This window comes from Cupressus sempervirens, chromosome 7 (assembly GCF_028749045.1).
Source record: "Cupressus sempervirens isolate cs-2001-9-10 chromosome 7, ASM2874904v1, whole genome shotgun sequence".
In the NCBI taxonomy this organism is placed as follows: Eukaryota; Viridiplantae; Streptophyta; class Pinopsida; order Cupressales; family Cupressaceae; genus Cupressus; species Cupressus sempervirens.
In genome coordinates, this window is record NC_143124.1 from 267,418,986 (window position 1) to 267,491,074 (window position 72,089).

The window sequence follows — 72,089 nt, forward strand, 5'->3', positions numbered from 1 at the left end:
CAAAATGAGGCCGCGATGGTGTTAAAGGAAGTACACTCTAGACTTTGCGGTACCCACACGAGTGGTATTGTCCTAGCGTGACAAATCCTTAGAGCAGGCTACTATTGGCCTACCATTGAAGAAGACTCCTATGACTTTGTCAGAAAGTGTCTCACATTACAGTAACATGCAAATCTTGTGCACACTCCAGCACAGGATCTACAGCCTATTGCACCACCTTGGCCTTTCGCTTGTTGGGGTCTTGATCTAGTTGGAACTATCACACCCCTCTCATCTGATAGACATAAATCAATAATAATAGCTACAAAATATTTCACTAAATGGGTGGAAGAAGTCCCCCTAGTCTCAGCTATAGGAGTTCAGGTCTCCAAGTTCATCTTGTACCACATTGTTTGCTGCTTCGGCATCCCATCCACCATCTTCACCGACCATGGAGGTAACTTTGAAAATCTCAACATGGAAGAATTATGCACTTCCCTCCACATCCATCACCACTTTTCTAGCCCATATTTCCCACAAGGTAACAGCCAGGCAGAGGCAACTAACAAAACCCTCCTCAAAATCCTAAAGAAAGTTGTCAATGATTTCGGCCGTGATTGGCACCTACAAATAAATCCAGCCCTATGGGCCTATCGAACTTCTTTCCGTACATCCATAGGCACAACTCCATACTCCCTAGTCTATGGTACCAAAGCGGTACTCCCTATAGAGGTTGAACTTCCCTCCTTGCACATATCTTTGCAAGGGAAAATATCAGATGAAGAATATAGAGTAGCTTGGCTCACTAGGCTAGATCTCTTAGACGAGAAGTGACAACAAGCCTATGATCATCTCACAGTATATCAAACTCATCTCAAAAGGAATTTCAACAAGAAGGTGCTTTCATGACACTTTCAGCCAGGTGACATGGTCCTTAAAGAAAACATGAAAGTCCAAGCAGATCGAGAAAAGAAAGGCAAGTTTGAACCTACATGGCTTGGTCCTTATGTTGTCACTGCTTCCTTTGGCTTCAGAGCCTATCAACTATCTACACCAGAAGGAAAACTCTTGAATGGTCCTACTAACATCATTCATCTCAAGAAGTTCTATGCTCGAAGATCCTTGGTATACCTAGCTTTTGAAAAATACAAAAAAAAATAGTAAAGAGAAATAAGCGTCCAATGGTGAAAACTTGGCAATTCAAGCACCTTGGATAGGTACCTTGGTGAAAACCTGGTAATTCAGGTGCCTTGTGTACTAAGACTAATCCATTATCTATCACTATCCTATCCCTCATCCATTCACCCACCATCCCATAAAATACCTACTTGTTCCCTTGGTGTTCCAACCAAATATCCAAAATCTAATGGAGCTTGTAAATACCTCCTATATAGCTTGTAAAATCTTGTACCTCAGCTTGTAAAATCTTGTACCAAAGCTTGTATTATACCTTGTAAATCTTGTACCATACCTTGTATATCCAAATCTTGTCCAAAGTTTGTACCATATTCCAGCTTGTAAATAATCTTGTATCCTAGCTTGTATACTATCACATGCACACACAAAACCCCATTTTGACTTAAGCTTTTCGCAAACCATCTACCTATTCACCTATCACCTATTATAGACATCCCATCCTTCACAAATATTTCCATCTCACAAAAACCAAAACATGAAAAAACTTGTACATTTGTAACATATCTTGGTCCATCAGCTTGTACATCCTCTTTAGCTTAGGACCATTGTATCTATCCAGCGTTCGTGTCAGTTCATCCTTGATCAACATCTTGCACCCATCACACATCTTGGTTAGCTATTCCAATGCATCCTTTAGCTAGATTTCCTGTCACCAAAGTGTTATCTTTCTTAGTTCAGCTTGCCAAACGCATCACTCATCCAAATCCACCATCTTAGGTGCTTTTCGAGAGGTCCTTGTAGGATATAGCTTTCCTCATGTTTGATCTTAGTCCGTTAGTACCTCGTCCTACCCATCTCGTTGGAAAACAGTTCTCTTTTGGATTTTCACTTTCTTTTGATTTGGACTCTTCCCTATTCGGTCTTGAAATATCTTTTCCAAGAAATCTCCTTGTTCCCTCCTCAAGGTTGCCACGATCTTCCATATCATGGTATACTACGAATGGGGCAATCAGAGCATAAAGTCTTGATCATGTCTTTTGCTTGTTTTCTTTTCTGCTTGTGGGTTACCTAGTGTTGTTTCCACACCACTTCCTCTGGAAATCATGTGTGATGTTGGGGAAATCCTTGCATGTTTTTTTTGAGTCAGTTTGCCAGTCCTCTGGATAGTTGGTGAAAAGGCCTTGATGTTCTTGGTAACCTTGGCAATTAACCAATAGTCCTCTAGCAAATCTAGTGCTCAACTACATGGTGGTACTTCTCTTTGAAGTATCCCCCTGCTCAAAAAGCTTCAATGGTTTTCCTTCATCTCCATTGTCCCCCATCCATATCCAGCATCCGTCTCTCCTACCCCAGCTTATGCATCAGTATCTCTTTGAATCACTCCTCACCTTTAGCTTTAGGGATCCACAATCCTAGTCTTAGGGAACCACCAATCCAAATCGATCCACCAAGCCTCATCTTGTGAGATCCACAATCCTAGTCCTAGGGATCTCCAAAACCCATCTTTTGCCAATCTGACTCTTTGAAATCCTATTGCATCAGCTTTATAATCCACTCATCCATCTCCCTATCCTGGATTCCTTTTTATAGCACTCCGCTCCTTCATCCTCCACCTTCCCTAAAGTCTTAAGCTTGCTTCCTCTTGTGCATCTGATTCTCCTTTATCATTCTCGCATAGTGAGAGTTTGAGCTAATTCAACCCCTTCTCTTTGCCAATCTAAGTTTCCTTGCTCATCCAAGATTCTTGTACTTTTCAAGAAGCCATCGAGCCTCGCTTTCTCTCCCCAATGCCTTCTTGAGGGGGCATCTCATAGCCCATTCTCTCCACTTCTGCTCTAGCCTTGGGCATCTTATTTTCTTATCTTTGATGCCATGCCACTTGCGGCATCACATCAAAGAGGGGCAAAATGTAGACACCTAAAAACTTTTAGAAAATAAAGTACTTTTATTTTTTGAAAAAGTTCTGATGACATCATCATTTATTAATTTATTTATTTTTATGCCATTAAATCCCTTTATCTTAATTAAAAATATTTAATTAAGGAATCCCTCCCAAAAATGTTTAAATCTTATTTAAACATTATTTCCTTATTTATTAATTATTTAATTAATAAATTGACCAAAAAACCCAAAATAAATAAAAAATTTATTTTTTGCCCAAAACTTAGCCAATTTCCTTAAGACCACTAACCTCTTCCAAAATATTCTAATCCTTCTTTAATTTTGATTAAAGGCTAATCCCATCATTTCCTACCCCTAATCCCAACTCAAAATATTTAATTAAGATTAAATATTAATCCTCATGTTTATTAAAAAAGTTTTAATAAATATCTCCTCAACCCAAACCCTTGAAATAAATAAAATTTTATTTATTTCCTAAAAATCTAATTTATCCTCATCCTAAGAAGTTCTAGACTCTTCTACAAAGTCTTCATCCTCATCCTAGGAAATTCTAGACTATTCTAGAAAGTCTTTATCCTCATCCAAAGTCTACACTCTTCTAGAAGATGTCTTTAAACCTAATCCTAATCCCCTCCTAACCTTGTCACACTCCCTAAAATGGGTTAAGACATACTAACCCAAGCCAAAGTTAACAAATATCTCCTGTTTCACCCACCCTCATTAAATGCCATCCACTTGCCTATCCCTAAGCTAATCCTAAACCATCCTAATCCATCCTCTAATCATTTGCAGAAGTGTAAGCAAGCTTAAAACCCTCCTAATCAAGCCCAAGTTGAAATTTCTTTCATCTCTCTCACAAATATCCCCAACCACAAAACTTTATGAAGCCCACAAAGTCATAAATGTTCTTACAAAGAACTTATGAAGGGTCTTTACGAAGATTTTATCTCTTGAGCCTCCTTTGTTGACTCATCCTTGCCCTTTCCTCCATCCTCTCACCTTGTGACATGTGTCACTCCTTGATTGGTTGTTAGGAAGCACAATCCATGTTCTCTCCTCTCATGCAATCTAAGCCCTCCATGAGTTTTTCCCCATCCTTGCATCTTAGCCCTCAATTCTTCAAGCCCTTAGCCTATAAATTAGATCCCCTCCCAAGCCATTTTAACACAATCCATGAAGTAGAGTCATAATGCCATTTTAAGAAGCCATTTTACATCAAGACCAACTCACACCCAAATTCCAACTCCATTTAAAGTCCTTTTTTGAAGCATAATCTTGAGCATACATCCTATCTATTTAGACAAAGTCACTCAACAAGAGAGCTTCTTATTGAGAGAGGCCATTAATGGCTCATATTCTCAATTGAGAGCTCATCTTAGTCCATCCTCTAATCATTTGCACAAGCCTAAGCAAGCTTAAAACCCTCCTAATCAAGCCCAAGTCAAAATTGCTCTCATCTCTCTCACAAATATCCCCAACCACAAAACTTTATAAAGCCAATAAAGTCATAAATGTTCTTACAAAGCACCTATGAAGGGTCTTTATGAAGATTTTATCTCTTCAGCCTCCTTTGTTGAATCATCCTTGCCCTTTCCTCAGTCCTCTCACTTTGTGACATGTTTCACTCCCTGATTGGTTGTAAGAAAGCACAATCCATGTGCTCTCCTCTCATGCAATCTAAGCCCTCCATGAGTTTTTCCCCATCCTTGCATCTTAACCCTCAATTTTTCAAGCCCTTAGCCTATAAATTGGATCCCCTCCCAAGTCATTTTAACAAAATCCATGAAGTAAAGTCATAATTCCATTTTAAGAAGCCATTTTACATCAAAACCATACACTCACACCCAAATTCCAACTCCATTTGAAGCCCTTTTTGAAGCATAATCTTGAGCATACATCCTATCTATTTAGACAAAGCCACTCAACAAGAGAGCTTCTTATTGAGAGAGCCCATTAATGGCTCATATTCTCAATTGAGAGCTCATCTTAGTCTATCTTTAAGTTTATGAATTTTTTTTAGTTTGTAGAAGCTTTATTTAAATTAGGTTTCTATTAGCATCCTAACATTGCTCATATACATTTTGGCACACCCGGTGGGACCTCGCATGGGTCATCTTCATTAGCTTTTTTAGTCAAGTTTTGTATGTCATTTTCTAATTTTGGCTACTTTTGCTTATTTTTGTGATTGGTAGGATTGTATAAATTGGTTTTGTAGGTCTGCATGAGCATGAAGAAGACAAAGGAACTCATAGTCAACCTTATAGTGTTAGCAGATTTTTCAAGCTTATAGGTGGACAAAGCACTTTGAATTCTTCTTCCTCTTCTTGTCTATATTCTTCTTATTCCATCTACTTCTTCTTCTTCTTCTTGTGGGAGATCTTGGCCATTTTTTTGAAGGAAGCAAAATCATACACACTTATTTTTAATGCTTAAAATGAACCCCTAAATGATACTTAAATCCATTAAAAACTAAAAATTTGTAAAAAAAAAAATATCTTTTAAAAAGTGAAACTAAACCAATCCAATCATTTGCATCCTTGCAACATCAAGGTTTTAGATGCATTCATGTAAAGTTAGGAACACTTCATTTTTGAGAATTTAAAAAGAACTTCAAATTTCCATTTCATAAGGTTCAAAATCAATACTAAGTGCACACTAAAATCTAAATCAAACTCAAAGCATCAATCAAGGATAAAATGAACCTCATTTGGAAATATTTTAAAGTTCTTTTAAAAATCTCATGAAAACTAAGAGTCCTAAATGGTTGCCAAAAGTTGTCCTAAAAGCTTTTTTATTTGTCCTGTAAGGAAGCACAATCCATGTGCTCTCCTCTCATGCAATCTAAGCCCTCCATGAGTTTTTCCCCATCCTTTCATCTTAGCCCTCAATTCTTCAAGCCCTTAGCCTATAAATTGGATCCCCTCCCAAGCCATTTTAACACAATCCATGAAGTAAAGTCATAATGCCATTTTAAGAAGCTATTTTACATCAAAACCATACACTCACACCCAAATTGCAACTCCATTTGAAGCCCTTTTTGACGCATAATCTTGAGCATCCACCCTATCTATTTAGACAAAGCCACTCAACAAGAGAGCTTCTTATTGGTAGAGCCCATTAATGACTCATATTCTCAATTGAGAGCTCATCTTAGTCTGTCTTGAAGTTTATGAATTTTGTTTAGTTTGTAGAAACTTTATTTAAATTTAGTTTCTATTAGCATACTAACATTGCTCATATATAGGACTTATGTCTGCTCATCAAAATTTACATTTTCACTTTCTACAATTTTGTGAGTGTTAGTATTTAAATACCTATATGCTTTACTTCTAGTGGAGTAACCAAGGAATATGCCTTCATCACTTTTTGCATCTAATTTTCTATTTCTAGCATCTTTGATGATAAAGCATTTGCAACCAAATACTTTGAAATGATTTACATTGGGTGAGTGACCATACCATAATTCAAAAGGTGTTGCACTTGTACGTTTCTTGACTTGTACTCGGTTTAGTGTATGAACAACCACACTTATAGCTTCTCTCCAATATTTTAGAGAAACAGTCTTTTCCATCATTAATGTTTTGGCACAGTCAATCATAGATTTATTTCTTCTCTCAGCAATTCCATTCTGTGGGGGAGTTCTAGGAGCTGATGTTTGTCTTTTGATTCCTTTGTCATTGCAAAATGTCTCAAATTCATTTGATGTGAATTCACCACCTCTGTCTAATCTGAGGCATTCCAAAATCTTTCTTGGAATACTCATCAACAAACAACATTATATATTTATCTCCTTTGTAGCTTTGTACTTCTATTGGACCACATAAGTCAGTATGGACTAACTCAAGTACTTCTTTGGATGTATAGTTTTTACTCTTGAAACTTGACTTAGTCATCTTTCCTAGCTGACATTGTTTGCACATGATGTTGTCAGGCTTCTTTAGTTTAGGTAAACCTCTGACTTTCTTCATTTTACTAATATTGATCAGATTATCAAAGTTGACATGACATAGCCTTTTATGCCATAACCATACATCATCAAATTTTGCAATAAAACAAGAAACATTTTCCATATCAAGGTAAAATAGATTACTTCTTGTTTGATCTCCTTTTGCTATCAATTTTCCATTAGTATCATAGATTTTTGCAGTTTTGTTTCCAAATTCTACTTTGCACCCTACATTGCCTAACTGTGAGACACTAAGCAAATTGTAGTTTAGTCCTTCAACATAGTATGCATTATCACATGAAATTTTCTCTATCATCTTAATGGAGCCTTTCTTTTGATTTGACATGGAGCATCATTACCAAATCTAACACTATTTTCATCATACTAAGTAAAGTCAACAAACTTACTTTTGTCTCCTATCATGTGATGTGAGCATCCACTGTCTATGATCCTTCTTTCATTATTGTTCATACATGTTACTAGTAATGTAGGCTCTTCTTCATCAGACTAATCCTTCATGGTGACATAAACAACTTCATCATCATTATCATCGAAATCCTCTTTAGCAATATAGCACTTCTTGCCTTTGTCTTTGTAATATCTCTTATCATCTTCTCTTCTATATTTCTACTTGTTGCCTTCCTTGTTATCATTTTTCTCTATACACACTTTGCAGCAATATGTCCTACTTCCTTGCAATTGAAACCAAGGCAGCTTACCCTTGAATTTTCCTTTGCCTCTGTGAAATCTTCTAGCTAGTAATGCTTCCAATTATTGCACATCTTCCTCATCAGTGCTACTATCACTGGATACATATTTCATCTTTCTTCCCTTCTTTGATTTCACCTGTTCAGTATCCTTTAGTGATAGCTTGGCCTTGAAAGTAGATACAACATTCTCCGGTCTATAGTTATCAAAGTCAGATAACTCAAATGCAGTGAGTCTACCCACTATACCTTCAAAACTTAGATTGTTTCCTGCTACACATCTTAGCTCTTATATAGCTGATACTCTAATGGCATAGATAGGGAGAAAGGTTCTTAAGAACTTAATATTAATAGTATCATCATCTAATTGACCACTCAAACATCTTATTTCGCTTACCACTTCCTTTATTCTAGAGGCATACTGAGATGCATTCTCACTTTCCTCCATTTTTATATCATCAAACTTTCCTCCGAGGCTTTCTCTTTTTGCTATTTGGACATTAAGATCTCCTCCATAAATGTCTGATAGGGCTTTCCATATCTTAAATGTAGTGTCACATCCTTTGATATCATCGAATTTAGCATAGTTGAGTGTAGAAGCAATATCTAGCATTGTCTGATTGTGTTCCTATTTGTTTTTCAAATCTTCTGCAGTAAGAGTACCAGTTGGATCAACATGTTCAATAACAATTGAATTTTGGGCATAATCTCCTATGGATCCAAGATGTAGCTTCATCAAACTTTTCCATGCAATAAAGTTGTCTTTGTTGAGCTTGGGAACTTCTCTCTTAGGCATTTTGATCTTTTCTGCTTCTAGTCCCTTTAAACTAAATCAGCAGCAAGGCTTTGATACCAATTGTTAGAATTCTTTAGAATAAATGAGAGGGGGGGGGGGGGGGGGGGGGTGGTGAATAAGTTATCCAAGGTCTAAATTCCCTAATAGTACTTTTTCACCAATTATAGTGAGCCCATTAAACTATTCATCCATCAAAGCTTAAATCAACCATCTTAGCAAGCTACAGCAAATCAACATGCAGGAATAAAACATGCAAGATCAACACATGACACAGTGATTTATGTGGAAACCCAATTTGGAAAAAACCATTCGTAACATGCTACTCAATTCTCACTCTTCTAAAGTGATGCCCTGTTAAAGGTTTACAACACACTGTTAAATGTGACCTTGTTAGAGGATTTCACCATACTGTTAGGGATGGGCCTGGTTAAAGGACTTTGGAACATTCACTTGGAATGTCACCCTATTAAAGGATTTACAACATGGCTATTAAACCAACCTAAGTCCATAGGATTTATACTAATTTTTACAATTGATAGAGAGTAACAATAATTTATTTTGATCTGATACAACTTACAACATATCTTGCAGATTACAGATCACACTTTAGTTCAATCTTTTGCTTGACTTTAATCACTGCAGCTCTGATAGCTTGTTTTCTTCTCAAGCTTTGTCTCCTTGACTCTTTTTTCTCATCATACCAATGAAATCATAATGTGGTCATCTATCAAAATAGAGTATCTATGCTCTCTTTCTCCTTAGCACCTTCTTTAGCACTTCATGCTTTCATGCTTGACCCACTCTTTGCTTTGTGACCCTATGACTCCTTAAATAGAAATCTGGAATACCTTTCCTGCTCGATTCTCCCTCTCCAACTTTAGGGTTTTAATAGATTAGGTAGGATACAATGTATCTATCACATATCTCATCTTCATCTAGAAACTTTGTCTAGAATCCAGTTGTATTTGCCAAAAATGTTTTACATAGTGTTCTGTGGCATAGGTTCATCATTCTTATCTTCTATCTAGTTCACAAAATTCTAGATAACAACCATGTTAGCTCAGATCTTGTGAATCTTCAACTTTCAAAATAATGCAGCAACTCAACATTATTGGTTTACTAATGCTCAACTCCTTCTATGTTACTCGACTCTTGTATCATGCTTGACACCTAATCTTCACTTAGCACTTGTTCTTTACTCAGCACCTGAAGATCACTCAACACCTGATCTTCACTTGGCACATGAAGATCACTCAAAACTCACTAAAGATAAACTTTTCTTGGCTTCAACTAAGAATCTGTTCGGCACTAACTAGCTTCCTCGGCTCTCTCTAATGAACTTAGGCTTTACAAATGACTTAGCTAAACCTTACATATTTGATGTGTTTTAGTGTGTCCATTCTCTGTGTCTTAGAGTATGTCATCAATACACTATTTCATCAATGGCTTAGCTGATCCTTATACTTCATTATAACATTATAACTTCAACCTTTCTCTAGATGCTCTAGTTACTTCTTATTGATTGCCTCCTCCTTGTCAATCAACCAATTGATAGTGTATATGAGCAATGTTAGTATGATAATAGAACCCAAATTTAAATAAAGCTTCTACAAACTAAACAAAATTCATAAACTTCAAGATAGACTAAGATGAGCTCTCAATTGAGAATATGAGCCATTAATGGGCTCTCCCAATGACAAGTTCTCTTGTTGAGTAGCTTTGTCTAAATAGATAGGATGTATGCTCAAGCTTTATGCTTCAAAAAGGGCTTCAAATGGAGTTGGAATTTGGGTGGGAGTGTATGGTTTTGATGTAAAATGGCTTCTTAAAATGGCATTATGAATTTACTTCATGGATTGTGTTGTTTTTCAAAGGGGAAGGATCCAATTTATAGGCAAGAGGCTTGAGGGATTGAGGGCTAAGATGCAAGGATGGGGAAAAGCTCATGGAGGGCTCAGATTGCATGAGAGGAGAGCACATGGATTGTGCTTCCTTATAGCCAATCAAAAAGTGACACATGTCACAGGGTGAGAAGATGGAGGAAAGGGGAAGGATGAGTCAAAAAAGGAGGCTCAAGGGATAAAATCTTCATAAAGACCCTCATAATGGCTTGTAAGAGCAATGAAAGGGCTTTGGAAGAGTCATTTATGGCCTAGTGGGCTTCATAAAGTTTTATGGTTGGGATATTTTGAGGGAGATGAAAGGAATTTCAACTTGGGCTTGATTAGGAAGGTTTTAAGCTTGCTTAGGCTTGTGCAAATGATTAGAGGATGGATTATGATGGTTTAGGATTAGCTTAGGGATAAGAAAGTGGATGGCATTTAATGAGGGTGGGTGAAGGAATAGATATTTGTTAACTTTGGCTTGGGTTAGTAAGTTTTAACCCATGTTTAGGGAATGTGACAAGGTTAGGAGGGGATTAGGATTAGGTTTAAAGACATCTTCTAGAAGAGTCTAGACTTTGGATGAGGATAAAGACTTTTTAGAATAGTCTAGAACTTCCTAGGATGAGGATGAAGACTTTCTAGAAGAGTCTAGAACTTCTTAGGATAAGGATAAATTAGATTTTTAGGAAAAAAAATAAAGTTCTATTTATTTCAAGGGTTTGGGTTGAGGACATATTTATTAAAACTTTTTTAATAAACATGAGGATTAATATTTAATCTTATTTAAATATTTTGAGTTGGGATTAGGGGTAGGAAATGATGGGATTAGCCTTTAAGAAAAATTAAAGAAGGATTAGAAGATTTTGGAAGAGGTTAGTGGTCTTAAAGAAATTGGCCAAGCTTTGGGCAAAAAATAATTTTTTTATTTATTTTGGGTTTTTTGGTTAATTTTTATTAATTAAATAATTAATAAATAAGGAAATAATGTTTAAATAAGATTTAAACATTTTTGGGAGGGATTCCTTAATTAAATATTTTTAATTAAGATAAAGGGATTTAATGACATAAAAATAAATAAATAAATTAAATAATTAATTAATTAATAAATGATGATGTCATCAAGGACTTTTTTCAAAAAATAAAAATATTTAATTTTCTAAAGCATTTTTAGGTGTCTACATTTTGGCCCTCTTTGATGTGATGCCACAAGTGGCATGGCATCAAAGATAAGAAAATAAGATGCCCTAGGCTAGAGCAGAAGAGGAGAGAATGGACTACGAGATGCCCCCTCAAGAAGGTGGTGGGGAGAGAAATCAAGGCTCGACAACTTCTTGAAATGTACAAGAATCTTGGCAGGTGGGAGGATGAAGAGTGGCTTAAGAGAAGAGGTTTAGTTAGCTCAAACTCTCACTATGGGAGAATGATAAAGGAGAATCAGAGGCACAAGAAGAAGCAAGCTTAAGATCTCAGGGATTGCAGAGGATGAAGGAGCGAAGTGCTATAAAAAGGAATCCAGGATAGGGAGATGGATGATGGGATGATAAAGCTAATGCAATAGGATTTCAAAAAGTCAGATTGGCGGAAGATGGGTTTCGAAGATCCCTAGGACTAGGATTGTGGAGCTCGAAAGATGAGGCTTGGTGGATTGATTGGATTGGTGGATCCCTAAGACTAGGATTATGGATCCCTAAAGCTAAAAGTGCAGATTGATTCAAAGAGATACTAATGCATAAGCTGGGTTAGGAGAGACAAATGCTAGATATGGATGGAGGATAATGGAGATGAAGGGAAACCATTGAAGCTTTTTTGAGCAAGGGGATACTTCAAAAAGAAGTACCACCATGTAGTTGAGCACTAGATTTTCTATAGGACTGTTGGTTAATTGCCAAGGTTACCAAGAACATCAAGGCCATGTCACCAACCATCCAGAGGACTGATAGACAGACTCAAAACAAACACACAAGGATTGCCCCAGCATCACGCATGAAACCCAGAGGAAATAGTGTGGAACCGACACTGGGTAACCCACAAGCAAAAAAGAAACAAATGAAAGACTTGATCAAAATCGTATGCTCAGAGTGCCCCATTCGTAGCATACCATGATATGAAAGATCATGGCAACCTTGAGGAGGGAACAAAAAGATTGCTTGGAAAAGATACTTCAAGATGCAAAAAGGAAGATTCCAAATCAAAAGAAAGTGAAAATCCAAAAGAGAACTATTTGCCAACGAGATGGGTAGGACAAGGTACTAACAGACCAAGATCAGACATGAGGAAAGCTATATCCTAGAAGGATCTATCGGAGAGCACCTAAGTTGATGGATCTGGGTGAGTGATGCATATGGCAAGCTGAACTAAGAAGGATAACACTTTGGTGATAGGAGATCTAGCTAAAGGATGCATTGGAATAGCTAACCAAGATGTGTGATGTGTGCAAGATGCTAATCGAGGAGGAACTAACACAAAAGCTGGATAGATACAATGGTTCTAAGCTAAAGAGGATGTACAAGCTGACAAACCAAGATATGGTACAAATGTACAAGGTTGTTCATGTTTGGGTTTTGTGAGATGGAAATTTTGGTGAAGGGTGGGATGTCTACAATAGTTGATAGGCGGATAGGTAAATTTTTTGCGAAAAGCTTAAGTGAAAATGGGATTCTTTGTGTGCATGTGATAGGATACAAGCTTATTTACAAGCTAGAATATGGTACAAGCTTTGCACAAGATTTGGATAGACAAGCTATGATACAAGGGATGATACAAGATTTACAAGCTGAGGTACAATATTTAAAAGCTGTATAGGAGGTATTTACAAGCTTCATCAGATTTTGGATATTTGGTTGGAACACCAAGGGAACAAGCAGGTGTGTTATGGGATGGTGGGTGGATGGATGAGGGATAGGATAGTGATAGATAATGGATTAGTCTTAGTACACAAGGTGCCTGAATTACCAGGTTTTCACCAAGGTACCTATCCAAGGCGCTTGAATTGCTAAGTTTTCACCATTGGATGCTTATTTCTCTTTACTTTTTTTTTGTTTTTTTCAAAAGCTGGGTATACCAAGGATCTTCAAGCATAGAACTTCTTGAGATGAATGATGTTAGTACGATCATTCAAGAGTTCTCCTTCTAGTGTAGATAGCTAAGAGGCTCTGGAGCCAAAGGAGGTAGTGACAACATAAGGACCAAGCCATGTAGGTTCAAACTTGCCTTTCTTTTCTCGATCTGCTTGGACTTTCATGTTTTCTTTGAGGACCATGTTGCTCGGCTGAAAGTGTCATGGAAGTACCTTCTTGTTGAAATTCATTTTGAGACAAGTTTGATAGACATTGAGATGATCATAAGCTTGTTGTCACTTCTCATCTAAGAGATCTAGCTGGGTGAGCCAAGCTACTCTATATTCTTCATCTGATATTTTCCCTTGCAAAGATATGCACAAGGAGGGAAGTTCAACCTTTATGGGTAGTACTGCTTTGGTACCATAGATTGGGGAGTATGGAATTGTGCTAGTGGATGTACAGAAGGAGGTTCGATAGGCCCATAGGGCTAGATTTATTTGTAGATGCCAATCGCGGCCAGAATCATTGATAACTTTTTTTAGGATTTTGAGGAGGGTTTTGTTAGTTGCCTCTGCCTAGCCGTTACCTTGTGGGAAATATGGGCTAGAAAAGTGGTGATGGATGTGGAGGGAAGTACATATTTCTTCCATGTTGAGATTTTCAAATTTACCTCTGTGGTCGGTGAAGATGGTGGATGGGATGCTGAAGTGGCAAACAATGTGGTACAAGATGAACTTGGAGACTTGAATTCCTATAGCTAAGACTAGGGAGACTGCTTCCACCCACTTAGTGAAATATTCTATAGCTTTTATTATCCATTTATGTCCATTAGATGAGAGGGGTGTGATATTTCCAACTAGATCAAGACCCCAACAAGCGAAAGGCCAAGGAGGTGCAATAGGTTGTAGATCCTGTGCTGGAGCGTGCACAAGATTTGTGTGCTGTTGACATGGGAGACACTTTTTGACAAAGTCACAGGAGTCTTCTTCAATGGTAGGCCAATAGTAGCTTGCTCTAAGGATTTGTTGCGCTAGGACAATACCACTCGTGTGGGCACTGCAAAGTCTGAAGTGTACTTCTTTTAACACTATCGCGGCCTCGTTTTGGTCTAAACATCGAAAGAGAGTATCGTGATAACCTCGACGATATAGGGTATTGGCTATGATAACATAGCAGGATGATTTTCGGATGAGGTTCTGGCATTGGGTACGTGTGAGGTGAGGGGATATGATACCATTATTAAGGTAAGCATGAATCTCATGGTACCAAGGGGATTTGGGACCAACTAAGAGACAAATAAGGTTTGAATCCTCATTCGCATAGGCAGGTGTGAGGAGCTGCTCAACTAAAAACTCATACTATGTAGCTACTTGGGGAATTTCCAAGAGCGAGTTGATAGTAGCCATAGCATCTACTACTTTGTTCTATATTTGAGGCACTTCTATAAACTGAAGCTTTATAAAATGCTTGGTTAGCTGATCAGCTAGCTCTTTGTAGGGTAATAGCTTTTCATCTTTGGTTTGATATTCATTTAGGGTTTGCTTGATGATGAGCTGAGAATCACCAAAGATTTGTAACTCAGTGATGTTCCATTCTACAGCTATCTTTAATCCTGCTATGAGGGCCTCATATTTAGCTATATTGTTGGTGCTAGGGAATTGTAGCTTGAAGGCTTTTGGAATGTAATCTCCTTGAGCTGTGACCAACAATATTCCTGCCCCTGATCCATGAGATGTGTATGAGCCGTCAAAATAAAGTTTCCATGGGGGCTATTCTTCAATTAGACAGATATGCCCATCTGGAAATTCTATGATCAAAGGATATGCATCTATTAGAGGTGCATCAGCTAGGTGATTTGCTATAGCTTGCCCTTTGATTGCCATTCTGTCCATGTACTGGATGTCAAATTCGATAAGGAGCATAACCCATTTTGCCAAATGACCTATAAGTGTTGTTCTGGAGAGCATATACTTGAGAGGGTTGATCTTGGAGACTAGTTGGATGGTATGACTTGGCATGTAGTGGTGAAGCTTTTGAGTTGAGAAAACAACTGCCAAACAAGCTTTTTCCATAGGAATGTAATTGAGTTCATAACCAACCAGGGTTCTGCTGATGTAGTAGATGGCTCTTTCTTTGCCGTAGTCATTGAGCTATGCTAGAAGTGCCCCTAGAGTAGTAGGCGTTACTGATATGTACAAAATTAGGGGACGACCAGGAACTAGTGGAACCAAGATAGGGGGATTGGTGAGATACTACTTGAGCTGATCGAAGCTGTGCTGACATAAAGGATCCCACTTGAAGTTCTCATCCTTCTTTAGTAAATGTCAAAATGGTCAATCTTTATACCTCGTTTAGAAACTTTAAAGCCTAGAAGCTTGCCAGATGTGACCCCAAAGACACACTTCTTGGGATTTAGCATGAGATGATATTTGGCTAACCTATCAAAGACTTTTTCTGGGTTAGCAAGATGATCCATGAAGGTATGAGACTTGACCAAGATATCATCCAGATAATCCTCCAAAATGCTATGGATGAGATCATGAAAAATGGCTATCATAGCTCTTTGATAGGTAGCCCCAGCATTCTTTAGGCCAAAAGACATCATGTTGTAGCAAAAGGTTCCCCAAGGGGTAGTGAATGTTGTCTTATGTTGATCCTCTTCTGCAATCTTGATTTGATTATACCTAGAAAATCCATCTATGAGGGACAAAATTTCATGTCCAGCTGTAAGCTCTACAATCATATCTATGTTGGGTAAGGGAAAATCGTCTTTTCGACAAGCTTTGTTAAGATCTCTAAAATTAGTTCAAATTCTGATGTCACCAGAAGGTTTAGTTATGGGGACCATGTTGGAGATCCACTCTGAGTAGTCGATAGGTCGAATAACTTTAGCAGCTAACACTCTTTCTAATTCAGCTTTGTCCAGTAATGCCACCTTGGGGTGCATTTTTCTAAACTTTTTTCTAACGGGCTTAATCTTTGGATTGACTGCAAGATGATGAACTACAAGCTTGGGATCAAGTCCTGGCATGTCTTGATATGACCATGCAAATCGGCCAATGTTCTCTCTTAAGACCTCAAAGAGGAGGTCAGCTTGGTCTTGTGATAGGGATGTAGCAATGTGAACAAGTCTGGGGATCTCTAAAGAACCGATGTTGACTTCTCTAGTATCCTCAATTAGAATAGAAGACACCTTTGGTCAATTATCTTGAGGAGGCAATGCTAAATCCTCATGTTCTGCTTGTGGCTCTTGATTTTCTTACTGAGGGGTTCTCGTCACTGCCTTAGCTAGTCTCAAATTCACCTTAGTTCTAGTTTTGGGTGTATCGAAACTAGGTTGGGGATTTTCTCCAAAATATGCCTTGGCATCTAGCTTGTAGATATAGGAACAATCTAGCTTTGTTTTCTTATGAGGAGTTTTGGCTTCCATGAATCTTAGAAGTTCTTCCTCTGATGTGAACTCATCAATGTGTATGACGCTTGGTTGGTCCCAATCTATGAGTTGTGGATGGATGAGTGGTAGGTCAATGAGGTGGATGGATAGTTCTTGGAGAATAGAGTCGTTGAGGGAGATTTGGTCTAGGATACCATCGTAGGCTCTCTTTTCAACTTCCTCAAGAATGTCTTCAATTTTGATAAGGTTGCGGTGAATGTTCAAAAAAGCGTGACCATCTGTATTGGTGCCCCCAGTTGTGGGTATGCCAAAGCCAAGACCTGACTTTGATTCCCACTTGTGTGCATCAATGGGGCACTACATGCCTCTTTCTTCTAGTCCTAGACCACCACCTTGATAGTTCCATTTGTCAGTGATGACCTTATGTTCTTGGGGATACTTCTGGTTGAAGTGATCAAGGCATGCTTGATTTCTTTGAGGTGCATCCTTATGTAACCAATTGTTGATATCTGGAGTGAGCTCCTCATGAAGAGGGATTTTCGAGGATACAAAGGTTGTTGGGCCAAACTGTTTGTATTGAGGAGGTGGAATCTCCTTAGCTTTGTGATATGTCAGTCATCCATGGGCATGTGGATCAAGTGGGAGTGCCTCGACAACAAATGCATCTGACAGACTATACTCTCCATAGCCTTTGTTATTGATCTTCACGGTCGATAGGGTGGAGACGAGGATGGTTTCTGGGTCATTACAAGTGTGGGATGAGCTGGCGATAGATGTGACGATATTAATTCCAAGGCAATGGTTTGTATATGAAGCTTCAACTGCATTGTAGTAAGCAAAGGGTTCTGGATTGGCACGGATGGTTACCTCAGTGCCTTGATGCAAAAATTTGATGCACTGATGGTAAGTGCATGGAACGAATTTCATGGCATGAATGCATGGGCGATCGAGGAGGATGCTAAATGGTAGGTTTAGATAAATAACATGGCAGAGTGTGTCTTGGATGAATGGCCCAAGCTTGATTGGCAGAAAAATAGTTCCTTCTGTGGTTCTTTCCAAGTTGTCATAAGCTTTGATGGTGATAACCTTACTGATGATATCTGCCTTAGTATACCCAGCTTGTTTTATGAATTTTAGGGTGCAAATATTTAAGGCTGATCCATTATCTATCATTACTCTTTTCATGGAAAAATTGGATACCATGATGGCTATGTGAAGCAGAAGGGTGTGATCTGGCTCGACCATGGGTATGTCGTTGGGTTTGAAGGATAGGGCACATGAGGAGGATAGGTGTCCAACAAGAATAGGAAAATTAGTAGCGTTGATATCTGACGGGACATGGGATTCTATGAGAGCACTGTCAAGGATGTTCTTGTACATAGGACTGGTGTTAAGAAGGTTTAAAATGGAGATTTAGGCTGGCATGTTCGCAAGGTGTTCCAATATATTGTACTAGCTTTTTGATGGAGGTGATGTTGCTGGTAAAATTGGTGGGCCTATGATGTTAAATCACACTCTTTGAGTGGTGACTGCACACTCATTGTTTGGTCCTTGGATATTGATAACATTCACAGAAGGCTCTTTCTTGGATATACAACCTATGAGGCTACCATTGTCTATATAGGATGAGGTGTGGTCATTGTTCTTCCCATGCTATTGGTTTGGCTAGCGGTTGTTGGTGTTGTTGTTGTTGTTTTGGATAGGTGTTTTTCCAGGATTTTGATTGTTGTGAGGAGGAAAAGCATTTTGACAAATCTGTAAGCCTACATTGGGAGAGGTTTGGGCACCAACAGTGATTTCTTTCTAATCAATGAGGTCCTGCACATAATCTTTCAGTTTCATGCATCTTAGGGTAGTGTGACCTTTTACCCTATGAAATTTGTAGTACTCATTGTCTTTGTACCATGTAGCTTTGGATTGGCTTGGGTCAATTTGATGGGTAGGAGGAAATTTGATGAGGTTTTCCTTGACTAATTTCTCAAAAATGACATCCATAGGCTCACCAAGGGGTGTATAGTTTCTAGGTGCAGGTTGGAATTTGGGCTTTTGTCCTACAACTACATTGATGGCATTAGCTTGATTACTAGACCCTTGAAAGTTGGGTCTTCGATTGTGGTTTTGATAGCTGTTGTTATTTTGTTGTTGGTAGTTGATAGCTTGCTGATTGTTTGGTTGATATGGTGGGTTGGACTGGTTTTGAGAAGGACCAACAATATTCGCATGTCTGGTATCAGTGATGCCATATGTTGCAACATGCTTGTTTTTGTTCCAATACCTAGACTTTTCATTGGAATGTGATTGATTTTGGTTGGCTTCTTTGTAAATCTTGACCACACCATCTTTAATGAGTCCTTGCTCAAGGATCATTCCTTTCTCTTTGATATCTTTGTAGGTCTGCAAATAGTTCATGGTCATGTGGTGAGCCAAGCTAGGATGGGCATTATCAATAAACATTTTCACCAAATGGCACTCTGGCAAGGTGCAAGATATGCGAGTGGTAAGGGTTTTCCATCTTTGCAAATATTCAGGAAGGCTTTCTCCACCTTTTTGCTTAGTGTGGACAAGATCAACTACTGATAGCTCTGTTTCAACAAGATGGGCATATTGGGCTACAAATGCCTCAGATAATTCAGCAAAATTTTTAATTGTGCCATAGGGGATTCTATAAAACCATTCAAGAGCTGGTTCGACCAAGCTTTTGGGAAAGAGATGCAAGAGGAAGACGTCATCGTATGCCCTTTCTTGGTAGTGCATGTAAAATTATTTGATATGTGTGACAGGGTCTCCTTTTCCTCTGAATTTGTCAAACCTGGGTGTCTCAAAATGCTTGGGAAATGGTGTTATGGTAATGGCTCTATCAAATGGGTAAGGACACACATTCTCAAACTTGAAGGTTTTTGGATCATTTCCCTCTTGGATGTTCTTCAATGCTATCTTCATGGCTTCCCATTTTGAATTAATGGGTGATGGCTGGGGTGCCCCCAATGTAGGAGTGCTCTGAGGTAGGTATGTGCTAGATGGGGCAATGGAATATGGATGGCTTTGAGGTATGGGCTGGTAGGGATTATACATGGCTTGGGCAACTGAATGGTGGATGATGGGTTGTTGAGGTGGAGGTTGCACATATTTCTACATATGTTGCGAGGCTTGCTGTTGATATTGGATTTGAGGAACATAAGCTGGCTGTGGGATAAATAGATTGCTTTGTGGATGTAAGGTATAAGATGGGTGTGAGGCTTGGGGAAAGGATCAGGGAGTTTGTGGAACTTGACTTTGGATTTGAGGAGTTTGACCAATATATGTGGGTTGTACCCCCATTCGGGAAGGTGTCTGCATGGCAAAAGAGGCCAAGTAATTGGTGGTTGGTGGTGGTGGATTTCCTCCTAGAAGTGGCATAGAAAAATAGTTGGTGATAGGAGGTAATGGATTAGCTGGTGGTGGAGGTGGTGTGAATTGAAAGCTAGGAAATGGAATTGATGGGGTTTGATAGCTTGGTGGTTAGATTTGAAAGCTTGGTAGAGTGGTGGCAGGAGCTTGGGTCACTTGAGAGCTGGGTAGAACATTGGTAGTAGCTTGTGGGGTTTGATAGCTTTGTGGAGTGAGGGTAGTAGCTTGTGGATTTGTGGCTAATGGCACTGAGCTCCAAGGACTGAGTGGAAATGATGGAATCATGTTCAGAGCTGAGGTAAACAAGCTGGGGGTGATGAAAGGTTGATTACTTGGCCCCATGGGTGGCATCCCTATTGTATATTGCTATGGTTGGCCAAAGATACTAGCACTGATTTGGGAGATGGGTGGATTTGGAAGGCTAGGTTGGAGAGCAGCAGCAACAATAGTGAAGGGAGTGAATGATGAGGTGTTTTGGGTGAACGGAGTTTGGGATGGAGTGGTATGGACCAATGGTGGAGTGGTGGTGGCTGGATTGGCTTGTGGAGGGAGATTTCAACTTGAGTGGAGGCTAGTATGTTTGGGTCTGTTGGATCATATGGGGTGGGTTGAGGCTCTTCTTTTGGCACATATTGAGGATAATTTGAATTATAAGAGCCTATGGGTTGTGGTAGTTGCTCAAACAAGGGGTAAGAAGGATCTAATAAGGGGGGAGGTCTTCCAAAGTTGAAGGCTCCAATGTTGTCCCTTCAAAACTTAGCCATGATTGTTTCCTTGTTTTTGTCTATAATGACATTCACCAATACTACATTTCTTGGTTGGTTCATGAAAGCTTCAATATTAGTAGGTGATGGTATAGCATTCTCTGGGCTAAAGGATGGTTGAGTGCTCAAGGGGAGTGATGCTGTTGGATCCAAATGATAGGGCTCCATTGTTTCCTTCTTCTTCTTGCCTAAGCGAGTGACAGGTGGCATGAAAATGTAGAATGTTTCCTAGGGATGAGATGCAATGATGCTGATGGATGCAAAAGGGGAAGGCTTTTCTATGCAAATGATATCCTAGGTTGAGGAAAAGCTATATGAAAAAAACTGAGGAGGATTGGGTTGGGGATGTTAACTTCAAAGATATGTTGCCAAAGCACGAAAGGTCCTCTTTCTTATGTGCAAGCTTGGTGGTGATTGTGTCAACTTAAGGATAGACTAATGATCCTTTAGGAAGAACACAAGATTGACCACTTGTGGATCAAAATTTTTAGCTCAAGGTGATGAGGGATAACAAGTGACAAAGCTAGATTACCCTAGACAAAGCTCTATCAAAGGGATAACCTTGGTGAGGCTGGTGGATTTGGAAGATGTTAGGAATGGCAAACTTTTGGCAAAGTGACAACAATTTTGAAGGCTTAGATGTGAAGTTTTTGGATTGTTGGCTAGATGGTTTGGTTCTAAATGAGATGGATGAGCTAAAATTCTTAAGGGGATGACTAAAGATGGCTAGCTTTCCTCCAAAGATGACTCTAAAGTGAAGCTTATGTAAGAAGATGTAGAGAAATAAGGGGGTCTAATCATAGAAATTATGCCTAGTTGGTAAGGCATAAGCATTGTTAACTCCTGGATGTTGGTTAAGTTGGATGGTGCAATCTAACCAGGTGTCTTGAAGGGCTTCGTCAGTAGCTTTGTCCTCTACTTTGTGGATTTTGGCAATTTGAGGGATTGGTTTTAGTTCCTTTCTCTTGGATAAAAGTTCTTGGTATGCCTGAGATGGCTTGAGTTTAACTTTGTGAAACTTCTGTTTGGGTTTGGGTTGTTCTAACATGAATTTATGAATTTTCTTGGTTTTGAGAGATCTCGATTGTTTTTCTTCAACTTGTTAAACTTTTGGAATAGGCAGTGACTACGCTAAGTATGCCCTAAGCTAGGATTGACCAAGTTTGGCAAACATTCATTCAACAAATAAAACATCAAGCAATAGATAGAAACAACCAGATAGAATTTTTTGATTCTAAGGGCCAAGGAGTGTGTATGTTTTACAAATGTTTCGATCAGTCACTTCAAACACATTAACATCCTAGATGGTTTTCTACAAGGCTAACAGTTGGTTTAGCTAGGGAGTCCTCGATATACCCAAGGTACGTGAGGCCCAAATCCATAAATGAAACCAAAATGATGTCGCACAACCGAGAGGATCGGTAACCCACTTCTGCTCTTTCACTTCTCAAGGGTATAAAGTTCCTTGAGGCTTAGCCTGAGTGTCAAAATCTTGATCCCAAGAGAGGTGTCTTTCGATTCACCTCCCGATTCTTATACTCCATCGAAATGTTGGAGTTGAGGTCATCCCAAGGGGTGATGAAATCCCCAAGAAGGCCTCCTAAAAAGAGAAACAAGGTTTTGGATCCTAATCTTATGCACCTAAGATGGCCTCGAGAGACGACAAGGGGAGAGAAGACTTGGATGACCTTGGGCTAAAAGATAAGATTCCTTTCCAACTGATGCTTAAGTTTTCTGATCTAGACTTTGCAAGCACTCATGTTTAAGAGACAATGTTCAATTTCAACTTTGAAATGTGCCAACAAAGCAAAATTGATCGAAGAATGAAAACAGGAAGAAGAGTTAGGGTCAACAAGAAAGTAAACCCGTGCACCCAAAGCCCCTCCAAATCAAGTATTGATTAATTTTCTTTAAGGCATTCAAGAGTTGGTGTGATTTTGTTTTAAGCCCAAAAAGAAAGATGTGAAAAACTCTATTTCAAGCGCACGCCCGGAGGCCCCCCACATCAAGATTTGTTCAAATTTTAATGCGCAAATGAAATGTTAGCGAGCCTAATGTGCATTCAAGGAATTTTCTAAGTTAGAAAAACTAATAAAAACACAAGTGAAGTTTGATCTTTGTGGAGCACTTAACACCCTCTTAGGTGGACCCATCCCCATAGATGGCACTGAGATTGCAACCAATGGTTAAATTGATGGGTGATTAAAGAGGGTGAGTCCAACTGCAAACTCACTTAAAGCATCTTTATTTGGTTTTTATAATTTAAGAAGTTTTTAGAATGTAGATTCCTTTTATGCCCCAAAAGATGATTATTTGATCTATGGCATTCAAGATTGGATTTGTTGTTTTAATCATGCATTCATAAGAAAAAAAAAACTTGATTTTAATCCATGGCACTCAAGAGTGATTTTAGCAATATGCACTCAAAGACAAGTGATTAAACATTCAAATTTTTTCCTTTGAGCATTCAAGATTGAGATTTTGTGTGTTGTTTTAAGAACTTTGAAGTGCATTGTTTTAACCTTAGATCATTCAAGATTGGTTTGGACTCAAAAGTCAAAATGACTCTTTGGACTTTGGTTTTCATTCAAGATTTTGTGTTCTAGTTTGCATATTTTAAGCCCAAAAATGATATTCCTAGATTGTTTTGATGCATGAAAAACCTAAGAAACATTCAAGATTTTGCAACAAGACATTTGTTTGGAACAAATAACAAAGCTTTTAGGACAATTTTTTGGCAACCATTTAGGACTCTTAGTTTTCATGAGATTTTTAAAAGAACTTTAAAATATTTGCAAATGAGGTTCATTTTATCCTGGATTGATGCTTTGAGTTTGATTTAGATTTTAGTGTGCACTTAGTGTTGATTTTGAACCTTTTGAAATGGAAACTTGAAGTTCTTTTTAAATTCCCAAAAATGAAGTGTTCCTGACTTTGCATGAATGCATCTAAAACCTTGATGTTGCAAGGATGCAAATGATTGGATTGGTTTAGTTTCACTTGTTAAAAGATTTTTTTCTTTTTTGCAAATTTTTAATTTTTTAATGGATTTAAGTACGATTTGGGGGTTCATTTTAAGCACTAAAAAGAAGTGTGTAGGATTTTGCTTCCTTAAAAAAAAATGGCCAAGATCTCCCACAAGAAGAAGAAGAAGAAGTAGATGGAATAAGAAGAATATAGACAAGAAGAGGAAGAAGAATTCCAAGTGCTTTGTCCACCTATAAGGTTGAAAAATCTGCAAATACTATGAGATAGACTATGAGTTATTTTGTCTTCTTCATGCTCATGTCGACCTACAAAACCAATTTATAAAATTCTACCAATCACAAAAGCAAGAAAAATTAGCTAAAATTAGCAAATGACATACAAAACTTGATCAAAAAAGCTAATGAAGATGACCCATGCAAGGTCCCACCGAGCGTGCCAAAATGTATATGAGCAATGTTAGTATGCTAATAGAAACCAAATTTAAATAAAGCTTCTACAAACTAAACAAAATTCATAAACTTCAAGATAGACTAAGATGAGCTCTCAATTGAGAATATGAGCCATTAATGGGCTCTCTCAATGAGAAGTTCTCTTGTTGAGTAGCTTTGTCTAAATAGATAGGATGTATGCTCAAGCTTTATGCTTCAAAAAGGGCTTCAAATGGAGTTGGAATTTGGGTGTGAGTGTATGGTTTTGATGTAAAATGGCTTCTTAAAATGGCATTATGACTTTAGTTCATGGATTGTGTTGTTTCGAAAAGCGGTAGGATCCAATTTATAGGCAAGAGGCTTGAGGGATCGAGGGCTAAGATGCAAGGATGGGGAAAAGCTAATGGAGGGCTCAGATTGCATGAGAGGAGAGCACATGGATTGTGCTTTGTTACAGCCAATCAAAGAGTGACACATGTCACAAGGTGAGAGGATGGAGGAAAAAGGAAGGATGAGTCAAAAAATGAGGCTCAAGGGATAACATCTTCATCAAGACCCTCATAATGGCTTGTAAGAGCAATGAAAGGGTTTTGGAAGAGTCGTTTATGGCCTAGTGGGCTTCATAAAGTTTTATGGTTGGGATATTTTGAGGGAGATGAGAGGAATTTTGACTTGGGCTTGATTAGGAAGGTTTTAAGCTTGGTTAGGCTTGAGCAAATGATTAGAGGATGGATTTGGATGGTTTATGATTAGCTTAGGGATAGGCAAGTGGATGGCATTTAATGAGGGTGGGTGAAGGAGGAGATATTTGTTAACTTTGGCTTGGGTGAGTAAGTTTTAAGCCATGTTTAGGGAATGTGAAAAGGTTAGGAGGGGATTAGCATTAGGTTTAAAGACATCTTCTAGAAGAGTCTAGACTTTGGATGAGGATAAAGACTTTCTAGAATAGTCTAGAACTTCTTAGGATGAGGATGAAGACTTTCTAGAAGAGTCTAGAACTTCTTAGGATGAAGATAAATTAGATTTTTAGGAAATAAATAAAGTTTTATTTATTTCAAGGGGTTGAGTTGAGGAGATATTTATTAAATTTTTTTTAATAAACATGAGGATTAATATTTAATCTTAATTAAATATTTTGAGATGGGATTAGGGGTAGGAAATGATGGGATTAGCCTTTAATCAAAATTAAAGAAGGATTAGAAGATTTTGGAAGAGGTTAGTGGTCTTAAGGAAATTGGCCAAGCTTTGGGAGAAAAATAATTTTTTTATTTATTTTGAGTTTTTTGGTCAATTTATTAATTAAATAATTAATAAATAAGGAAATAATGTTTAAATAAGATTTAAACATTTTTGGGAGGGATTCCTTAATTAAATATTTTTAATTAAGATAAAGGTATTTAATGGCATAAAAATAAATAAATTAATTAAATAATAAATGATGATGTCATTAGGGACTTTTTTCAGAAAGTAAAAATATTTTATTTTCTAAAGGATTTTTAGGTGTCTACAGATAGTATTTGGATCACTAAAGCAATTGTCATTCCTGGAAGTAGAAAGTTTGACATCCATGACAAAATAATGATTGAAACATTCTTTACCAGTTCCATTACTCTTCATTCATGAGCTTTTCAATCATTTCCAACAACACACTCAAGAACTCTAGGTTTGATACCACTTGCTGAGGGGTTCTCCCCTTAATACCATACACTCATAAAAAAAAGCAAATAAATAGAAAAAAATGAGAGACAAAACTATGGATTTCTTATTATCATCATAAATGTAAAATTATGAAATTCACAAGTACAATATGCTAAGCAACATGGGTGTGTTCATTATGGTATTCTATAAAACTAAGCTATGAACTACCAACAAGAGTTGTCGTAGACAATGTTTGGACCTTTCTTAAATAGACAATTTTATGCCACCCTTGAAGGTTCTAGACATTAAAACTTAATACCTATGGCCAACATACCCTAAAAATACATACAGAATTAGCTAAATACATCTTTGACAATTATTTAGAATTTATGGGTAGCCTAACTTTGGAAGGCCATAACTCTCATACCATTGCTCTGATTGACTATTATATCCACTATTTAGAAATACTATCTCCTAATCTATAGTGTTGGAATGGTGAAAGAACACTTTTGTCAAGTTTTTGGATCTCATCCAGGCATTCAAAGACTTCCAATAGTGAGCCCAAAGACTTTTTTTGCAAAAAAAAATTTGCCAAATTTTTTTAATAACTTCTTTGATACTTAAGTTGGAGAAATAATTTTTTTACGTTAGGCTTACAACTCTAAAATAAGCCTTCATGTAGAAATTGAGAATATTCTGAACTTGTATGAAAAACTTACTAAAAATAGAAAGTTCCCATAAATAGCAACCCCCTTGTCTACTAGTTATTATTAAAATAGAAAAGATTGAAAATAAAATATTCTTGGGTGATGCAAGATTGCTCTTACATCTAGGATGCTCTCGTATAAAAAATGTTCTCTCATGATACACCTAGTAAATGATTAATATCTATGCTCCCAATGGTAGAGGATGAAGTGAAACTCTTTAGAATTCCTTGTTGAATATAATTTCTTGTAATAACTAGGAGAAATGGATTTTAGGTGAAGAACTAAATCCCCTTTATAGCCTTCAAATAATTATGGAGCTTAGGAAGATTTCAAAGTAAATATGAAAGACCTAGGGAATTTTTTTAATTTGCTAGTTTGGTTGATGTTAACCTTAATGGTTATATAACAAAAATATGAACCAAGGGAATAAACAATAATTTTATTACATTTGAATAACACCTCAATAGGATGTGATCAAGGAGAACTATTCTTTTCAACCAGTACTCAAGCATTTCAAATCCTAGTTGGTTAATGCAATCCTAATGGTAGAGGAACACTAACATAAACCGATATTTAAAAATTATAAAGATAGGTAAAATAATGTAATGTGTCTATTAGATTAATCTAAATTACATCTAAATCTTTGAATAATAATGCAAAGTAAAATATACATTTATGAACTGAAAAAAGAAAATGAAGTACTTATCTTGGAGAAGAAGTTAAAATATTGTATCTTAATTTCCTCTTGTTGTGCTACTACCATGGAAAAATAAGGCTAGACCTATGCCTAAAAATGTCAAATACAAAAACCCCATAAATATTTTGTTCATTTAGCAGAGTTGACTAGTCGAAGGGGAGGTGGTATTTCTCTGTAGGTAAGAAATGTGACCCTCATAAGTTAAGTCTAAACTTGATAATGGTTCAACACCTCTTAAGTTTCACAAAAAGGGTATTTAGATCAGTAATTTAGTCCATTTTTTCATATTTTTTGATATGAAACAATTGGGCAATTTTAGATTGATATGTAGGGGTTTTCCTTATTCAATCCCCTAGCATTTTAGGTGGTTCCACCTCCACAAATAGTTCTCAAATCAATAGTAATATGTGTCAGGGTCATGTATATTCTTTGATAATTAAATTCCAAAATCTAAGTCCTTAGATCAATACTCTAGTATGAAGGTTGACCTCTATGGATGATGAACTAACAATGCATAAATTTGAGGATAACATAGAAATCATACAAAGCCCCAAAGTATAAAGTTCTCTAAGCCATACGCATAATATGTATATTATACTCTATGATTGAACCTTGAATGATAGAATGAAAAGGACAAATGAATAATTTTCATATTTCAAATAATGTTTTCAAGCCCTCTTTCTTTCTTCTTACAAATATACTAAGACAAATTAGGATTCCACAATTGCTTTTGTGTTAGAATGAATGTTGATGGTATTCCTCTAGGGGAGTGTCCTAAGAATTGCTAAGATAGTGGTGATATTGTTAGCATGATTAACATGTTTTATTCATGAATTTATTTTTCATTATTGTCAACATAGTATTATTTTTGTAAAGACTGATAGAGTAGTAGACAAAAAATGAGGACATGGAGATTCTATACTAATGCTAATGTTAAACACATTTGAGGATATGTTCTATAACATGTCTTGATGATGTGGGTAAGTTCTCATGTAAAAACTTGAAGACTTGAAAGATTTATTTATGATTTAAAGAAGATTTGTGCAGACAAAGTACCTGAGAAGTAGTTTTTGGTGCTTGGATTGTATTTGTAAACAAGTATAGAATCATGATGAGTGAAGTTAGACAATGTTACTAGATAGATTGATGATTATGTAAGAGAGCACATCTTGTCTAAGGTTGTGGGTGTGAATTTTTTAAATATTTGTGAGATGACATTGATTTGTAATTATGAAAATACTTAATAAATTATATTCTCTTAATGAGGTCCTATTATAATTAATTGGGAAAACCTCAAGGTTGACAAAGTGAATTATTTTTACAACATGGTATAAATTAAGGATATTTTTCTTTTTATGGAGTGTGTAATGGTTGTAATTGTGAATTGTGGAAGTGATATATGAAGTTTGAAAATGCATGTAAGAACTTAAAAGGATCAGCGTGACTTGAATTTGAAGATCTGGTATTGACTTTGGTTGTCTTTCTCCTAAATCTAATTGGACAGTGGGTCCATCCACCTTTAAGAACTTCTAACAAGGTTAACAAAAAATCCTTACAGGGTTGGAATCTCCTACTAAGTCTCCTACTAGAGACTGGTAGGTACTTAATGTATTTTATTGGCTTCTAAAAAGGGTCATCCTCTTACAAGAAACTTTTATATTTGTACATCATATTTTGGGTATCATCCCCATGTTTAAAATTTAATAAGTTTGATAAAGGTTATATTGATATGATAACTAATTTACCCTCCCTCCCACTAAGTTATCTTTGTGTACTTTAATTTCTAACATTTTCCACATGAGGTATATATGTTCTTGATTTCTAAATTTGTGTTAACATATCATTATACCATCACATGCATTACAAATGAATAAATTAAGGGTTCTAATAAAGGCTTTTGAATGAAATTTCTCCCATCAACTAACCAAGCAAGAAATAAAGCCTTGGATAATGCTCTAATACAAGGGCCAAAATGGTATCCAAGTCGGAATGCACTACAACTCTAATTGGTCCACTAGTGACACATTGCATTCCTAATGTAGTAAGGAAATACTACATACTATTCATCAAGTAAAACAATCTACACCACTACCTTGAGGTCCTAGAATAGGCCTTGGGTCTAATAAATCATGTATAGATTTCAAGTAACTTTTTTTTTTAAAGATAGGAATGACAAGAATAACTTATTAGGTCTTTTTGGCTTGTGATTTGATAAGATTTAAACTAACTCTTGATGTACAAAGGAAAACCTAGGAGTTAACCAAAGGAAACCATAGTGGGTTTTCTAATAAACAAATAAAAAATGACCAATTAACAAGAGTGATCTAATCTTTTTCTCTTCGAACTCTACCAAAATTCAAGTGGGTATACCTAGGAATTTATGGCCTTTTGAAATAGGCATTGATGAAGGGTGCTCCCCTTAATATCATAAAAATATAAGAGAAACAAAGAAACAACAAAAAAGGTGAGAAAAAAATATGGATTTCTTATTATCGCCATACATGTGGAATTATAAAATTTACAAGTACAATATGCTAACCCACATGGATGCCTTCATTATAGTACTCTAAAAAAAAATGTTGCAAACTATAACCAGAGCTATTCTTGACAATGTTTAGGCCTTTCATAAATAGGTAATTTTATGCCACTCGTGAAACTTCTAGACACTCAAACTTAATACATAGGGCCGATAGACACTAGTAATATATATAGAGTCAGTCAAATACAAATTTGACATTTATTTTAGAAATTTTGGGTAACCCAACTTTGGAAGGCCATAGGCTTCAAACCATTGCTCTAATTGGCTTTTATAACCACATTTTAGAAATGTCAGCTCCTAATCCACAAGTTCAGGATGATGTAGACACTCTTTTGTCAAGTTTTCAGACGTCATCCCAGGCCTCTTAAGGCCTTCAAAACTAAGCTCAAAGGTTTTCTACAAAAATTTCTACCAAAAATATACAATAGCTTATCTAATACTTAAGGTGGATTAATGAGATTTTTATAGTAGGATTATAATTCTAAATTGAACCTTCATGCAAAAAATGTGAAAATTCCAAGCTTGAATGACAAACTTACTAAAAATAGCAAGTTCCCTAAAATAGTAACCCCTCTATCCACTAGTCCTTATTAAAATAGAAAAGGCTTAAAATAAAAATATTTTTGGTTGATGCAAGATTGCTCTTACTATAAGAATTTTCCTTAGGGAAAAATTACCCAAGATCAAGGAACTCAAGCACAAGCACAATAGTAGACCAAAAGAATATGATCAATATGAAAATCAATTATCTCAAGCATGTCTCAAAGCATGTACATACACACTAGGAGTTCCTATATAAAGGCCTCTAAGATGCATCCAGAATGGTTCTAGAAAGATCTAGGAGATAAGGATGACAACTAAGAACATGTCCTCCATTGTCCATGAATATATGTGTATTAACAAGAGGATAAGCATGATGAGGTGTCTCAAGTGTGGAGATGTAGACACCATGTGCCCAAATAAAGTTCTTACTCCTGTATTGTAGACACCATGCACATAATTAGAGTGCTAACTCCTATACAAGTTGTCAACATGACAACTCACAAGAGAACACATACTCTTAGCTGGCTAACTAAAAATTAATAAAATAATGCATTAACCTAAGTGAAATTAAGTAATATTAAATAGTAAATAATTATTTACAACAACACCCCACTTAAGTGAAACTTAGGGGAATGCATTTAAGCTCACAAAATCTAAGATGAAATGCATAATGGGTCTTGGCTACTAGGCCATGTTAGGATGAAATGAAATCTTTCGTAAAGTTGACAAAGAGGGAAAACCTCATGGGAAAAGCCATCCCCCAAAAAGAGAGATGAAAAAACAAGATATGTGGATGGATGGAATAATCAAGAACCCCCCCATTATGACATACATTAAGTATATACAATAGAGAAATATAAGAAGAAGAAGAGAGACAAGTTAGTCTCCCCCCCCCAAAGAAGAGTGTTGATCAATGATAGCTACTATAATATAAAAGTTGATACATGAGCACTAAACAATATTTCTCTCCTTTGGAATAAACAATGGTAGAGGTATAGGTGAGATGCTTTCCCTATGTGTAGAAAGAATGTCAAATATAAATGGTGTCTCTGAAACCTGCTCAACTGTCACTGTGTCTATGGCAGAAAAGAATGAATGCAGTTTGAAAAAGGATGGATCTAGAACCTATCCCAAAGAATAATCTATCTCCTCAAATGATAAAGAGACCTCTTGTAACTTTTGTACATAAGGATCCACAATCACATCAAAATTTGAAGATTAATCATGCCGAGAATGGACACGAGGGTTAGAGTGAGCCCTCACAACAATTGAAGAAGATTCTGCTTCATCAAAGAGATGATGTATATCATCAATGTTGTCCCCAAAAATTTCTTTGTGTGACTCTCCAAGAAAACCTAAAATATCTACCAAGAAGTCATCCACTAATGCTAGAGCTAGAAGACAAGGTGTACCCTACTATGTTGGACCTATCATTGTGGCAATGGATGAAGTATTCACCTCAACAAAGAGAAGACAAATATCATCGATGATGTCTCCCACATCTTCAATGTAAGACACCATGAATAGACCTACAATATTTGGAAGGAAGTCATCTCATGAAGTTGAAGTAGGAAGATATAATGTTTCCTACTATATTGAATTAGAAGCATCTAAGGCTAGAACTGGATTAGTAGTAGCAACAGGAGCATTAGGAGGTTAGATCTCATCTATGGTGCAGGAGCACATTAAATTTCAAGAAGACAAACATATAAAAGCTAGAGAAGCCATTTGTAATAAGTTTTCAAAGGAGGTCTTAATATGATAAATAATGTAAAAATGTTTATTTAATTGGTGAATGGATCTATTGACATCCATCTAAATTCATTTGAGTCATAATGTTGGTCTAGGTTGGGTTTGTATGAAAGTTGTAATGTAAAAATGCATAAAGTGCATAAAATATTGTCAAAAATGCAAAAGGGTTAAAGTAATGTAATGGGTTGGTTTAAAGGGTGGTTTGGAAGTTATAACCAACCAAAAAATCTATAAAACTGTATCTAAGGTCGAACCAAAGCATTAATGAAAGGAATAGATACATTTTGAAACAAATTTGGTAATATTCTGAGTTGTTATTTTGATTGGTTTTCAGTTTTAATGTTGGTTCTAGGTCTTGTACGGACATGTAAAGCCTATAAACCATGTAAAATTTGTATATTTGGATAGAGAAGTAAATAAACTTTCTTTTTTATTTGGTTTGAATTTGTTTTATGAAGAAATGAATAAGTTATGGGCATTTTGGTGAAAGTTAGCATTTCCAGATTTGAGAATTTCAGGAAATAGTCATGTTGCAGCATTTGGTACGGACACATTGTGATAAATAAAGACCTATAAGAATATTTATTGGAAACATATGTGAATTAAATTTCTTTCCTTTTTGATTTGAGTCATTTTTATGCAGATTTGTGAAAGGTATCAGCATTTTAGTGGAAACTGGTTTTTAAAGATATCCATTTGAGATCAAGGCAGTGATTTGTGCTTGAAAAATCATTTATGAATGGAAAAAATAAATGGCTTACATATTTGGAAACTAGACTCAAGAATTAATAATATGGAATTGTTTTGGTTTAATTTAGATTTATTTTGAGGAAGATATTTGATGCCCTAGGCAGGGTTACCAGTTTTGGTTCTGGTTTATGACAGAGAAAATGGGTCTTGATACAAAGACCATAACTTGTAATTGGTTTAATTTATGGGTACCATATTTTAATATGTTTTACTATACTTAGTTTGGAACAATTCCTCCAAAGGGTTTTTCAAGAATATATTTAGAACAGAAGTTATGAACAATGGAATCAGACATAGCAATCTAATTGTGTGAATGAAGATTTTGTCTTTATCGGTGTATAATGTCAGGGTTCTTTGTTGTAATCTTTGAGATGTTCTTGGTTCCTTGAGGGTTTAATAGAATATTGTGAATCCCTTGAGTTGAACTAAGATTCCTTAATGATAAATATAAAGGGCTCTGCATCAGATTGGTATCAGAGCTTGAAGATCTTGAGTGTGTGGGTAGAGCGTCGGGGGAGGCAATCCACACCAGGACCTTGAAGAATTTGTATTTGTTTTGTTGATGAGTTTTGGTTGTAGGTTCTTATCCATCTTGCTGCACATGAATTTTGGGATGTATGGGTAGACAAGAGAAGGTCTATCATAACCATTCTCCAATGGAGATAAAGCTGGGTAGAAGGTGCATGGCACAAAGAAGGTGAGGCATCTTCCAGGGTCTACTGTTGGGTAAGATGAATGGTCAAGGGCCATGGATTGGTCTAGTTGATTTCCAAGAGACTAGGGAGAGAGGAAAAGAGAAGGACTCCTAGGTGAGGCATAGGGAAGAGTTTTTTGTGGTGAGTTTGAAGCAGTAATGGTAAAGATGGATCTCTTACTGATAAGGCACCATGGAAGTTGCAGCCATTAATGCTCCACTAAAAGGAGTATTTGAGAAGATGATTTTGAGGATAGTCCTGTGTCCTTAAGGGAAAAGATGATGGTGATAAAGGCATGAAGAGGCAAAGGAAAAGATGAGAATTTTGATCTAATATTTTTTCTTGCAGGTTATTGATTCCATGTTTCCAAGGGACTTGGAAACTTTTCAAGTTTGGGAGTATGGTGCAGGAGCACATTAAATTTCAAGAAGACAAAGATATAAAAGCTAGAGAAGCCATTTGTAATAAGTTGTCAAAGGAGGTCTTAATATGATAAATAATGTAAAAATGTTTATTTAATTGGTGAATGGATCTATTGACATCCATCTAAATTCATTTGAGTCATAATGTTGGTCTAGGTTGGGTTTGTATGAAAGTTGTAATGTAAAAATGCATAAAGTGCATAAAATATTGTCAAAAATGCAAAAGGGTTAAAGTAATGTAATGGGTTGGTTTAAAGGGTGGTTTGGAAGTTATAACCAACCAAAAAATCTATAAAACTGTATGTAAGGTCGAACCAAAGCATTAATGAAAGGAATAGATACATTTTGAAACAAATTTGGTAATATTCTGAGTTGTTATTTTGATTGGTTTTCAGTTTTAGTGTTGGTTCCAGGTCTTGTACGGACATGTACAGCCTATAAACCATGTAAACTTTGTATATTTGGATAGAGAAGTAAATAAACTTTCTTTTTAATTTGGTTTGAATTTATTTTATGAAGAAATGAATAAGTTATGGGCATTTTGGTGAAAGTTAGCATTTCCAGATTTGAGAATTTCAGGAAATAGTCATGTTGCAGAATTTGGTACGGACACATTGTGATAAATCAAGACCTCTAAGAATATTTATTGGAAAGATATGTGAATTAAGTTTCTTTCCTTTTTTATTTGAGTCATTTTTATGCAGATTTGTGAAAGGTATCAGCATTTTAGTAGAAACTGGTTTTTAAAGATATCCATTTGAGATCAAGGCAGTGATTTGTGCTTGAAAAATCATTTATGAATGGAAAAAATAAATGGCTTAAATATTTGGAAACTAGACTCAAGAATGAATAATATGGAATTGTTTTGGTTTAATTTAGATTTATTTTGAGGAAGATATTTGATGCCCTAGGCAGGGTTACCAGTTTTGGTTCTGGTTTATGACAGAGAAAATGGGTCTTGATACAAAGACCATAACTTGTAATTGATTTATTTTATGGGTACCATCTTTTAATATGTTTTACTATACCTAGTTTGGAACAATTCCTCCAAAGGGTTTTTCAAGAATATATTTAGAACAGAAGTTATGAACAATGGAATCAGACATAGAAATCTAATTGTGTGAATGAAGATTTTGTCTTTATCGGTGTATAATGTCAGGGTTCTTTGTTGTAATCTTTGAGATTTTCTTGGTTCCTTGAGGGTGTACCAACATATTGTGAATCCCTTGAGTTGAACTAAGATTCCTTGAAGATAAATATAAAGGGCTCTGCATCAATCTAGAATTGGAGGAACCATGGTTGAAGTGACCAAAGATATAATATCTTCTAGAAAGGGAAGAATATGTCGATCTCCATATGCTTCCTAAAGAGCCATCCAAACATCAGGAGGAAAACTTTCCTTAAGAAGAGGAGCAAAATATTTGTTACTCTAAATTCTATACATAAAATGAAGAAGAAGATGAAGATAGTCAAACAAAGGAGGTTTCTTCGAATATAGAGAAGGAATCATCTTCTGATATTCTCTTAGATGATCAAGCATCAAAGTGCTCCATTTCTAATAGTTCCTTAGTGTCAACTTTAGTCTATAACTAGACTAGCATATGTGAAAAGACTCCATGAGATCAGTGTACTTATGCACCCACCAAAATGTAAAATTAATCAATCAAACCCCCCTTAATGTATGATTTAGGTACTTTATAGCCACTTGCTAATTTAGGGCATGTTTCTAAAAGTAGTATTTCTATCCATAGAACCGATAATTTGATTGTAGATCTAGAAAGTAGACAAGAAAATATGCACTTTCAGATAAATGAAACCTAATTATGTGTGCAGATGAGCCCGTACTAAGCATTTGAAGTGGAAAATATTAGGACTTGTGAGTTGCAAAAAAACTCAAGAATAGAGATCTCAAACCACCTACACCAATTTGTAGATCATGAAATTCTACCCCAAAACAAAAAAATAAAATTGCTTGCAAAAAGGAGTCCATATGAGGAAGATAACGCTATTTGAAAATCAACTCTATTATTATTTTTCCTAAATCACCGTCCTCGCACCTCCAAAAATTAGATGACTCTAGATTTCACCTTAGATGCTCAATTTTGGTGAAACAAAAGTCGATTTGGGGGTTTTTTTACCCTCTAAATATGATGCAAATATCTGATTTGCATTAGCATGCTTCAATTTTCACCTGTAAAATCTCTCCTATTGGTCTCATGGCCAAAATTTTCCTAGAAAATAATGTAGAACATAATTTTTTTTTAGAGAGTCAAATGAATAAAAGGCAGATCTAAAAATTAAATGTACAGATCTGAAAAGATCATACCAATTTTGCAAATCGAGCCTTCGGGTTGCCAGTTTGCAAAAAAAAATTTCCTCAATTTTGACTATTGCGCAACATAGTCAAATTTATAGTCAATTTACTAAATCGATGCTCTGAATGTAATGGCAAGGTCTACTTTGGCTCTAGATGCTCTCAATATCTTTGGATTCTCTAAGTCTAGGTCAAGGTGCTGAAATAAGAATGGTCTCAAATGGATATGTGAAGAGAATCTCCCCAAGAGCTCTGATACCATGTAAGAATTTGGTATAGCTCTGATACTATGTAAAAATTTGCCTTAGGGAAAAATCACCCAAGATCAAGGAACTCAAGCACAAGCACAAAATTAGACCAAAATAATATGATCAATATGAGAATCAATTATCTCAAGCATTTCTTAAATCATGTACATACACACTAGGAGTGTCTATATATAAAGGCATCTAAGATGGATCTAGAATGGTTCTATAAAAAAATAGGAGATAAGTATGACAACTAAGCACATGTCATCCATTATACATAAATATATGTGCATCAATGAGAGGATAGGAATGATGAGGTGTCTCATGTGTGGAGATGTTGTAGACACCATGTGCTCAAATAAAGTGCTTACTCCTATGTTGTAGACACTATGTGCATAATTAGATTGCTAACTCATGTGTTGTCAACATGACAACTCACAAGAGTACACATACTCCTAGGTGAATAACTAATAAATAATAAAATAATGCATTAACCTAAGTAAACTTAAGTAAAGCTTAAATAGTAAATACTTATTTACACCAACACTTACACCCAGGATGCTCCTACGTCAAACATGCATGGTAATTTTAGAAGTGACGCCATCAAGTTTGAGGTTTTTAGAGGAAAGCCAAGATGGTTAACCTATTCCCTTGCTAGCCATTATGAATCCTCTACTTGGATTCCTTTCCATTTGACTAGGTATTTATTGTATGTTTTGTTCCTTGTACTTTTACCAACATGATTGTCTAGCATCTTCTCAATATCCTATATAGCTGAACTAGCTACCAAAATAGTCCACTATGATTCTATAACTTCATCTCCATCACCTCCTACATAATACACTATCAAATATTAAATATTAAATATAGGTGAAATATTTAATTCCGCAAGAAAGTCCACTTCATAAACATTTCCATAATCGTGCCTTTTCACTATCTTGTTTAGTCCAATCTTCTTCATCTTCAGCTTAATATATGCACCCACTAGAAATCATCCCTTTCTTAAATGAACCATGACTTCATCTTCAATATTATATTCCTTATACATCCCTTTTACATATACCATAGCCTTGTACAATGTATTCATCTTAATGATATGCTTCATCACCTCCTAATGGATATTCTTCAAATTCTCAACAAATTCTTCTACTTTAGCACTACTTATCTCTCCTTTATCCAATTTCCTTAATTCAAAAGCATGTATGTGATAGCTCCTATATACAATTTAGAATGGTGATTTACCAGTACTCTAGTTGATAGAATTATTATGAGGAAGTTCTATCTGTGGTAAAATTAGATCCCACCCTTTTGGTTTGTCTCTAACTAAACATCTCTACAAGTTTCCAAAACTATGATTCACATATATTATCTATCCATCAGTTTGGGGATGATGCAATGAACTAAACTTCAAATTTTTCTTCAACTTCTTCCAAAATGTATATTGGAAATATCAAAAAAAATTGGTATCTCAATCTAAAACTATACTCTTTGGTAGACCATGTAGTCTCACCACTTCTCTAAAAAAATGCTACCACATGAACAACATCACTAGTCTTCTTAGGAGGAATAAAATGTACCATCTTTGAAAACATTTCAACCACCACAAAAATAGAACCATGCCCTCATTACATCCTTGGTAATCTAAAAATAAGATCCATGCTGATATCCTCCCATGGTTTCTATAGTATAGGTAATGGCTGATACAACCCTATATTCTACTTCACTCCTTTGGCCATCTAACATACTCAATAACTTTGTAGAAACTTCTTCAAATGTTTTTGCAACTATGGCTAGTGAGAATTGTTAACAACCAAAGAAATAATCTTAACTCTGTCAAAATGTTTACCCTCTCCTCCATTATGCTTCTCCTTGATGAGATTCTCTCTTATTGAACTTCTGAGAATGCACAACTAACTTCCCTTGAACAATAGACTATCCTAGATCATGAAATCAAACCACTTTGCCATATCAAGTGTAAAAAGTTTTATACAATCTTTCCAAGCTTCACTAAAATTAGGATCATCTGGATATAGAGTATGGAGTTCCTTGAACCCAACCACCTCTATATACATTTATGTCAGCAAAAGTTGACTTTTACTATGAGCATATGAAACTCTATTAGATTTCTCATTCATGTGTTTCAAAAAAAATGTATAACTATTCAAAAACTCAATCCACTTGAAATGCCCATGGTTTAATTTTCATTGACTATTCAATTATTGCAAAGCTTATTGATCAATATACAAAACAAACTCCTTAGGAAGAAGATAGTGTCTCCACTTCTTCAATCCTTGAACTTTAGCATAAAATTCCTGATCATAGACAAGATATTTTTCTTTTCACATCATTCAATTTCTCACTAAAATATGCAATATGTAGTACCCACCCATGGTTTTCCTTTATGTTCTATGTCCTTAACTCTTTTAAGCATACTTTCATGTATGTGTTAGTTTCAGATATATTAGATTTATGGTTATAAGACATTACTCCATGACTTGATTTAATATCTTGATTGAATACTTTCATAATGATGATGCTTTAAAGATTTTTGGTTAGTAATTGCAATTTCTTTTATGACTGTATCTTACAATGTTTCTTTAAACAATGATGATTGTGTATTCATGAATATGAATATTTATATAGAAATATGATGACTTGTACTCAAGATTTATTATAGTACGTACCCCATACTTACATGTGTATGGTTGCATGCTTATTTTACTTTTCTATCTGATGTGTCTAATGTGGTTAAGGGAGAGAGTCATAGTCATGACAAGATGAGTGTGCCCTATCACAACAATTCAATGGTAAGAATGGGGAGATAATGTTCAAGTCCAATCCCAGCCATAGCCTAAATACTTGTCTTGCAAGGAGGACTCGTAACTAACTTTAACCCTTTTCAAATCCTATGAATTTATCTTTGACTATGTTGTTTGATTTTGAGTTTTGGAGTGTTTTGATAATGTTGCTTTTATGTGTATTTCACTATGTGATTTATTTGGTAAATCATTTAATTATAATATTTCGGTTAATCATATAATTAAATATTATTTGATTATAAAGAAAATATTAAAAGTATGAGAATATTTAATTGATTAAAAAGCTAATCAAATATATGCTTTAATTTAAAAGTCTAAATTAGTATTTCAATTGATTAGCTATGATTTACATGCATTCAAAGACTGTCTCAGATTTTAGCTATGGTTATCAGGTTTTGGAGAGCACAATTCAGAATTGGATCAAAAGAATTGTTGAAAGTTGGAATTTGTAAGCATTCATAGATTGTCTCAGATTTTAGCTGTGGTTTTCAGGTAAGGTTTTAAAATTTATTTTTGAATTTTATTGAAAGATCTACATTTTTGTGTCTTCATGGGTGCTTGTATTATGCTTATTAATTTACAGTATTGATTGTTGAATAAAGAATTATCTTGTAGATCTTGAGAAAAGAAAACATATTAATTAGGACCACTTGGCTAAGGAAAATTATCGAAAAGTTGTAGAAAATTATTGTGTTTGTATTGTTATAAACCCCTTTCTAATATAATAACAAATTTGATTATTGAAAATTGGAAGAAAATAATAAATTGAATAGTTAACGTTTCAACTTTCAATTTGTCATTAGAACTATGTGGTTATCATGCATTTTTAAAATATAAATAAATAATAATCTTATATCTAAAATAATTTAATTGCAAAATTTATTGGAAAATGAAAAAAAGATTAATTGACAGGAAAAAATGTTGTAACTAAACTTATACATGCATGTGAAAATAAATATGCTAAAAATAGAAAGCTAAGTATAGCATGGTTACATGCATGCTAGAAATAGAAAACTAAGTATAGTGGGGTTATATGCATGTGAAAATAAATATTCTAAAAATAGAAGCTTAGTATAGTAAGTTTGCATGCATGTGAAAACAAATATTCTAAAAATAGAAAGTTAAATATAGTATGATTACATGCATGCAAAAACAAATAAACTAAAAATAGAAAGCCAAGTATAGTAGGTTTGCATGTAAAAACAAATATGCTAAAAATAGAAAACCAAGTATAGTATGGTTGCATGATTTGGGAGATCAAAGACATGCAAGAATACTAATTGCATGTATCTTTTTATTTTATATAATTTATTAAATAGATTTATTTATTTTTTTAAAATTAATTAAAATAAATAAAAATAAAAATTTATTAATTTCGAAACATATATTTTTCATTTAGTTTAAGTGGATGTTATCATTATTGATTCCTTAAGTCTAATTAACTCTTAGTTACATATAAATGATTTTATAATTATTAATGCAAGAGGGAAGATGTAAATAAATATTTATAATTTTATTATATTTTAAGACAAGTTGTGGTAGAGTTTAGTTTGCAATCATTTAGTTAATAACTATTTGATTTTATGAGATTAATTATAAATAATTAAGTTAAATTTTTAATTTTATATCTAGTTGCATTATGAATTGAAGGAAAAGTAAATATTAATCTTAGACTTAAATAGATATTAATATTTTAGAAATTGAAATTAATATCAATATTTAAATGTAATAATATACATTTATGTTATTAATTAAATCATTTATGATTTACAATTATTTAAATTAATAATACGATAATATTGCATGATATTTTATATGCACAAAAAGATTGGATATTTAAATACTTATTGTTTTAATTAAGTATATTAGCATAATAATTTATATTAACATGTATATTCTTACTTTATTTCTAAATACATCCTTAAGAATCAAACTAAACAAGAGAAATTGGTGGAATTAAATCATGTGGCTGAAAACTATGTGTTTTCTAATATTCCCTTTATAGTCGTGTGATGTTTATTTTCATGATGGCTTTTCCTTGTGGGTTGTTTAGTTGGTCAAGTTAGGAGGTGCGCTAGAGACATTTTTTGAGATTTCTTTTGTGGTTATTTGACTAGATGTAATTATGAACTTTATGATTGAATTCAGATTTATGTTTTATGAGCTTTATGATATTGAGCATTTATGAGAACTTGGGTTTTGAGAACCAATATTATTTTTTGGTTGCCAGTTAAGGAACCAAATTCAATCAAAATTACATATTTGTGGTATAGGACACTATTGTAATTTGTGATTTTTGGGAAGGTAGTCTAGGTGAATGTCTATGGGAGTGGCTTGCAATGGAGGTTGGGGCCCAAACTGGCAGCTAGGGTAACTCATTGTAAGTTGTGTAACAAGTGATAATATAGTAATTAAAATATCTTGCCTAGCCCTTTTCCTTGAGATACATTAAAAAGTTAAGTTAGAGATTTTTCTTCAACCATTCTTTGAGTGCTTGTATTGACTAAGGATGAGATGAATATGATACCTTGAGAGGTATGGCTAGTTTCCTCATCATCACGAGAGGGTATTCTTGTTCCACATAGAGTCACTAGGGGGTCGAGGTCCTGAGAGGTTGCCATGGTAACCTTAGAGTCGGCTCATGTTATAACACTCCATAGTATGTAGCCTAATTTCCTTCATTTTTTTAAAATATTTGCCTCTAGTGGTGTACTTTATGGATATTATTTTTGATGGTGTATTTATTGTAAGTTTTTACTCATTGATTAGATATAATTTATTATTGATAGTTGACTTTTATTAATGAATGATCAGTTAATCTTTGGTGGTGTTTTTATTGTTGGAGTTGGTGATTGGTAGTTTACTTTCATTGATGAGAGTTATTATCTTTAGATCATTGTGCTTATGACACTTGATATTGATTTTGAGGTGGTAGTATATTTTTGGTCTTGGTATTTTTATGTTGACTTGGTATGAGATGTTAGTGTTGGAATGAGTGTCCATTTGGTTTTGATTATTTCTTCTTCTTGAGTAGTTTGTGTTTCCATTGGGGTAGATTTCGCTACTAGGATTCCTTGCCTAGGATTATTTTATGATTTGATTTTCTATGTATAGATCTTATATTATCTCTCTTGCACGATGGGAGTGGGAGCCTAATTAGACGACGATACAGTCAAGAGGTAGTGTATTCTTACCTTTTGGGTCCCCCTCAAAGTGACATATGTTGGATGCTCCTTGATATAGTGGTACCATTACCATTCTTCCTTTTATCTTGAAGACTTCTATTCATTTGATGTATCTATGTATCATGTGTTTATCCTATGAGATATTGTAATAGTATATTGATGCACTCGTATCTATTTTCACATACCCTATAACATATGCAGCGGATGTTATTCATTAGATGTGCTTCAATTTTATTAGTTGTATTTATGCATTTTCTTATATGATTATGTATGTCTTTATTCATTTAATGATTGTGGACATTGTAATTCATACTTAAACTTATTAATAAAACTTTCTTAAATGTGACTCAGCGTGAATGAACCCTTGAGGAATTGAAACTATATTTGTAATTTCTTATGTGTATTTGATGTGTATGTATATATTGCTTTTGCATTATTATTACTTTTATGTTATTTAAACTTTAGAAAAAAATAGTTTAGTAAAATTGTAACATATTATGTTTATTTCTTTTGGGTTCTCAAGTAGGGTGTTAGATATGGTATCAAAGCCCAAGTTTCAACATTGGGAACTTTGAGTATATTGTGCACCATCAATTAGGAAGTAGTTAAACTTGGAACATGATTTAAATAATAAACATTTATCAACAGAAAACTTCTACTTAAATAGTTTGAACAAAAAAAATTTGCAGTGGAACTTTTGAACATGAAACTTGGAAACTCATAACATTTATGTTCTTGACTTTTGATTTATGTCTATATATTATCAGTTTTATATTTTCTGATAGATTGAGAGATGTTCATCTTTTTTTAGGAGTATTTTAGGGGATTTATTTCAATATTTATTAAAAAGATGAATGTTGGATCAATATAGTTTTCAATTTATTATTAAATCAAAATCTTATTGTTCTATGTGACTGAAAGTGTATACATAGTTAACCTATTTGTAATTTCTTTAAGATTGTACATTTTGACTTTTAGTTTCCCTAGTTGTAGTAGTGGGATTCCAGAAGTAAGCCTAATTCTAGTGGGGGTGGATGTAGTGCCCACTTATGGTTTTCCTTTATGCTCTATGTCCTTAAATTTTTTAGGCATACTTTCATGTATGTGTTAGTTTCAAATATATTTGATTTATAGTTATATGAAATTAATCAATGACTTAATTTAATGTCTAGATTGAATACTTTCATAATGATGATGCTTTAAGGATTTTTTCTTAGTAATTGCAATTTCTTTCATGACGATGTGTTACAATGTGTCTTTAAACAATAATCATTGTGTATTCATGAATATGAATATTTATAGAGAAATATGATAATATATAGTCAAGACTTATTAGAATACATACCACATACTTGCATGTGTATGTTGTGCATTTTTATTTTATTTTTCTATCTGATGTGTCTGTTGTGGTTAAGGGAGGGAGTTGTAGTCACCTGCTAGTCAAGATCTAAATGATGTACCACTCCCTACTATTGCCTATTTAATTTATGTGTGTGTGTGTGTGTGTGTGTGTGCATGCATGCGCGTGTGTGCATGTTCAGATTTTATACAAGATTACAGGTACTAAGTATCAACTTTCCTGAATTGTGATGATGAGTATGCCTTATCACAATAACTCAATGGTGAGAATGGGAAGATAATGTTTCGGTCCAATCCCAACCATAACCTAAACACTTGTCTCACAAGGATGACTCATCACTAACTTTCCACCATTTTAAAAATCTGTGAGTTTATCTTTGTCAATGTTATTTGATTTTGAGATTTGGTTTGTTTTCATAATGTTGATTTTATGTGGACTTTACTATGTGATTTATTTGGTAAATGATTTAATTATAATAGTTGGTTTAATCATATATTTAAATATTATTTATTTTTAAAAAAAATATTAAAGCATGAGAATATTTAATTAATTAATAAACTAATTAAATATATGCTTTAATTTATAAGTCTAAATTAGAATTCTAAATTTAGAAAATTGGTTAAAGATAAATTAAAATATTAATAAAGTATAAATAAATTATATATGTACTTTAGTTTAAAAGTTAAATTTAAAAGTCTAATTTAAGAAGTTGGACAAAAAGAGAATTAAAGTATTAAAATATTAAAGATTTAGTATTTATTTATTATAATTATTTGTTTAAAAATATTTAAATTAGAGTTGCATTTAAACAATGAGCTTTGATTATTATTATTAATTTAAATAATAAATAATGCTTTAATTAGTGCTTGTACTAATTAATAAATTAGAGGAAAATAAAATATAAACGAATGAAATTTAAAGATAAAGTTATCCTACTAATTATAGAATAGTTTTATTTATTTAATATAATGATAATTATTTACAATTTTTATTTTAATAATAAACTCTAAATAATAATATTAATTAAATTAATAAATATACTATTAAAAATGTTTTGAAAATTAATTAAAGAGAGAAAGCTAATTATTTAAATTAAGATATTTTGTAATTAAATGTCTAAAAGGGTTGTGCATGAAAAGGTAAAAGGTAATAAAGTAATAAACAATAATTGATCAGTTAGTTCCATCTCGTGATTGCACAATCACAGCCCCAATTTAGGGGAGAACTCTTTATTAGAGATCTAGAGCTCATTTTGTAATTACACAAGTTTTGGGGAGAAAAATTTAGGATTGGATCAAAATAATTGTTTAAACTTTAAATGGTTTGAATTTGCATGCATTCACATATTGTCTCAAATTTTAGCTATAGTTTTGAGGTAGGGTTTGAAACCCATTATAAAATTTTATTGAAAGATTTGTCTACTTCATGTCTTCATGGGTGCTTGTATTATGCTTATTAATTTACTGCATTGATTGTTGAATAAAAAATTATGTTGTAGATCTTGAAAGAAGCAAAACTTATTAATCAAGAAAAATTGAATGAGGAGAATTATAGAAAAAGTTTATAAAATTACTATGATTGTATTCTTATAAACCCCTTTCTAATATAACAAAAATCTTGAGTATTGAAAATTGGAAGAAAACAATAAATTGAGTTCAACTTTAAATTTGTCATTAGAGCTATGTCATTATCATAAATTTTCTAAATATAGATAAATATTATTCTTATATCTAAAATAATTTATTTGCAAAATTTATTGAAAAGGAAAAAAGATTAATTGAGAGGAAAACATGTTGTAACTAAATTTACACATGCATGTGAAAATAAATATGCTAAAAATAAAAATTTAAATATAGTATGGTTACATCTATGCTAAAAATAGAAAACTAAGTATAGTGAGGTTATATGCATGTGAAAATAAATATACTAAAAATAGAAGCTAAGTATAGTAAGGTTGCATGCATGTGAAAATAAATGTACTAAAAGTAGAGGTTAAGTATAATATGGTTACATGAATGTGAAAATAAATATGCTAAAAATAGGAAACTAAGTATAGAATGGTTACATGCATGTGAAAACAAATATACTAAAAATAGAAGGCCGCGTATAGTAGGGTTGCATGTGAAAACAAATATGCTAAAAATAGAAAACCAACTATGGTATTGTTGCATGTTTTGAGAGATCAAACACATGCGAAAAAACTAATTGCATGTGTATTTTTATTTTATATAATTAAATTTTCAGATTTATTTATTTAAAAAAATTAATAAAAATAAATAAATAAATTATTTATTTATTTAAAAAATAAAATAAATATTATTCATTTAGTTTAAGTGGAAGTTATCATTATTGATTCTTTAAGTCTAATTAAGTCTTAGTTGCATATAAATGATTTTATAATTATTAATGCAAGAGAGAAGTTATTAAATAAATATTTATAATTTTATTATATTTTAAGAGAAGTTTTGGTAGAGTTCATCTGGTAACCATTTAGTTAATAACTATTTGACTTTATGAGATAAATTATAAATAATTAAATTAAATCTATAATTCTATATCTACTTGCATTATGAATTAAAAGAAAAGTAAATATTAATATTAGACTTAAATAGATAGTAATAGTTTAGAATTTGAAATTAATATCAATATTTAATTATAATAATATACATTTATGTTATTAATTAAATCATTTATGATTTAATATTATTTAAATTAATAATATGATAAGACTGCATGATATTTTATATGCACAAAAGAATGGATATTTAAATACTCATTTTTCTAAATAAGTATATTAGCATAAAAATTTATATTAATATGTATATTCTTACTTTATTTCTAAACACAACCTTAAGACACAAACTAAACAACAGAAATTGGTGGAATTAAATTATGTGGCTAAAAACTATGTGCTTTCCAATATTCTATTTATAATCATGTGATGTTTATTTTCATGATGGTTTTTCTTTGTGGGTTGTTTAGGTGGCCAAGTTAGGATGTACACTAGAGGCATTTTTTGAGATTTATTTTATGACTATTTGACTAGATGTCATGATAAATTTTATGATTTGAATTAAGATTTATGTTTTACGAGATTTATGCTATTGAGCATTTACAAGAACTTGGGTTTTGAGAACCAATATTAATATCGGATTGCCTATTAAGGAACCAAAATTGATCAATATTACTTTTTTTTGGTATGGGACACTATTGTGGTTTATGAATTCAAGACGGTAGTCTAGGTGCATGTCTATGGGACTAGCTTGCAATGGGGGCTAGGCAACAAAGTTGCTAAAAGGGTAAATCACTGTAAGTTGTGTAAAAAGTGATAACATAGTAATTAAAGTATCTTGCCTCACCCTTTTTATTGAGCTACATTAAAAAGATAAGTTAGATATTTTTTCTCATCCATGCCTTGAGTGCTTGTATAGACTAAGGATGAGATGACAATGATACCTTGAGAGGTATGACTAGTTTTCTCATCATCATGAGAGGGTATTCTAGTTCCAGATAGAGTCACTAAGGGGCTCGGGTCTTGAGAGACTACCAAGGCAACCTTAGAGTTTGCCCATATGATAAGACTCCATAGTATATAGCCCGAGTTTCCTTCATGTTTTTTTTTAACATTTTCCTCTAGTGATGTACTTGTTGGATATTACTTTTGATGATGTATTTATTGTGTGTTGTTACTCATTTATTGGATGTCATTTATTGTTGATAGTTGACTTCTATTAATGAATGATCAGTTATTGATTGGTGGTGTTTTTATTGTTGGAGTTAGTGATTAGTAGTTTACTTTTATTGGTGACAATTGTTATCTATTAGTCATTGTTCTTGTGACACTTGACATTGATTTCAAGGTGGTTGTATATTTTGGTCTTAGTATTTTTATGTTGACATGGTATGAGATTTTAGTATTGGAATGATTGTCCTTTCAATTCTAATTATCTTTTCTTCTTGAGTAGTTTATGTTACCCTTGAGGTAGATTTGACTATCAGGACTCCTTGCCTAGGATTATTTTATGATTTGATTATCTATGTGTGGATTGTTCATTATCTCTTTTCCATGGTGGGAGTAGGAGCCTAATTAGATTACCATATAGTCAAGAGGTGGTGTATTCTTACCATTTGGATCACCCTCAGATTGATAAATGTTGGATACTCCTAGATACAATGGTACCATTATCATTCTTCCTCTTATCATGAAGCCTTCTATTCATTTGATGTATCTATTTATCATGTGTTTTGAGATCCTACAAGATATTGTAATTGTATATTGATGTACTTGTATCTATTTTCACATATCCTATAACATGTGCAGTGAATGCTTTTCATTAGATGTGCTTCCATATCATTAGTTGTACTTAGGAATTTTTTTATATGGTTGTGTATGTATTTATTCATTTCATGATTATGTACATTGTAATTGAGACTTAAACTTATCAATAAAACTTTATTGAATGTGACTCAAAATGAAGGAACCCTTGAGGAATTGAAACTGTATTTGTAATTGCTTATGTGTGTTTCATGTGTATATATATTGCTTCCACATTATTGTTACTTTGATGTTGTTTAAACTTTAAAAATAAATAGTTTAGTAGACTTTGTAACATATTAGGTATATTTCTTTTGAGTTCCTGAGCAAGGTGTTAAAGAATTGAACTACCTTCTTGTCTTGAAACAACTACTATTGCAGTACTACTGCATTCTCCATTCCTATTTCGTGCTAATATGGTTGGTATAGCACATCGACTCATACTTTTTCAAATCAACCCCTTCTACAACAATTTGCGAACTTGTCTATTCAATTCTTTACTTTTAGTTGGTGTTATTCTTTGTGCTCCCCTATTTGAGAAATTGGCTAGTAGAACCAAATCCATCTAGTGACTGGTCTTCTTTATTTGGGTCAATCCATAAGGCACATTATGTAATACAATACAATAAAAATCTCCTAAAATATCAACAACTTTTGTAGGTACCTCTTCAACTTCTTCTTTACTAGGTAAAAGCATATATCTGTGTCACCCTTTGGGGTATCTAGTAGGGCTACGACTGAAAGGGTTTTGGCCAAAAGTTTTACAATCAAAACACCTTCAGTCGTACATCCATGGAACTTTTTGGTGCCAACATGGCAAGGGGGGTTATGGCTGAAACCCTTTTAGCTGAAAGGGTTTCGGCTATAACCCTGGTGGATTTATAAAATCTAAAAAATCACTTGCCAGTGGTCATTTTGTTGTTATGGTTTGCACAGTGGTTAGAGTGTTTTGGATGTAACAGGTCAGTGGTTTTTTTTTGTTTTTTGTTTTTGTTTTATAATGTTTTTTAGTTATTACATGTTAGCATTAGTTAAATTAATTATTTATAAGTGTTTTAGTAATTAAATTAATTATATTTTAAGTGTTTTAGTAGTTGATTATTTAGAATAGTTAATTTTCTTTATATAGTTAGATCAACAAGTTAGATAAAGAGCTATATAGTATTTTTTAATTAAATATGTATTTAATCATAATGTAGATTTTACATGTTCAAACATAGAAAATTTAAGATGACACTTAGATAACTAAAGTAATTACATTTCATAAAACATTAGCATAGTAAAAACCTATATATATAACTAACATGTAACTTGAAACATTAGGTAGAACTAAACTATAATAAGTTCTAGTTGTTAATACTTGAAAACTTAAAATTTAACCAACTTCAAACTTAGAAAACTTGGAAACTATAATAACATGTACATGAAACTTTGAAATCTTGTTAAGACCTCAAGATAGCTAAAAATTACTTACATTTTAGAAAACATTAACATAGTAAACCTATGTACTAAATAACATACATGCATATTTTTAATTCACATACATGAGCTAGATGTACTAAATAACATGTGCATATTTTTAGTTACATTCTACTTTGTACATACTTATATACATCTATGTTTTAAATTAAATTAAACTTTTAGTTTTATATGTAATTACATGTATATTTTAACTCTACATTTATAGATAGAGATCTTTGCATATATCATTATGGCATCTGATACTGGTGGAGCACCTACATCCTCAGGGGAGGCTAGTGTTCAGGGAGGGGGTCATAGTGCTGAGTGAGGCACAACATGTAGATCAATATCATCCTCTGAGGAGAGACAATGTTTGTTCGTAGATACTATTGCTAGGTTATCTCATGCTATAGAGTATCTTGATTCTACACTGTTGGCTTCTACCACTCTCCCTAAAAGGGATAATATTATTTATATGAGAGATGAGGTATGCCATATGATCGAAATGATCTCTATGTACAACCCATTTGATGATATTAGTATTGAGACTTTTTACTCTTCCCTTTCTCACAGTGCCACTGGCACTGTAAAGTATACACAAATTGATGGTGAGGTCTCCACTTCTATTGTGAAGACTATGTTTCCCTTTTATTTAGATAGGCCTAAGGTTAGAGGTTATTTAGCAATGAAGTGCATAGATCAACTCATTGCTCCATTTATATATCCTTGGTGGTTAGCTGCGCATCATAGGTGCCCATAGAAGAATGAGTTTCCTCTTTATATTATGATGTCAGTTATAAAAAATTTCTAGGTCATGCTAGATAGGGCCTTGGTAGATTGTTAGAGAGTTTTAGACCTAAGGACACCCCTATGCCCATTAATGAATAGGCAATGGCAGGTCTAAACCTTTTGGTCATTCTGAGAGCTCCACAGATGGCTACTATGGGTATGACTATTCCCAATGATATAGTCAAGAGTTAGATATATTCTAGCATTATGACTATTCTCAATGATACAGTTAGGAGTCGGATATATTCTAGCATTGGCACAATTACTACATACTTACAGGAGATGTCTTTAGATCGATGTGGTAGATATATATTACAACCTCATGGTCTCATTTCGATAGCTACATCCTCTAGCCCAAGAGTGATGATTTGTATGAGATAGAAAATATAGCATCTCCACTAGAGATTTATGCTATATCAAATGTGGATGCATTATGTCATATGGAATCTTATTTAGCATCTAATCTTCTTGGTTCATATTAGGCATTGTTGATGGTCCCGGGGATTCCTCTTCATGACATTGGTGGACACATCAGCCATATTCTATCACTCACAGTAGAATCATGGCCCTCATAGAGACAAGAGGATATCCTTGCACATTCTACAACACTTGATCCTATAGAGGGCCCTAAAGCACTTGTCCCCACACCTACTCAGGGTCTTGTAGCACCTACTCCTACACAACCTAGCCTTAGAGTATGCACATTACATGATTCAAATATTACTCTATCACTACATGATTTACATATCAGTCAGATTGGTAGAGCATTACATGATGCTATGGTAAATATTATAAATTTATATTTTTATATTTAATTTTTATTGTAATTTACACATGTATCCTTTTTTAGCATACTCAAGATCATTTATATGTATGTACTTAGGTCTATACATCTATTCTTGACTAATTCAATTTAACTTTTGTACATGTACATGTGTGTTCTATAGGGTATTAGTGATAGTCTATTGCATTTTGGAGATCTTGAAATCCCAACAGATCCTGCACAACATGAGTCAAACGTATGTTGTGAATTTTTTATTATATATTTGATAGACATATATTGTACATTTGATATAATACATGCATGTATACATGTATAATTTTATAATTTAACAAATTTCTTTCATTTGACACAAGGTTCAGATCCCGATCGTAGAGCCTTTTGGGATCATGGATCGGGAGGGGGATGTTCTTGATCTTAGTTTACATGTCTATTTCATTGATGTTGGAACATTTGATATATATACATGTCATTTTAGATACTTTAATATGGAGTTGTATGTTATTTCAGATACATGTATTATTTTAGATACTTTTGCATGGATATTGTTAGAAATCTAATTGAAAAGATCATTTAGGAAGAAGATTGATTAAAAAAGGGACATTTTTGGAAAACTGATTGAAAATGAATACTATCAAAGAGGGAGAGTGTTACAAAGAAGGAAGATGGTTGATAAAGAATGTTTTCAATCATTGTTTTGTCGTTTATGTCAAACCTGCTATGTACTAGAATGACAATTGCTTATAAGATCCAAGTACTATCACTTAGTTGATTGATGAAGGGGATTTAATCAAGAAGATGTAACAAAAGCACTTAAGGTAAAGGTTGAGTTATGGTTTTCTAATGAAGTACATGGATCAGTTAAGACAATGGTGAAATAATGTTTTGATAATATATTTGAGGATTCAGAGGTTGGCCATACATAGAAACATTGGAAGAATAAGTAGCAACAAGGTTGTCTACAAAGCTTAACTAAGTCCATTAGCGAGTGCCGAGCAAGCTAGTTCAAGTCGAGTGTATTCAAGTATTGAGAAAAGTAATAGGTGTCAAGTGTTAGAAAAACTTAGTGGATGCTAAGTGAATTCATAGTAGGCATTGAGCATTAGTAAAATGTAGTTGATACCGAGTAACACAATATGCACCAAGCACCAGAATTTCAATCGTGTTGAGTTGTTGCATTATTCAAGGATTTTCCAAATTTGAGTCAAAAAATTTGTTACCTTGAATTTTTTAAACTAGTTGGAGGATAAGGATGATGAGTTGGTGGCACATAATTCTATGTAAACTATGTTTGAGTGATTTGAAGAGGATTCTTCATGATGTTTCTAGAAGAAACTAAATATGGATTAGATTCAATGAATCCTACGTAATCCATGTGAACTAGAATTAAAGGAGGAAAGAATCAAGAAAAAAAATCAATTCCAAACTTCTATTTGAGTCACAAGCCAAGAAGCTAGAGCTACTAGTGTGCCAATTTGTGAAGTAGCTGAAAGGTGTCAACGAGAAGGCATCAAGATGAGAAGGAAGAACAAAGCATAGAGACTCTGCTTTGATAAGTGGTCAAAAGGAAGATTGTACTAGTACATTGAGCATGAAGACACAAGGAGACACAGCTTGAAAGGAGGGCAAGCTATTAAGAGTTGCAGAGACTAAAAGCTAGGAAAATTGTGAAGAGCTAAATTGTGATTTGAAATCTGCAAGATAAGTTGTGAATTGTAATCAGGTCAAAAGTCCTTATTGTTACTTTCTAGAAATTGTATCAATTAGGGTAAAAATCCTATGGACTTAGGTTGGTTTAATAGCCATTTGTAAATCGTTTAATAGGGTAGAATTCCAAGTGAATGTTCTAAAGTCCTCTAACTAGGCCCACTTCTAACAAGGTGGTTAAATCCTTTAACTAGGTCACATTTAACAATGTGTTGTAGTATTTAACAGGGTGGGCCTTTTACAGGGAATCTCTTTAGAAGAGTGATAATGTTACTGGTGGTTTTTCCCAAATTGGTTTTCAACGTAAACCACTATGTTATGTGTTGATTTTTCATGTGTTATGCTTGCATGTTGATTTATAGTAACTTGCTAAGTAGGAAAGTTTAAGCTTGAATGAATGAACAGTCTAATAGGCTCACTTTCCTTGATGAAAAAGTTTTAATTGGACATTTAGACATTGAATAACTGATTCACCACCCCTCTTAGTTATTCTCAATCATTTCTAACAATTGGTATAGACCCATCTGTTGATTTATTTTCAAGGTACTAGAAGCAGGAAGATCAAGATGTCTAAGAGAGAAGTTCCCAAGCTCAACAAAGAAAACTTTGTTGCATGGAAAAGCATAATGAAACTACACCTTGGATCAATAGATGATTATTAAAAAACCTCAATTGGAGTAGAATATGAAGATCTAGCTAGACCCCTTTCTGCAGATGATTTGAACAAAAGGAAGAAGCATAATCAGTCAATGTTGGAGATTGCCTCTACACTCAATTATGTTAAATTTCATGACATCAAAGTATGTGATTCTGCATTCAAGATGTGGAAAGCCATGTTAGATATCTATGGAGGAGATCAGAATGTTGAAAGAGCAAAGAGAGAAAGCCTCAAAGGAAAGTTTGATGATATGAAAATGGAGGAAGGTGAGAATGCTACCCAATATGCCTCTAGAATGGAAGAAGTGGTAAGTGCAATAAGAAGTCTAGGTGGTTATTTGGAAGATGATACTGTTAATAGAAAATACTTAAGAACTTTGCTTCCCATCTATGCTATTAGAGTTTTAGCCATCCAAGAGTTGAGATGTGTCTTAGGAAATCATCTAACTTTTGAAGGAATAGTAGGGAGATTCACTACTTTTGAGTTGTCCAATTATGATAACTACAAACCTGAGAATCTTAAATCTCCTTTCAAGGCTAAGATATCACTAAAAGATACTAAGGAGGTGAAATCAAAGAAGAAGAGTAGAAAAGGAAAACAAGCATCCAATGATAGCAACATGGATGAGGAAGATGTGGAACAATTAGAAGCACTACTAGCTACAAGATTCCATAGATGCAAAGGCAAATTCAAAGGTAAGCTCCCTATCTTCTGTTTTGATTGCAATGAAGTAAGACATTGCTGCAAGGTGTACATAGAAGAAGAACTACAAAGAAGAAAACAAGTACAAGAACAAAAGAGAATATGATTCCAAAGATTACAAGGACAAAGGAAAAAGATGCTACATTGTTGAAGAAGATTCTATTGAGAATGATGATGAAGTAGTCTATGTAGCCATGAAGGATGAATCAGATGAAGATGAAGCAATGACACTGGTAACCTATGTGAACAAGAATGACAAGTGGATCATAAACATTGGATGCTCACATCACATGACTAGAGACAAAAGAAAGTTTATTACCTTTACCCAATATGATGGAAATAGTGTTAGATTTAGAAATGTTGCTCCATGCCAAATCAAAGGAAAAGTTTCTATTAAGCTTAAAAATAAAATTTCATGTGAAAATGCATACTCTGCAGAAGGACTAAGCCACAATTTACTAAGTGTATGACAATTAGGCAATATAGGTTGCAAAGTAGAATTTGGAAACAAAACTGCCAAAATCTATGACACTGATCGAAATATGATAGGAAAAGGTGAACAAACTAGGAGTAATCTATTTTACCTCAATATGGAAGATGTAACCTATCTTATTATTAGATTTGATGATGTTTGGTTATGGCATAAAAGGCTATTTCATGTTAACTTTGACCATCCGATTAGCATCAGCAAAAAGAAGAAAGTTAGAGGTTTTCCCAAGCTAAAGAAGCCTGAAAATACAATGTGCAAAAAAAGTCAACTAAAAAAGATGACCAAGTAAAGTTTCAAAAGAAAAGTTTACACATCCAATAAAGTACTAAAAGTAGTCCATACTAACTTATTTGTCCTAAAAGAAGTACAAAGCTACCTAGGAGACAGATACATAATTCTATTTGTGGATGACTACTCTAAGATGATGACTGCCATGTTCTTGAAGCAAAAATCTAATGCATTTCAAATGTTTAAGTGGTATTTGGCCAGAGTTGAGAAGGAAACAGGTAAAAGTCTGAAGTGCTTGAGATCAAATAGAGGAGGAGAATTTACATCAATAGAATTTGAGATGTTCTGCAATGACAAAGGAATTAAAAAGCAAACATTAGCACCAAGAACTCCCCCACAAAATGTCATTGTACAAAGAAGGAATAGATCAATGATAGACTATGCTAGAATATTAATGATGGAGAAAAATCTTGCTCTGAAGTACTGAACAGAAGCTATACGTATTACTATTTATAGCCTAAATCAAGTCCAAGTCAAGAAAGGAACAAATGCAACACCTTTTGAATTATGGTATGGCCACTCACCTAATGTAAAACCTTTCAAAGTATTTGGTCATAAATGCTATATTCTTAAAGATACTAGAAATGGAAATTTTGATGCAACGAGTGATGAAAGCATATTCCCTGGATACTCCACTTAAAGTAAAGAATACAAGTGTTTAAATACTAATACTAACAAAATTGTGGAGAGTGAAAATGTGAGTTTTTATGAGCATCCAGAAGTCCAAGTTGATGAATCTAGGAAACCAGAAGATTATAGATCTTTTGTATACTTCTATGAATGAATACCAACTGAAGATGATGCTACCAATCAAGTTGGGAGTTAGCAACAAATTTTAGTATTAGCTGAGTCACAACCAGAGAATGCCAAGCTGCATTCAAAAAGTTGAGTTGTAGAATGAAGAAAATGCACATTCTGACTCTGAAATTAGTATACGTGAAAGAGATAATGAAATACCAGATAGAGATGTGCAAAGTGACTCTAAAGTGAAAGGATTAAATATGGAAAGAAGGACAGAACCAAGACTAGCCAAGTATGTGAGAAGATATCACCCTGCAAAGAAAATCATTGGTGACAAGGATACAAGACTAATGACAAAAAACAAATTAAGGAATGAATCATGTCTGCTAAGTAATATTGAACCAAAAATAGTAAAAGATGCACTACAAGATGATAATTGGCATAAAGCTATGGAAGAGGAGATAGATCAGATTGAGAAGAACAAAGCCTAGACTCTAGTTCCTAGACCAGCTAATAAAATTATAATTGGTACCAAATGGTTCTTTAGGAACAAACTTGATGAGAATGGTGAGATAACTAGAAATAAGGCTAGACTAGTTTGCAAACGATATGCATAAGAAGAAGGACTGGACTTTGGGGAAACATTTGCCCCTATTGCAAGAATGGAAGGAGTAAGAACACTACTTGCATAAGCTGCTTACAAAGGTTTCAAAGTCTTCCAAATAGATGTGAAGTCTACTTTTCTAAATGATATACTGGAAGAAGAAGTCTACATAGAACAAACAATGGGATTTGTTGATGATGGAAACAAGGATATAGTTTGCAGATTACATAAAGCACTCTACAGTTTGAAGCAAGCACCTAGAGCATGGTATGAAAGACTGCGTAAATATCTTGTGAAGATAGGATTTGAAAGAATAGATGACAACAAAAACTTGTACATCAAGGTAGAAAAAGGTAAAGACATTTTGATATTTGAAATCTTTGTTGATGATATAATATTTGGAGGAAATAATGTTCTATGCAAAGATTTTGCTGATCAAATGAAACATGAGTTCGAGATGTCAATGTTTGGAGAAATAAAGTTCTTTGTTGGATTGCAGGTACATCAATTGAAGCATGGAATATTTGTGACCCAATCAAAATATATTAAAGAGATACTCAAGACATTTGGATTAGAAGACTAAAAACTAGTTAGCACACCAATGGTAATAGGACATAAGTTATCAAAAAATGATGAGTCAGGTGAAGTGAATCAGACAATGTATAGATCAATGATTGGGACTTGTTCTAGTATGTTGTACATAGTAGACCAAACATTGCATTAGCTATTGGAATAGTGGCAAGATTTTTTGCTAACCCAAGAGGAAATCATATGATGGCAGTAAAGAGAATAATGAGGTATATAAGAGGAATTGATGACTTTGGTTTATAGTATAAGAGGAGAGAAAATTTTGAGTTAAAAGTGTACACTGATGCAGATTGGGGAGGTAATATTGATGATAGAAAGAGCACCAGTGGAGGAGCACTTTTCTTCGGTAAAAGATTGATTACATGGACTAGCAAAAATAAAAGTTGCACTTCATAGTCTATAGAAGAAGTTGAATATGTTGTTGCTGCTATCAATTGCACTAATATTGTATGGATAAAACATCTATTGCAAGGCATCAAGGAAAAATAACTAAACCTATGATACTCTATTATGATAATACAAGTGCCATAAATATATTAAAGAACCCTATAATGCATGCCAAAACAAAGCATATGCAATCAAGTATCACTATGAAGAGAACTGGTGGAAGATAAGCAAGGATGGAATATGTCAGTTCAAAGGAACAAATTACTGACATCTTTACAAAAGTACTTCCTAAAGATGCTTTTGAGTATCTTAGAGGTAAGTTAGGGGTGATACTCATAACCAAGGCTACTTGAGATTAACCAAGACTTCCCTGCATCAAATGAGTTGATTATTGGCATATTACAAATTGATGCAGAGGATGTTTACTTTAGGCTCATGCCTGAAGTAATAAAAAGTACTGAAGATCCAAATCAGTCTCAAGCAAGGTGATAGAAGGAGAAATTGGAGTACCTACAAATGCTACACCTACATGTCAAGATGCAAAAATAGTATGTCTTTGGCATTGTTTTCAAAGAGGGAGATAAAGTAGTAAGAAACTGATCAACAACATTTGATCAACAACATTCAATTGGATAGAGGGAAAAGTAGTTGATATCAGAATAACAAAAGATGATCAATGCATATAGAGGGAGAAATAATGTAAGAGGGAGTTAGCAAAGAAAAATAATGTTCAGATATGGAAAAGGAAATCATAGCTTAGAGGGATAAATCGATACAGACAAGAATCAATTAGAGGAAGACAATTTATCAACAAAGAATTCATAAGCTAGTTTGTGTTTCTGATAGAATGAATAGTTTTGAATAAAGTTTTCTTTTTGGCATTTGATTTACTATTTTAACCTAGTTAGCATTTTGTTAACTTGGTTGATCAATTTAGTTTGACATCAATGCCAAAGAGGGAGATTTTTGAAAATCTAATTGAAAAGATCATTATAAGAAGAAGATTGATTGAAAAAGGGAGATTGTTGGAAAACTAATTGAAAATGAATACTATTAAAGAGGGAGATTGTTGCAAAGAAGGAAGATGGTTGATAAAGAATGTTTTCAATCATTGTTTTATTATTGTTGTCAAACTTGCTATGTGCTGGAATGAAAATTGCTTATAATATCAGAGTACTATCACTTAGTTGATTGATGAAGAGGATTTAATCAACAAGATGTAACAAAAGCACCTAAGGGAAAAGTTGAGTTAGAGTTTTGTAATGAAGTACAAGGATTAGTTAAGACAATGGTAAAATGATATATTGATAATATATTTGAAGATATAGAGATTGGCCACACATAGAAACATTGGAAGAATAAGTTGGAGCAAGGTTGTCTACAAATATTAACTAAGTTCATTAGCGAGTGTTGGGCAAGCTAGTTCAAGTTGAGCAAATGAAAAAGCTAGTGTGTATCGAGTGATATAGAAGGAGTCAAGCATATTCAGGTTTCAAGCAAAGTAATAGGTGTCAAGTATTAGAAAAAATTAGTGGATGCCAAGTGAATCCACAATAGGTGTCAAGCATTAGTAAAACATAGTTGATGCCAGGTAACACAGTATGTGCCAAGCACAAGAATTTCAATAGTGCCAAGCTACTGCATTGTTGGAAAAGTCAAAGATTCAACAAATCTGAGCAAAAAAAATTATTACATTAAATTTTTTGAACCAGTTGGAGGATAAGGGTGATGAATTGGTGGTACAAAATTCTATGTGAACCATGTTTGAGCGATTTCAAGAGGATTCATCATGATGTTTCTAGAAGAAACAAAATATGGGTTAGATTGAATGAATCCTACCCAATCCATTCAAACTAGAATTAAAAAAGGGAAGAATAAAGAAGGAAAATCAATTCCAGACTTCTATTTAAGAAGTCACATGCCAAGAAGCTAGAGCTACTGGTGTGCCAAATTGTGAAGTATTTGAAAGGTGTCAAGGAGAAGGCATCAAGAGGAGAAGGAAGAATAGAGCATAGAGACTCTACTTCAATAAGTGGTTAGAAGAAAGATTTCACTGGTACATCAAGCATGAATACTAAAGGAGAAAAAGCTTGAAAGGAGGGCAAGCTGTCAAGAGCTACAGAGACTAAAAGCTAAGAAAATTGTGAAGAGCTGAATTGTGATCTGAAATTTGCAAGATAAGTTGTGAATTGTAATCATGTCAAGACTCCTTATTGTTACTCTCTAGCAATTGTATCAGTTAGGGTAAAAATCCTATGGACATAGGTTGGTTTAATAGCCATTTGTAAATGCTTTGACAAGGTGGCATTCTAAGTGAACATTCTAAAGTCCTCTAACTAGGCCCACATCTAATAGGGTGGTTAAATCCCTTAACTAGGTCACATTTAACAGTGTGTTGTAGTCTTTAAAAGGGCATTACTTCAGAAGAGTGAGAATTGAGTACCATATTACCTATGGTTTATCCCAAATTGGGTTTCCATGTAAATCACTATGTTATGTGTGGATTTTTCATGTGTTATGCTTGCATGTTGATTTATAATAACTTGCTAAGTAGAAAAGTTTAAGCTTGGATGAATGAACAGTCTAATAGGCTCACTTTACTTGATGAACAAGTTTTAATTGGACATTTGGACCTTCAATAACTGATTCACTCCCCCTCTCAGTATTTCTAAAGCATTTCTACTAGATATGTATGTTATTTCAGATACATGTGTTATTTCAAATACTTTTATATGTATACATGTTATTTTAGATACATTTGATACATGGTATTTTAGAGACATTTGATGTGGTATTTTGGAGCCATTTTTTATGGTATTTTGGATATATTTTACATGGGTACATATATTATTTCATAGATGTGTGATTTTACATAGATTTACATATTATGTTCATGTCTTATGTTCATGTTGAATGTATGTATGTTTTCAATATTCATATTTTAATTTCATAGATCATTTGTTATTATGTACATGTGTTAAAATATTTAATCAATAAATTTAATACATATAAGAACAAAAGGAATACATACAAACATAAAGAATGTAATATGCACTATTATTAAATCAATTTTAAGAGTCCATTTAATCAGTAAAGGGGTTGTCGTAATAGGATGTCTTAAGGGGTTTTCTTAAGGGGAGGTCCTAAGGGGAAGTCTAAAGGGGAAGTCTTAAGGGCATAAGGGGAACTCCTAGAATGGGATGTCTAAAGAGGTTTTCTTAAGGGGAAGTCTTAAGAGGAGGTCATAAGGGGAACCCGTAGAATGGGGTTTCTTAAGGGGTTATCTTATGGGGAGGTCCGAAGGGGAAGTCCTAATGGGATGTGCATGTACATATATATACATGAAACCATGCACAAAATATAAATAGCAATACATGTTCATCACTAAATTTAATATATATAAGAACACAAAGAATACATGCAAACATAAAGAATTTAATACATACTATTATAGAACCAATTTTAAGAGTGCATTTAATCACTAAAGGGGTTTTCCTAATAGGATTTCTTAAGGGGTTGTCTTAAGTTGAGGTTCTAAGGGGAAGTCTTAAGGGGAGGTCATAAGGGGAACTCCTAGAATGGGATGTCTTAAGGGGTTGTCTTAAGGAGAAGTCTTAAGGGGAGGTCATAAGGTGAACTCCTAGAATGGGATGTCTTAAGGGGTTATCTTAAGGGGAGGTCCTAAGGGGAACTCCTAATGGGATGTGCATGTACATATATATACATGAAACCATACACAAAATATAAATAATAATACATGGATGTTCATAATTTGTACCATATATCAAAGATTCATGATCAAAAGTATATAAATTTATAAAATATATATCCAAAATGATGTGTATGTAGTAAATATGAACGTATGATTGAGTTCTATATATAGAAAATAAGTACAAATAGCTCTGAACTAGAGCTTCACAAACATTGTATTGTTAGGATCCTCTCTATTTTTTATTATCTCCAAAATATTTTCATGTTCTTCAATAGGTAGTTTCCACTTTTGATTTCCACAATGTCCTCTTCTTGGTATTATGTCGAATTGCAACTTCATCGCTAAAACATGGTTAATGTATTGTAAAACCTTTTCTCCAGGCATGTATTCAATAAATTCAATACTATTGTCGGTTATCGTATTTTGTTGATAATATGTTCCTTCAACAACAAATGATCCAATTAGATATGGCTTCCCATTAGCATCTATAGTTCCTTCTAGCAACTTGTGTTTTACTTTTGTGCATCTTAGAAGATAATAGTCTACATTTTCTACATTATCTGCTAAGGCTTGGATAGCAAAAATATTTCCTACAATCTACATAAAAATAGATGTGTTTATAAAGTGAAAAATTTAATGAACATACATGTGTGTCATATATATGTACATATGCCACATACCTTCCATAACTAAATTAGAAACATTCTCAAAATCATCTAAATATGTAGGATAATGAATGCCAATGTCAATGTTAGCATCTTCAAAAGGAGGCTTTCTGACTATGTCCTTTAAATCCCAATGTGAAGCATATCCACTAACAATATTTTCACATACACTCATTGGATTTTCCAACATGTTGTTCTCACAAAAGCATGATTTCTCTCATACTTTAATCACTGGGGGTTTGTGGTGCCTTGTAGTCACCACTTGATGTAAACTTATAATACCAGAAATTGTTTGACTATTGTAAGGATTAGATCGATCTATATCTGTTAAAAATACAAATAATTGAATTAAAAACATGAATTATAAGAATAATTATGTACACACACACATGTATTATAGATCAAATAAATAAATATTTTTAATACTTACCTTTCACTTCCCAAAAATAATGCTTATTGTATTTAGTATCTCAAGTAGCAAAATGATCTTTGCACTATTCAACAATTTCTTTTGCACTATTTATCCTATTACCTTTAGTAACATGCTTGTATATATAATTTAAAATACATTAAATCTATGTACATACATGTATGTACATATATGTACATACATGTATGTACATATATGTACATATATGTACATATATGTACATACATGTATGTACATATATGTACATATATGTACATATATGTACATATACATATACCTATATATATATATATAGGTATATATATGTATATATATCTAGAGAGAATCTATACATGTATATAAGCTATAAGTAGATCAAGAACACACTAAATGTGTGTACATATGTACCTACAAATTCATGTTGTTGAAATTCACACTTTATACATGCTCCTACTCCATCGTGCTCCCCTTTTCCATGTCCACTTTCAAAGAAGTTTCACAAAAATCTAACATTGCAGTAACTCAGCTCCAACTATGTTGTACAGTAACTTGGCTCCAACATGCAGAATGAACAAAAATGAGCAAGATAACAAGGCAACCTAGGATGCTCCTGGATCAATAAGATAGCTCTTATTTCTCATATTACCAAGAATGACACATGCATCATAGATAGTGGTTTTTCTCACCACATGATTGGTGACAAAAAAAATTTTAACACTTGGAATAATATGATGGCAAAAGTGTGAGATTTTGAAATAATGAACCTCGTTATATAAAAGGAGAATGTTTCATTACATTGAATAATGAACTTAGATGTGACAATGCTTATTTGGTTGTAGGATTGAAACAAAATCTACTTAGTGTGACACACATTAAAAACATTGGGTTCAAGGTAGAATTCATGAATAGGAAGGCCAAGATGTAGGATGGGAAAGGAAATCTAGTTTAGACCAACAATCAAATAAGAGGTAATCTATTCTATCTAGAACTAGCTAAAAGCTCATGTTTCATAGCCCAAGTAGAAGAAAGTTGGTTATAGCATAAAACATTGTGTCATGTAAATTTTGATAACCTAATCAATGTAAGAAAGAATAAAAGAGTAAGAGGGATTCCTAGTTTAAGGAAACCTGATATGGGCATGTGCAAAAATTTTCAAATTGAAAAGATGGGAAAGATAAGCTTCAAATTTTTTTTTTATCATTCTGAAGAAGTTTCAAAGCTAGTTTATATAGACCTTTGTGGACCTATTAGCATAGAAAGATACTATGGAGATAATTATTCCATTTTATTTGTTGATAATTATTCTAGGATGATGATAGTGGTATATAGCTAGAGTTGATAAAGAAATAGGATAGAAACTAAAATGTATAATGTCAGGTAGAGGAGGAGAATTCATCTTAAATGAATTCAATGAATTCTATAATGAAAGAAGAATCAAAATACATGTATATAATCCTACTACACCTTAATAGAATGGCATAGTGGAAAGAAGAAATAGATCCTTTATGGATTGTGCAAGAACACTGATGATAGAGAAAAAATTTACAATCAAATAATAGAAAGAAGTAATTAGTATAGTAGTTCATACCTTGAACTGAGTTCAATAGAAGAAAGGTACATATCAAACACCTTATGAACTATGGTATGGCTATTATAGAAAACAATTGGTTAATTGTGTATTATCTTTCATATTAAAAAAATGTCATATCATTGCCTTTAAGTGTATGTTGATCTCACTTGGATGATGAAGACATTTTCCTGTGTTTGTTGAGCATTGAAGATTTTTCCAAGTATAGAAGATAGTGTCTACAAAGTTCACTTGGCAAATAAAGAGAAGATCATCAAAGTTGATTGTTAACTAAGCTCACTTGGTTATGAAGGAAATATGGATGGAGCTAGTGTTAATTGATCTCACTTCATTACAAAAGGAATTTTGTGAAAATGTAGTGTTAACCAAGTTGACTTGGTTAAAAAATGAAAATTATCTCTAAGTTGGTGTTTGTTGAAAACAATTGATTACTTATGTATTGTTTTTGATGTCACACAAAATTTCATATCTTTGCCAATCAATGTATACCAAGATCACTCAGGCATTGAAGACAGTTTCTTATGTCTGCTGAGTATTCCAGAGTTTGTCTAGTTCAAAAGATAGTGTCTATCGAGATCACTCAGTCATCAAAAGGAAACTTTAGAGAAGTTGAGTGTTAACTGAGCTCACTTGGTTAATGAAGGAAATATTGGATAGAAATAGTGTTAATCGAGCTCACTTGGTTATCAAATAAACTTTGTGATTATGCAATGTTAACCAAGTTCTAACATAGGAAAATCATTTCTAAGTTAGTATCTACTGAGCAGGGTTGGGTAAGGAAGTATTTTCTTATTTTTTCATATTAAGTTCAATTGAATTATTTGTTGGTTCTAGTTGACTAAGGAGATGAATATTAATTATTCTAATTTATATTCAAGTTGACTTGACAATGTGTAAGATATAAATATAAGGTCAAGTTGATGATTGAATGTGTGGAACATAATAGAAGATTTGATGATGCTTAGAGAAAGCAAATTGGAAAGATAAGAAGAATATCCTTGTTGAATTACAAAGATACATTTGATTAGGAAGGATCAAGTATACAAGCTAAAATTGAGATATGTAATCAGCAATTGAGTTGCATAAAAAATTAGGTCATCTCATTGTTACTTTCTCTCCGTTGTATCAATGATCTAAATCTTTTAACTGAGTTGGCTTAATGACTATTTTTTAATCCACTAACAAGGTGGCATTTCTATTTGAAGTTTCTAAAGACCTCTAACAAGGACACTACTAATAGGGTCACACCTAATAGTGTATTTTGTAACATTTAATAGGGTTGGCTCCTAATAGGGCTCACTTCAAAAGAATGAAAATCAATAACTAGTTGCAATTGGTGGGTTTTCCCAAATTGGGTTTCCAAACTAAATCTTGGTGTCAATTATGTTCATGCTATTTCTTTTATATGCATGCAGCTAAGTTAAAAAAGGTTAATCACAGATAATATCTTCAATATTTTTATCTTAAGTTGTTATTGATTTATTTTAGTGTTTACCGAGTTACAAAATTTGCTATTATAAACCAAGTGCATATGTGTTTGCCAAGTTACAACAGAATACAATTTAATCAGAGTTTTAATTTGTATTGACATCTAAAGGGTCTACGATTTATTTTAGTGGTAAATGATTTACCATTTCCCTCTTAGTTACTCCTCTTATATTTCCATCGATTGGTATAAAAGCTTCCTGGTGCTTGAAGAAAAGGTTTTGAGGACCTCACCTAAAGATCAAGATGTCTTATAGAAGGGAAATCCGAAAGTTGAACAGAGACAACTTTGTAGCATAGTAAGAACTTATGAAGTTAGATTTGGCAACCATTAGAGATTTAGGTTTGAAATACTTAAACACTAGTTATAAGGCTCCTACTAGTAAAATTTCTATAGAAGAAATTTTTGAAAAGAAAAATCATAATATCATGATGATTGTCATAGCATCACCTCTTAACTATGCTGAAATTGATGAAGTCAAAGCATGTGATACTACTCATGAAATGTGGACCAAACTAAAGGATATCTATGGAGGTGATGATAATGTAAAAAGATCCAAAGAAAAAAACATGAGAGGCTAGTTTGATCAGATGAAAATGAGAGACGATGAAAACATTCCAAAATATATTGATAGAATCAAAGCTAGTGCCAATGCTATATAAGCCTCTATAGAAAAAATTGATGATGTAACACTGGAAAGAAAGGTACTTAGTGTTGGAAAAATTGATTAATTGTGTATTATCTTTGATGTTATAGAAAATGTCATATCATCACTAGTTAGTGTATGTTGAACTCACTCAGGCATTGAAGACAATTTTCTATATTTATCGAGCATTCTAGAGCTTGCCTAGTTTAGAAGGCAATATCTATCAAGCTCACTTAGGTGTCAAAGTAAAAGCTTGAAAAAGTTGAGTGGTAATCAAGCTCCCTCGGTTAATGAAGGAAATGTTGGATGGAACCAATGTTAACCAAGCTCACTCAATTACCAAAGGAACTTTGTGAATATGGAGTGTTGATCAAGTTTACTTGGTGAACACATGAAAATCATTTCTTAGTAAGTTTCTACAAGGAATGGTCAGCTAAGAAAGGATTTTCTTGTTTTGCAATATTAAGTTCAATTGAATTATTTTTTGGTTCTACCCAACTGGGGGAATAATATTAATTATTCTAAGTTATATTCTAGCTGACTTGACAATATGAAAGATATAAATATAAGGTCAAGTTGAGAGTTAGAAAGTGTGTGTGAGTGTGAATGCATGGAAGATAATTAAATATTTAATGATGCAAAGAGTAAGAAAATTAGAAGGATAAGTAGAATGTCCTTGAGAAGATGAAAAGATACATTCAATCAAGAACTATCAAGTATACAAGCTAGCATTGAGATCTATAATCAACAATTGAGTGATTAAAATCTCTTAATAGAGTTGGCTTAACAGTTATTTGTAAATCCTCTAATAAGGTGGCATTTCTATTGAATTTTCCAAAGACCTCTAAAAAGGTCACTCCTGACAAGATGATTAAATCCTCTAACAAAATCACACCTAGAAGTGTATTTTTTAACCTTTAATAGGGTTGACTCCTAACAGGGCTCACTTCATAACAATAAAAATCAGTAACTAGTTATAATTGGTGGTACCTCCCAAATTGGGTTTCCACATTAAATCCTAGTGTCAAATATGATAATTATATTGATCTTATGTGTTTGTACCTAAGTTAAAATAATAGTAATCATAGATAAATATCATAATATTTGCATATTAAGTATTTATCGACCATTTTCAATGTTTACTAATGTAAAACATTTTTTTGTGTGTTTATCGAGCATTAACAAAATTTAGTTTTTAGAGGTTATTTTGTACGAACATCTAAAAGATCTAGGATTTATTATTATAGTAACTAATTCACCCCTCCCCTCTCATTTTTTCCTCTTATATTTCAAACAATTGGTATTAGAGCTTTTGGTGCTTACAAAGAAGGTTTCAAAGACCTAAGCTAAAGATCAAGATGTGTTACAGAACTGAGATTCCCAAATTAAACTGAGATAATTTTGTATCATGCTACGAACTTATGAGGTTACATCTAGAAAATATCAGTGATTTAGGTTGTAAGTATCTTGATACTAAATACAAGACACCTACTAGAACATTATCAATTGAAGGTATTGCTGAAAAGAAAAATTATAATATCATGATGATTGACATTGCATCGGCTCTTAATTATGTTGAATTTGATGAAGTCAAAGACTATACTACAACATATGATATGTGGGTTAAATTAAATGAAATCTATGTAGGAGATGATAATGTGAGAAGAGCTAAAGTAGAAAGTCTTAGTGGAAAATTTTATCAAATGAAAATGAGAGAAGATGAAAAAATTGCAAAATATGTAGAAAGAATCAAAGAAAGTGTGAGTGTAACCAAAGCATCTGGAGGAGACATTGATGGAAAAAAAGCTGTGAGCAAGGTACTTAGTGTTGGAAATGATTGAAAAAGATCATGAGGGAGATTGTTGGAAATGATTGAAAAGATCATACATAAAAAGTAATGGAACTGGTAAAGAATGTTCTCAATCATTGTTTTGTCATTGATGTCAAACTTGCTACTTGCAGGAATGACAATTGCTTTAGTGATTCAAATACTATCAATTGGTTGATTGACAAGGAGGTAGCAATCAATATGATGTAACTAGAACACCTAGAGAAAGGTTGAAGTTATGATGTTGTAATGAAGTACAAGGATCAACTAAGCCATTGATGAAATAATGTATTGATGACATACTCTAAGACACGGAGACTGGGCACACTGAAACATATCAAAGATGTAAGTGTTTAACTAAGTCATTTGTAAAGCCTAACTAAGTTTATTAGAGTGAGAACCGAGCAAGCTAGTTAGTGCCGAACATATTCTAAGTTGAAGCCGAGCAAGTTCAACTTCATCTTGTGCCAAGTGATCTTTAGGAGCCAAGTAAAGATCAAGTGTCAAGCAAGAAATAGGTGCTGAGAAAGTAACAGGTACTGAGTGAAGATCAGATGCTGAGTAGGATACAAGTGCTAAGTAACACAAAAGGTGTCGAGTATCAGTAAACTAATAGTGTCAAGTTGCTGCATTATTTCGAAGATTGAAGATTTTCCAGATCTGAGCTGACAAGGTTGTTATTGAGAATTCTATGAATCAAATAGAAGATTAGAGTGATGAGCTGGTGGCATAGAACACCATGTAAAATGTTTTTGGAGAATACAACTGGACTCTAGATGAAGTTTCTAGATGAAGATGAGATATGGGGTAGATACATTGTATCCTACCTAATCTATTGAAACCCTAAAGTTGGAGAGGGAGAATCAAGCGAGAAAGGGACTCTAGATCTCTATTTAAGGATTCATAGGGTCACAAAGCAAAAATGGTGGTCAAGCATGAACGCATGAAGTGCTGAAGAAGGTGCTAAGGAGAAAGAGAGCACAATGACTCTATTTCGATAAGAAGAACACAAATATGGTTGCATTGGTATGATGAGAAAGAAGACACAAGGAGACGAAGCTTGAGATGACAAGCTGTCAAAGCCGAAGTGATTAAAGCCAAACAAAGGATTGAACTGAAGTGTGATCTAACATCTGCAAGATATGTTGTAAGTTGTATCAGATCAAAAAAAAGCCATTATTGTTACTCTCTAGCTATTGTAATAGTTAGTTTGAACTGTATGGACTTAGGTTGGTTTAATAGCCATGTTGTAAATCCTTTAATAGGGTGACATTCCAAGTGAATGTTCCAAAGTCCTTTGACCAGGCCCATTCCTAATAGTATGGTTAAATGCTCTAACAAGGTCACATTTAATAGTGTGTTGTAAGCCTTTAATAGGGCAAGCTTTTAATAGGGCATCACTTTATAAGAGTGAGAATCAAGTAGCATGTTACTGGTGGTTTTTCCCAAATTGGGTTTCCACGTAAATCATTGTGTCATGCATTGATCTTGCATGTTATTTATGCATGTTGATTTGCTGTAACTTGCTAAGATGGTTGATTTAGGCTTGGATGGATGAATAGTTTAATGGGCTCACTACAATTATAGAAAAAGTATTATTAGGGCATTTAGACCTTGGATAACTAATTCACCCTGTCTCTCAGTTATTCTAAAGTATTCTAACACTTAGAACCCTTCTTCCTATTTATGCAATTAGATAGTTTTCTATTCAAAAGATGAGATGTGATCCAAATAGAAATATAACTTTGGATTCTCTAGTTGGAAGATTGACAACTTTTGAGTTGGATAACTATGACAATATGTTCCTAGTTCTAAAGATATTAAATCTTCATTTGAAGCTAAACTCTCACTCAATAAAAAGAAAAAGAAATTAAAGATCAATCATTGAGGAAGTGAAGATGAAGAAGAAATTTTTGATAGTGATCTTGAAGTTGTTGAAGCCCTACTTGCAAGGAAATATGCCAAAGGAAGAGGAAAGTATGTTAGGATAAACCACAGACAAAAATAAAAACTACATGCAAATATAACCAATAACAGAAAATAATAGAACACACAAAAATGAACACAAGGCATCAAGATTTAATGTGGTTCACCCAATCCCTGGGCTACGTCCATATCATCTCCTTGGCTGCCTCTGTAGCAGCAACATACTTTGCCTCTGTAGTGGAGAGAGCATTAATCTTCTGTAACCGAGAAACACAGCTCACGGCTGCCCCACCAAAAGTAAAGACATAACCTGTAGTACTCCGCCTGGTATCAATATCCCCAGCCAAATCTGAGTCAACATAGCCCTGTAAATCAGTAGTAGAGCCCCCAAAGTGTAAACACTTATTGGATGTTCCTCTCAAATATCTGAGAATCCACTTGACAGCATTCCAATGCTCAAATCCTAGATGACTCATATACCTGCTAACAACTCCCACTGCATGTGCAATATCTGGCCTAGTGCATACCATAGCATACATCAAACTTCCTACACCTGAAGCATAGGGTACCTTGGACATCTTATCCTCCTCTTCCTGTGTCTTGGGACACATCTCCTTAGTCAATTTCAAATGACTAGGTAAAGGTGTGCTTACAGTTTTAGCATTCTCCATAGAGAAACGTTGCAACACCTTCTCAACATAATCAGCTTGAGATAGTGTCAATGTTTTGTTCTTCCTATCTCTGCAAATCTTCATACCAAGGATTTGTTTTGCTGCCCCCAAATCCTTCATAGCAAATGCATGTGCTAATTGGCGTTTCAACCCGTTAATATGATCCATGTTAGACCCAGCTATAAGCATATCATCAACATATAAACATAAAATAATGTAGCTATCATCATCCAACCTCTTAAAATAAACACAGTAATCTGAATGACACCTATTATATCCATGCTCATGCATAAAAATGCCAAATTTCAGATACCATTGCCGAGGTGCTTGCTTCAGGCCATATAAACTTTTATTCAATTTGCACACTAAGTTCTCCTTACCTTTGACCTCAAAACCCTATGGCTGAGCCATATATATTTCTTCATCCAAATCACCATGAAGAAAGGTTCTTTTAACATCCATCTGCTCTAAATTCAAATCTTCAGTAGCCACAAGACTTAAAACAGTACGAATAGAAGTCATTTTAACAACAGGAGAAAATATCTCACCAAAATCAATTCCCTTTTTCTGTGCAAATCCTTTTACAACTAACCTGGCCTTAAATCTTTTCTTACCTCCTTCCTCTTCTTTCAGCCTATAAACCCATTTATTCTATAAAGCCTTTTTATCTCCAGGCAACTTGCACAAATGCCATGTCTTATTTTTCAGCAAAGAGTCCATTTCATCTTTCATTGCAGACTCCCACTGAATCTTAGTATCCACCTGCACAGCTTCATCATAACTTTCAGGTTCACCAGCATCAGTAAGTAAAATAGAATACAAAGAGGGAGAAAACCTTTGTGGAGGTCTAATTTGCCTTGTTGACCGTCTAACATTCACTGGTGTGTGTGGTATTTGTTGTTGCAGTTGTTGCACATCATGAGGAATGGCTGGAACATCAGCTTTTGGAGTATCATCCAGCACTACATAATCATCTTCTTTCTTCTCATGTTGCTGCAACAGATCTTTGTACAACACTTTTTCATTGAATATGACATCCCGGCTTCTTATAATTTTATGATTTTCAAAATCCCAAAGCCTATAACCAAATTCATTAATGTCATATCCAACAAAGACACATTTCTTTGATTTAGCTTCTAGCTTGGTTCTATTTTCAGAGTCTATATGATCAAAAGCATCACAACCGAAGGTCTTGAGAAAAGAATAACTCACCTTCTTACTAGTCCATGCTTCCTCTAGAATACCACAGCCCAAAGGATTAGAGGGACCTCTATTAATCAAATATACTGCAGTATTGACAGCCTCCGTCCACATGTGTAAGGGCAACCCAGCATGCAACTTCATGCTCCTTGCGCGCTCCATTATAGTCCTGTTCATGCGTTCAGCCACTCCATTTTCCTGTGGAGTCCTTGGAACAGTTTTTTGTCTATGAATACCATTAGTGGAGCAATAATCTTTGAATTCATGACTGCAATACTCACCACCATTATCAGATCTGAGACATTTTAATTTCTTACCAGTCTCATTTTCAACCAAGCATTTCCATTTCTTAAAAGTTTGAAATACATCAGATTTTTGTTTAAGGAAATAAACCCATACTTTTCT